Raw genomic sequence first — 72,089 nt, forward strand, 5'->3', positions numbered from 1 at the left:
GTTAGAAATATGTTTGTCCTCAAATAATTCATTTTAGCTCTACTTCCAGAGCTCTCTTTCTAACTTTTTTGTGGGTTTTTTTCCCCTTGCTTCTTCCCTTCCCCCTACAACTTATTGATGAAAGAAAGCATTAGCAAAATGAAATCCTTAGATAGAGCACCAATCCTGCACCAGTGTAGGTGCTGCAACATGTTAAATGAATGAGCACACAGTATTTATCTTCTTCTATGATGTGGGTCATGTAATCTAGCAGTACAGGAAAACACTAATTGCCAGCATTTTTTCAACAACCACTCTGTTATTTCCATATACGAAAATATATATATATTTTTTTCAGTTACTATGCCTCCTGATTCATATGCATGAAAATAATTCGATTTTAAATGGTCTGATCATTGAAGTGGGGAGAGAGGTCTGATTCAGTTTTGAGGACACAAATAAACAGGAAAAAACTGTTAAGTAAAAAGCAGTAAGTTCAAAACAATTGAGCCATACAAGTAACCTTTTTTTGTTTTGTTTGTTTTTTGTGTGCAAGGTAAATGCATTTTAAAATTTAGCAGCTCACTGCCATCCTGTATTTATTTCTTTTTTAAAATTTGCTTTTTAGCTTATACCTTTGGAAAACTTTTACATTACAGCTTGTAACAATACTTCCCAAACCAAAATGAATTTGGATTTTTTCCTTGGCAAATATAGGTCAGAAATAAACTAAAGTCTTTAAACATTATTATTTAAAAACTACTTCTCAGTAAAAGTTTAAGCTATTACTTTGAACTATACAAATTGCTATATTAATCATAATCATTTCATAATTAGCTCACATGCCACATTATTCGGTCCTTTATATAAGCCATGGTACCATTTCTGTAAGAATTAGACAATATTCTGTAATAATTTAAAAATGCATATGCACATGCATACTTGCATTGAGAATATTTTTAAATAGTGTATTTTGTTTTTTATTACAGCATCTTTTATTTTTATTAGGAATGTTTGTAAAACCACTTCAGAATACGAAAGCAATTATTACAGTGACTGTATCAGCAGTTAACTTGAACAATAGGACAGTAGTGTGTCTTCAAGCTGTTTCTTGCAGTTGTTTAGTGTGTAAAATTGTTGATAATGTAGGCAGAGCAAAAGACTGTTATGTAAAAGGGAATTTACAGGCCATATTATTTTGGTGGACTATTTGGTTTGATTTCACCATATAGAGTTTGTCAAATCTTCATTTATCCTGCTTGCTTATATAAATCCAAATGACACTAGTTCCTTCTAGTAGAAATAGGATTTTTTAAAAAGCCCATTCACAATCCTTTGGTTGATTAGTCAGACAAATTTGTCAATCTTAAATAGGCCAGCAGTGGAAATCCTGCTATGATATGAATCCCTCTTTACAGAAATTCCGTTCAGCAAACACTTCCACTGCCTCTGAGTGTACAGTCTACTGCGTGCTCTGCACGAGACACCATACAAAGAAATCCAAGTTGTGAGCACTCTCATCCCATTTCTTAGAGTTCAATGGCTAGTAAATATCCCATTGTCTGCTTTCTGAGTGGGGAAATAGAATTTAAGCTGTCCAAAATGTTATGTAGGTCCCCAGCTGAAACTGCAAGGGTATGTGCCATAAGATCCAATCATGTTATTAAAAATAACATGTGGAGGTACAGGGCTTTTGATAAAGGAGCTCAACAAAAATCTAGTTTCCAGGAAAAAGGTTTCCTTAATATTTTTTTCAGGACATGTGAATGGTTCAGCATTTAATTATGTTACTTAATTTTTAAATGAATGAATTAATGAATTAGTCAATGAATGAATGAAATTGTTTCCAGGGTGATTTTTATTATTTTGGCTATTCCTAGGCAAAAACTGATCTGTATATTATTCTAAGATGTGGTGGACTAAATCAGGCATTTTTGTAAATACTCTGGTATAAGTGGTATTGGTCTTTGCCATTAGCAGCAAGAAAAGATGAAAATGAGGATTTGGCTATTCCTCCCACCTACTGGTTAACATGTTTTCTGTCACTGCTGCTTTGCAGGTCTCCCTCAAAGAGCCATTTATTGGTATTGTCACACTTATAGAGCAGACACTTTGAGATCCTAGGTTCCATGATAATTAAATACATATATATGAATAAATGAATAAATATGTGCTTGTGTGTTCATGAGAAAGGGAGAATGATAAAATGAGAAGGAAGATGCCCTTTATTCCTGATGATAATTTACATCTGGAGGTGGGTTAGCTTTGTGTGACATATGTTATTAGATGGCATTAACACTAAGTTTTTAATTTATTATAGATAGCAGTGGTTAAAAGAGTGTGCTTTGATATCAAATAGGCTACAGTTCAAATTCCATCCTGTCTTTTATTAATGCCTGACATGGACACATTTATTCACCTCACCAGCTGTCTGTGTCCTTATATGCAAAGTGTGGTAATAAAAGTACTTCCTTATAGGTTTGTTGTGAGTATTAAGTAAAGGAGTGCATGAAGAGCAGGGAAGTAATTACTACTCAACAGCTTTAGTTGTTGGTAATAATACTAGTAGCACTAGAGAAATAAGTCAAGTGTTTATATGGAAATGAAGTTTTCTTTTTTCTTTAATAAGAACCAGTAAAATCTAATTATTGAGGGGATTTCAAGTAATATAGTAGTGAAAGGAGACTTGTGCACCATATTGACAACCCAGGCCATATGCATCCAGGCATTCATTTAAATGAATGTTAGTTGTGCATCTACTATGTGCCAGGACTGGAACATTGCTACCGCTAGGGGTAAAGAAGTGAACATGAGAAACACACTCCCTGGTTTAAGGAGTTGACAGTCCAGTTGCAAAGGCAGACACATTTTAAATCAACAAATAAATCAATTCAAAACAGTGGTCAGTGCTATAAAGAACAAACAGAATTCTGAGGTACAGAATGATGTCCTTTAGCAGGGAAATCGAGGAAGATCTCCCTGAGGAGGTGACCATCAAGCTGATATTCAGAAGTTGAGAAAGAGCCAACCATATGCAGGGTAGAGGCACCCAGTGTGCAAATGCTGTGAGGGAGAAATGCACGTGGTCTATTTCATCATTCTCACTAGCAGCAGCAGCATTGTATTGTCTTGCTGCAAATCAGAAGTTGTAATTTTGGTAAGTTCATGTTTGTTTAGATTTATTTTTATCACCAAACTAACTGGTGTTTCAAGAGGTAATAAGCCCAGTGATTTCAACATGTTTGAGAAAAGATGCCATCTGTGTACCTTATAAAAGAAATAACAAGAGCAACAAAACTTTCTTACTTATAATTTTGAAAGTTAATGGAATACACCCAAATGTGTATGACACCCCCTGGTTATTAATCCTTGTAAAGAAAGGCAAGACCTAAAAATAAAAATACTAGGAAGCTGTGAAATAGACATTTTAGGACCCACACTAATATATTCCCTCCATTTTACATTAGGCCATATCTGGGTCATCACAAAACACCCAGAATAAAATTTGTGTCTTTGGAGAGCCACATTTAGATGGGCCGCTTGCCTCTGGGATGCTAGATCGCTCCCAGGAGCAAATGCACCACAGTGGGTTGAAGACCAGAGCCCCTTTGGAAATAGAAGGAGACAAAGGGATATGATTCAGAGATAATACTCTCATCCTATCCTAAAATATGAAAAGTTCAATAACTCCCCAAAAATCTCCTAAAACCTAACAGTGTTTCTAATAGCTCTTCTGAAATACCTGCCCCTCCCTCGGACCTCACAATCTTCCCAGCCTAATGTGCGATGTGTTTTCAGAAAGCATTGCCTAGACCAGTGCCTTTCCTACCTTTTTATTTTCTGCACCACACCTGTAAAATTTTTTAAGCTCTATGACCTCATCCTCATAAATACATTAAACTCTCAATTACATTTACCGATGAAGGGGAGCGTTAATGCACATAATTGAAATTGGTGAGCCATCAGCACCATTGGGCTGGATATTTCCTTGTGGGAAGTGAAGGCAGGACCTGTGATCTGGGAAACAGTCTTAGCTGACAAAGGAGCTTGCTACCCATCACTCTGGCTACATGGTGATCAGGTCTACATGCCTGAAGACTTCTCGAGTGTGCTTAGCATGGCTGCATGTCTCTCCACTCCAAAGACCTTTCTCTAGATCAGAAACTGGGTGAACTGGGTGTTACAGAGTCAAAGATGAGCTCTTTAAGAGCTAGAAATGACTTGGCAAGTGGGCATCAACTAGACATTCCAATATCCACTTAATTCTTCATAAGCCTATGACTTTGTTCTGCTCTCTAAGAAATGGAGGCACAGTCTAGCACGCCTCCTCATTCCTACTTTATTAGTTTTCCATCATAAGGTATCACTAATAGACCAGCTATTAGTATCTAGAACACTTATCTCCTTGAGGATTTTAAATAGAGGTTAGCCAATCAAGTTTTAATATATTATTTCAAAATAATTAATGCCACTGAAGTAATTACTCACAAAAGTTCTCAAGACAGAACAGCCTTTTCTGTGGCAGATTCTGGGGGATGATGAGTCACAGAAGCAAAGACCACTGATCTGAAGTGCTCAATAGGAGACTCAGGATGCAATAAAATGGTTCTATCTGGATCTTCACCCTGGAGAACAGAGAGCAGTCCATTGTAAAGACCATCTCAACCCTAAGGCTGAGCTCATGTAGACTGTCCAATCGATCAGAACCTTTTCCATTGTTCTTTCCAGCTGGTCTCCATGCTGCTGCACTATCTTTCTTTTCCCGTCTTCCTCCAACCTCATTTGACTTTTGCATATCTTTCTACTGTCATTCTTCCTTGATTTTCTTCCTGACATTATCTTTTGGCTTCCTCCATCATTTTCATGTTCTATGCCCAGTCTTTCTTTTATAAAATTTCTCACCTCCTTAATTCAATGTAAAAATCATAGTTAATATCTTTCTTAGCTTCCCACCCCAATATTTTCACTTTCTTCACTCCCCTCTGCCCTAATATCCTGCATTCAGATTAGATGCCATACGTATAACAAGGTAGACAGATGCTTTGCTGTTAAACTAAAGGGCTTTTTAATCTAGCAGAACAGAAACCGCAGCTTTCTTTTTGTTTGGGGACATCAGCAATTCATGGCAAAGGGCTTAGGAATACAAATGAGGGTTTTTCTTCAAGCAGCATGGAGTCTCAGCATGTCTCTCTTACTCTCTCCTTATTTTACTTGATCTGCAAAGCAAAAACCTGCACATGTGATGTATTCTCAAATGCCACTAAAGACACTTAGATCTCTGCAGACACAGTGCTTTCACCAGTGGGGACAGCTGGCCTGTGCTCATCACTGTCAATGTATTTTGCCTATTTATTCATATACATATATATTTAAAAATATGTGACCATTGACGGTGTTTATTTTGATGGAGGTTTTTCTGCTCCATTTCTCAAAGCCATATCCAAGTCAAAGTTTTTTCATTTCTTTCTGGCACTCTCTGTAATTGGGCATGTCTTTTAAGTAGATAGTGAAGGCACACGGACAGCCTGTCAGACCACATAGCCAGATTGGGTCATGCCCATGCTGCCTTTTCTGACAGCTGTTAATTACTCCATCAGGTTCTCCTGGGGCTTGCCCTGATCCAGGAGGGAAAAAAAATGTGAGGAAAGAGCCCACATCCTAGAGGCAAGGCCACCCAGATAAAGACTGCCCTGCCTGGAGAGCCGTCCTTGCAGTGGAAGGCAGCTTCCATCTCTCTTGGGGGTGGGTGTTTCTTCTGCCACAGTGAGGGGGCCTCACTGCTGCTGGGCCAACAGTGTACAGTAAGGAAGAGGTGGCGATGGAGGCAGGGTGTCCATGCCACATCCAGAGCCCCTGGCATGGAGCATGCATCCCTAAGTCCTCAGAAGCTCCAGTGGGAATTCTACTAAGATGACATTTCAGGGTCCTTGTACCTTTCTGTGCCTGCAGTTCCAGCAGAGGCATCTTCTCCTGGCCTTTCTCTAATGGCAGGTGTGGGGTGTGCCCCTCTCTGTTTTCTCTCTGTCACGTGGGTTTCTCAGTCGCAGCCCTGGAACACCAACCTGCCTACTGCCCTGGGGAAGAAGCTGGCACCGGAGGCCTTGCCCTCAGGAATCCAACTGAGCCCAGTGCCTGTTCGTAGAGATTCCAGGGCTGAGTGTCAGGAAGCCGGGTGTTACATGGTGGTTTGGAGTTCTTCTAACTTGTGCAAACGTGCCATCGGTGTTGGAAAATACAGTCCTACAACGCTTACCTCTGACTGCCTGGCAAAGCAGGGAGTGCTCACCAAGCAATCCACAGCCATGAATGACCTTAAGCCTAGTGACATTTTTCTTGCCTGTACTTTCCTCTCTGAAGGTGTTTGTAACCTGACTTCAAATGTTGCTCTTGATATTTACAACACATCTGTTTGTTTGCTGTCTTTCTTTCTTTCTTTCTTTTTTTCACTACTGCACAGCTTTCCCTAAACAACTTCATGAAGAGAAATAGAGGAATTGATATTTCTCTTGTTTTTCAGATGTGGAAACTGAGGGGTAGCTAAGAAATAGCCTTTTCCCACAGAGAGGTTCAAATAAATGATTACAATGGAATAGCCATTTTTATTGCCTATTTTATTTTTTTCCTTAGAGGGAGAAAAAAAAGTATCTTTTCTGAGTGAGATTTGACACTCTCTCAAACCAGGTGCTGTGGGACTAAGACAGGAAGGGCCACCTGTTATGAAGGTGACATAGGTCAGGCGCTAATTCTCAGCTGTTCAAACAAATAAATGTCAACACCACAGGTCATTTCCACCTGCTCTTTGTGTCCACCGCACCCTGCCGTGCTACTAAGCCATTTACCCCTATTTAATTGAGTAGACTTGGCCTTTTTGAGCCTGTGCCTTTTTGGTTTATTCCTACTACAGTTAAAAATGAACACTTGAGCCCTGGCTGGTGTGGCTCAGTTGACTGGAGCATCATCCTGTACAACAGAAGGTGGCAGGTTTGATCCCCGGTAAGGGTACATCCCTAGGTTGCAGTTCCAATACGTGGTCAGGGTACCTATGGAAGGCAACTGGATGCTGTTTCCCTCTCTCTCTTTCCCTCTCTCTCTAAAATCAATAAAAACAAACATATATATATATTTTTAAATTTAATACTTGACTTGGAGTAGTGAACATACATTACAATGTACAGATGATGTATTATTGAATTGTACACCTGAAACTAATATAACTTTATTAACCAATGTCACCCCAATTAATTCAATTTAAAAAGTCAACACTATGATAGAAATGATTGCCTACTCCATGAGCCAAAGTTCATTACCAACAAGGAGGTTTGTACTAGAACTTGCAGGTGCTATGAAAAGCTAACGTGTGGGAATGAGACTGGGCAGGATTGCACAAAGATAGCAGGGACCCCTGCCCTCCTCACCCCTCCTATGACTTGGCAGAGCACACAGCACATAGCTATTGTGTCTCTCACAAAAGAAGCCTTTCTGGTCAGTCAGGAGGCCCAGGAAAACACTCCCTCAGTTTCCTAAGAGCAGCAGAATCTGTAACATAGAAACAACCAGGCCTGTGTGTCTAGTCCTACATGCCCAGTAGAAAGGCCAGTGAAGTCCAGGAACTGGGCCCTTTTGGGAGAACTCAGATGCTCTCTTCCCCTGCCAGGCGTCAGCAGACTCTGCTGGAGCAGAACCACCAGGGCACAGGAACCTGCTCACTAAGCTATTCTGGGTGCTTTGAGTTAGCTATCTCTCCACTGTTCCTCTCCCAGGAAGCTTTCCACCCGCACACACTTCAGAACTTCTGTTCACTTTCAAGTTCCTTTTTTTGTGTGTTCTTTTTTTTGAGATCCATTTCTCCTCAAGTCTTTCAAAGCTTCTTTGAGGATGCTCAGAGAAACAAAGACACTCCTTTCAGATTGCACTCCTGGTTATCTCAAGGAGATGGCTGAGAACGCGATCCGCATGTGTCCGTGAGCCCATGACCCAGCATTAGGAGCCTGCGCTGGCCTGCGAGTGTACAGGGGCTTGTCATGGCACAACTGTGTGATCCAGAGCAGATAACCTGTGGGGCCCAAGGGAGGATAGGTTCTTATTCTTATATTGCACTTGTTTGTCACTATAACCTTATGGAAGTTATACCAGCTAAAAGGAATTCTTGTCTTATTATTTGGTTATTCTATTGCTAATCTTTGAATACTCCATGTACTGATACATAGTTTTTAAATACATATTTATTTGGATCCTCAACACACATATTTAAGTATAGAGTTATGTTACATAGGAAGATAGCAGTAGTGTTCAGAGCCTGATTTCTGGAATCCAAGTTTACCATTTACTATGGATGGAATGGATGATATGGTACTATCCATTGCATAGAGCTGTTCAGGGATTTAATGAGCAGATATTAGTATAGAAAGAGCCCTTAAAATAGTGTCTGGCATCTTAAGACAGTGTCATAAATGTGAGCAATGGAGTCACTGCTCTATAGATTACTTTCATCCAGCTTCTCAAGAATCTTTTGTTCTTTCAGCACACCAAGATTTTTCCTTCCTCAACACCCATGCCTTTTTACCTGCTTCTCTCTCACTTCCCACTCCAACAGCTATCCCATGTTTAGCTTTACCTCATCCTTTAAGTCTCATCCACAGGAAGGCCTTTCATGACTATTGACTCTAAAAGACATCTCTCCGTTTAAGTTCTATCTCCATCTTTTGTCTGTTATTTATAGTGTTCATCGGTTTGAAATTATTGGTTACTTGTCTCTTTAAATGTGTATGATCTCTCCCAGTAGTTTGCAATATCCTCCGGGTAATAAGCACGCCTGCCTTATTGACTGTTTAATTCCCCGTCCCAATTTATTCATTCATTTTATATTAATTAAGGGTTTATGCCAAGTACTTTTATAGGTACTGTAGATATAGCAATGGAACAAACAAAAAGCCTTGCCTTTACGCAGGTCACAATTTAGTTGGGACCATAAAAAACACAAAATTAAATGAATAAAATATGTAGTATGGCATATTGATAAGTGTTGAGGAGAATAATAATAAAGGGGTAGAGAGAACAGGGGAGTGGGGTGCTATTTTAGATAGCGCCTCACTGTGCGTGGGTGCAGGAAGGGTCAAGGGGTAGAGAGAAGCGCAAGTGCAAAGGCCCTGAAGTGGGAGTTCACCTGGTACCTCTGAGGAACAGGGAGGAAATCTTTGGAATCGAGTCAGGAACATTAAAAGAGTTTAGTAGGAAATGGGTCAGAGAGATGACTGAGGGCAATATGAGAAGCCATGAAGGACCCATACTATTAGTGAACTGAGGACTCTTGGAGGAGAAGACTGAATGACCGGTGGTTTTAACAGGGCCATTCTGAATGCTGAGTTGAGAACAGCTGGAGAAAAGCTAGAGCAGAAGCAGAGATCAATTAAGGGACTATTCCAAGGATTCAGTGTTAAAGGAAACTCAATAAGTACTTGAGAATAAATGAATGAGTACCTTCTTGGAATAATGCATTTTTGCACCTTCTTGGAAAGCTGAGTCTTTAGGTAGGTAGTTTGGGTGCTGGCACTCACAGGTTCTGGAATCAGGGCTTCTTCTATACCCCTGTGTTTCTTGGGATTCAGGTAATGAGATCTTTCCTGTCACCATCAACCTCAGAGCTGCAAAAGACGAAATGTTGGGGATGATGGATAAAGCCAGAGAGATTTATGATACAAGACACTAAGCCAGTGCTGCTCTAAAGTAGTGTCTTGCTTTTGATCTGTGAAACAGGCATTTCTTTCTCCTTCATCACCTACCAGCAAAATGAGTATCATTTTTAATACAGAGACAAAAATACGGAGACATAAAGAAGTGGGGAAAAAAGAGCAAGAAAGTGCTTTCAGTATATAGAATGTCAGTAGGAGCTGTTGGGTCGCCAGGGCTCTGATGCAGATGAACTTATCTTTTTTCTTTCTTATCCTTAGATAAAGGAGAAATCTCTTAGGGTTTTCAGCACTTATGAATGCCTTTGTCTATTTTTTCTGTTCCAAATAATTTGCAGAATATTTAACTACCAGCATAAAGACTTTAATCAATGATGACAACAATAACTTCAAAAATAACTAGGTTTTTGAGATTTCTAGACCATAACCCATTTAAAAATCACTACTACAAAATGGAGAAAAACCTGAAACTCTTTTTAGGCAAGAATACTTCTGATCATCTGAATTCATAAAACATTCAACCAAAGGACTTGTATGCATGCATATAAGCCTAACCAATGGACACAGGCACCAGGGAGGTAAGGGCATGAGTGGGGGGTGGGGGGCAACAGGGGGGAAAGGACACATATGTAATACCTTAATAAATAAAGAAAAAAATATTTAAAAGGACAAAAAACATTCTTCAGATTTTCATAAAATCCAAACACTAGTTTAATACAAAATTACATTCAATGGAAAATAATAATAATAATAAATGATGGCTAAAAGACTAGAGTACTATTTTTGAGTCTATGGCAACAGCTCTGTGGTTTCATTCATAAATATACCCAATTCATTATGTATAGACTTCCTCACTCCAGTTTTTATCCAGGTTTATGAGAAAAGCATTTATTGGAAGTATGTTGGGGAGGTGAGGAAAGTACTGCACTGATTGCCAAAGAGTAGTTGAATCTAATCTTTATTCCTGTTTTTCATATCACAGAAACTTTACCTTTGATTTAGAGTGAATCTTTCTTGGTTGAAGATCATATTTTTTAAATAAAGAATATGATCTGAAAAAAGTTGTTCCTGCCAACATTAAAAAAAAAAATAAAGGCTATTTGAACCTTTAAGCCCTGAATATTAGAAAATATATCCTTCTTTTCAGATATACCCATATAGTTATAGAATGATCATTGCAAAGGTAATGGTTCAATGGCATATTGTGTCACAATCCTGTCATAATAATCTAGTCTTCCACAAAAGATTTGGAAACATTTTCTAAAGCTTTCCTGTTTCCATTTATTTTCCATCAGAGTCCATACGTATTTTCTGGAAGATGGGGATAGGCTGTAAGAATGTTCTCTGTGGGAATGATTGAGCACTATGCCAAAGTTGATGATGTTTCTGCCTAACGCCCATATGTCTTAAGTTTCCCAAACGGACATATAAAACATAATATATTGGTGTTTCTTTCAAAAGCCTGAACTTGCAGAATATTTCTGGTAGTAAGCAGCACAGGCCAGTACTCATTCACATCCTGACTACTGCAGGCTATTTAAAGATATGAAATAGCAGATAAGTGGTGGGAAAAATGCTTAAGAGGAGGAAGAACAGTAAAAAAAGAGGGGTGGGGGCATAAAATAGACATGAGGACATTGAGAATGAGCAGCAAGTGGGAAAGAAGAGGAGGACAGTAATAAAGATTTTTTTATTTGCTTTGCATCACTCAATATTTCCAAAAGCATTAGTATACGGCATCAAGTAGTGAGCTCCCTCTGCTAGAAATCAAAGAAGATAAACACAAATAAACTATAATGCAAGATGAAGAAAGATTTTTAAAGGAAAGAAAGGCAGAGATAGAACAAAATATCACTGTATAAGGTAATAAAATTGAAAGATACAGGTGATTTGAGGGAGAGAGATGTCTAGTGAGAGACTAGAAATCAAGAAAAGAGGAAGAGGGAGCTCTGAAAGAAGCAACAGATAGAAAAATAAAAAAGGGACAGAGGCACTTATGACAGCTGGGAACAGCTTGAAAAAGGTCACAAATGCCCTCTGGGCTGCCAGCTACACAAGAGCTACAGTGGGTTGTCAGGGCAGATAAACAAGGGAGAGTGGGATTGAATACAATTTACAACTTGCTTGTCATCTGGGAAGGGAGCTGAGATGAATCACACATCCCTCTCAGGTTGTCAGGACCCAGAGAGGGGCACATCTTGGTCTTATTAGCAAACAGCAAATGGAGGACACCCCCTATTCAGCCTTCCATGGGAATGGAGTTCTGTGCTGTGTTGGCTACATTCTGGGATTAGGGCCTTTGTTTTGCTTCCCAGTGGAGTTTGTGCTCTAGATGTTGGTTAACCTTGGTGACATGGAAGTGACATTCTTTGAAAACTGCAGAGTTTTCAAGCTGAAATATTTGGTGCTTTGGATTACGAAAAAATAAACAAACAAAAAACACAACAATAACAGCACATTATCTGATTGGATGTGGACTTCTTTCTGAGAGGGTAACTCCCTTTATGTAGAGACTAGCCTATAAAAATGTGAATGCAGTAAGCAAGAGAACTTTGATTACGGATTTTCCTCTTCTTAGTCAGAAAGCAGCACATTTAAATGGAATCTTGGATGAGGAGAAAATGCACAGATGTGTGGAAATCAACAACAGAGGGTGACATTCAACATAGCTAAATTGTTTTCATTTTACTTCAGATGCTCAGTGCCTTTCTGGTTCCCACACATTGTGGGAAAAACATAATTCTCATCTTGGAGTGAATCATGAATTTCCCAGATAGGAGGCCTGCCAGTGTAAGTGGGTATGCCTCATCTGGCCTAGACTCTACTTAAGAGGAATATAATTTAGCATCATATGTTTCAAACTTGGTCACATTTTTGGCCGACTGCCTGGTGCCATAGCTGTAGCTCAGCCACCAATAGTTGATGGGATAGCCATATCCTGTTTAAAAGCCTGTGAAATATGGCCTATAGTCTTGGGAAATGGACTGGAAATAGACGTTAATTGTTCCTCAAATCTAATGCTCTTGAATTTCTCAAAATCAAAGTAAAAGAATGGCTGTTTGTGAGGACATATGATAAAATTCTTTTCTGGGCTAGTTATGGGTTGTGTGGAAGGTAGGATGGGAGTTGGAGAGCAGATGGGATTGTGAAGCTTTGAAAAGAGGTTGGGGGGAATCTGGAATGTTGTATTTTATTCAGAATTTTACTAAAGCAATGATCTGTAGATTCTGAAATTTATGTGTGAACTAAATGACAACAAAAAGCTGTTCAACAAGGCTACTGTCTTCACCCTGGGGCCCTGGGAATACCACAGATGCCTGCTATTTCTGGTTTCGAAGTCACCAGATCCTCCCTATGGAGCAGGGAGAGTTGACCGTACAGTGAGCACTGTCATTGTGGGGCTCTGTCATTCCACTGGCTGTTTATTGTGTTAAACATTATCTGTGTTCTCTCAGCTCATTGACAGCACAGTGTATTACAATCAGAAAAATCAAATCACTTCCTTTTCTCCCTTCTGAGGGTGCCAGTATTTCGCCAGCCCTACACACACACACACACACAGTAGCCAGATAGGTACCGATGTAGTAAAGAGTGTAAAAACATTCTCTTTTAAGCAACACTTCTGTAAGATATAAGAAAGATAGAAAAAAAATGTGACTCCCTTACTTGATTATGTACAGATTGGAGAAAAAACTACAGGTTTCACATAAGATAGCACTTATCTCTACAGGGCATCAGACACTTTAAGGAAATTGGTTTAAAAAAATCTGAAAATGGTTCATATGAGTATTCTGGGATGCTGTAATGTTCAGGACTGTAAATAAACTGGCTAGAATTGAAATGATAAATCCTAAATGACTGCCCCCTTCCTTTGAATCTTGCTTATCTGCTGGTGAGAGGCAGACTTGCGGCTGTATTTCTTTTCATGAAGGGTGGAAACTGCCTAATTTCCTGTATCAGAGGTGCATCTAAGATGACTACTCAGGGGAACAGCTCATTCAACCTCCATTTCTCTAATTTAAATGATCCACAGGCCAGTGCCACTTCCCCTCACTTTTGGAACTGGCTCCATATCATTCCACTGCCGATGTGGAGACACACTTTCTGCTCGCTGTTTTCCTGTGACTTTGTGGCTTTGGAGTTTCATATTCTCTTTGCTTTTCTGAAAAGTTACAAGTTAATGGAGATACAGCAATGGGAAGGATAAATGCAGCAGAAAGCAAAAAAAAATGTAGACAGGAAGGAAAAAGAGAGTGTTTGGGGACAACAGCAAGCAGCAGTGAGAAAAGTGAAAAAAGCTGCAGCTGCCACAAAAACAAAAAGGAGGAAGTCAACAGGACTGGTATAAAAATAGAGAGAAATGGGTAGAGAGGAGTGCAAAGAAGGTGGGAAGACAATGGAAAGATAAAATGCAAATTAAGGCCTGTAAATGGGCCTGGAAGAGAAGCCCATTGGGAAGAAAGGCAAGTGGAAGAGAGAGAACATGTTAGTGGTGGCCCTAATATGGGCCCATGGATTTCCAAAAATTAGTTACGTAAAATAGTTGACTGTTGGGGAGCAAATTAAAATCAATAGTAAGAAACACTAGAAAATAAACTACATTAACCTGCAGAGCTGAAATATCCAAAAAGAGCTGCAAATAAAGAGCAGCAATATAATATAAACTGACCTTTCTCCATTCACCACCCCAGCTCCATTCCACCTCCTCATCCCTTTCCTCACATGGAACACATATTTCAATTCATTTTTGTACATGTAAATATAATTTCATGTAGAAAAGAAAGAGAAATGTTTAGAAACATCTGGCTGCCATAGGGAAACACCAATTTCTGCTCCCATGGAAAACATCGCATGTGTGAGGTTTCTTGACAGCTATTTAACTTATGATGATAGGTTACAAACTTCTAAAATAAACAAAGGCTGCAGGTTTAGTTAGTCCATATGCCACATGCTCTTCATAAAAAATAAGTATTTATGGAACCTCATTCCTTTACTATTTTTTACCTGTCATTCAAGCTTATCTTTCTGTCTTAAACTACAATGTCAAAAAGTCACAGCTTTATTAATCTGATGCTACTTGATTTGGTGAAGGAAGGCTGGAAAGGAAGAAGTTGTTGTGTATAGTATCAAATCTGAAAAACCTATCCAGGTTAATCCCAAAAGATATTTGGCTCCATCAGCTGCACCCGTGGCTGTTCTGAGTCTTAGAAACGCACTGTCTGGTTACTGGTCAGCATCAGAGGGAAACTCAGATGTGGCTAGCATCCTTGCTTTTCTGGGGACTGTAGTTTCCCTTCACTCACCAGACAGGAAGTTGACCAGAGAGGGAGAAGCCCAGCCCTGGGTTATTAAGTGTGACATGGAATTGTGTCTTACTCCCATTGTTTCCTCAAGCCAGGGTAGAGGTAGTAGAGCTCTCAGGAGCTACTCCAATCTTTCTCTTGTTTCCTTGACATGCAACTGAAGCAAAGCTAGGCTCCTTGAGTTGAGGTGGGAAGAGGTGTACTTCCCTCTGTGGATCATTTGCAGTTACAATTACAATAGAATTACAATGCACTATTATAACCACTATTGTCTTCAAGAAGCATTTTTTTCTTTTTTGGTAACTGACATATCTGAACAAGAAAATATACCATAATCTTATCTACTCATGTTTAGCCGTATCCATCCCACCAAAATTGCCCCATTCCTTCTGAGAAACTATCAGTGTGTACATGAGTATATGTACATTTGTGTATAAATGATAAGAGTTTGCTTGAATGTATAACCCTGAAGGCATTGTGGCAGGTGGAGAATGCTGGCTCTTCTAGGTAAATGTGTTAAATTTGCCAGAAGAAGTTAGATTCTTCATCTGTAAAAGGGATAGATAACACCTCTGGGGATTATACATCTGAAAAAAGCTCTGGCACTGCTCATTAGGTGGTAGCTCTTAATGTTGTTCATAGCTGTTCCTGCCTTAGGGAGGAGCTGCTTTCTGAACAGATTGAATATTCTGTCTGAGTTTCACAAACACGTCTAGCACCCTGGCCTTTTTCAGGCACCCTTTGCTGGTCCTCACCCCACCCCATTCCTACTCAAGCAGGTTCCTCTTATTCAACTTTTCTATGATGGTTAGGAAAGAGCACAGGGATCCCCCCAAAAAGATGATTCCTTCTAAGCATATGCACCCAAAATAAGGTGCATAGACTCCCCACTCACACTTAAACCTGGCACACATCAAAGAAACACAATCTAGGTCATGTGAGGCAGTTTCTCCAAAATAGGAGGAGAGAAATCATTTGAATTTTTAAAATTAGTGTGCTTTTTATTTAGGGATAGAGTAATGATGTTCAATTACCAAAATCAGCTTTTGAAGGGTATTATGAAATGGAAGAATGAGAAATGACAAACAGTCATGGGAGAGGAAAGCCTTGGGCTGGTCAAAGCAAAAGTATAGACGAAATTTCCAAAGGTAGTCAAGAAAGGAGGCTCAATTGCAGATGGCTGCAATGCAGCAGCAGACTGGAGTCAGTGCTCAGCCAACTTTCATGCACATAAGCAGGCTGTTCTTAATAGAATTGGACCCAACATTTTCTTATGACAGAAATTTTATATGTGTATGCACATTATTTTCTAACTTTACAAATTAGAAAGTTGTTTTGGGGGGAATGTGGTTACATCATGTATTAAAATAATCCAACCATGTCCCCACCCTATCCCCGCCACATACACACACCACCACCACATCATGATCATTTGAGAGCTAAATGCATAATAATGTGGGCTAAATTTAAAAATGTGGAATATTATTGCAAAAATCATATGGAACCTTCAGAGAGAAGCATCATACCAACTTTAGACAGGCCTGCAAGCCCGTCTCCCCTCATGTTCCTTAGAATTTATTCTTCATGCTTTCCTATATTGTAGAAGTGTATAAAGTGTTTGGAGGATATACAATTTGTATGAAAGAGGCTATAGAAAAGAAAGATGATTCATTCTAAGCATATATAACCCGCAACCTTTTTTCCCCAGTTTGTCACAAAGAAGGAAAGCGAGCCTTACCTGATATACAGTATTGGGCTTAAAAGTCAATGGGAATGGTTCATAGGGAACAGCAGCCAATTTATGTTCCATAGGTTGTATATTAATTTGAAAACTATTTTCAAGTGGTTTATGGTGAGCAGTCTCAAATCAATTGCAATACCATTATTATTAGAAAAAAACAGAAGACTGAATTCTGTCTCTTGTGAAGGTTAAAGGGAAGATATACCTGCCTGCTTGTTTTGTAGTACTGCCTTTTCTAAAATGTTGAGGGGCGAGCCCTAAAAGGCAGAGAGAGTAAAGGAGGCAGTGATCAGATCTTCCCTTCTCCCCAAGGTCACATTCCACCTTAATGACTCTCCCCTTCAAGTTCCAATATAGAGTGCTGGTGTGCAATGGCCTCAGTGTGGTCTGAACTTGAAACTTTTTCTAATTAAATTTTGAAGTGTTTAGTGTGTTTTCATTTTGGTTTTCTAATTTCATAGGTCTCATTTGTGTCATTACTATGGATTTCTTAAACCGTTGCTTTGGTTATTAATTTCTCAAACTGTCCCAGGCCAGGTCATTATGCTTTGATCTACACATAATTGAAGAAATTATCCAGAGAATTTAGGTCCAAGTAGCATGATTGTCTGAAAAAGCCTCCATTTGAGATAAAGTATATGATTTACATAAATTATTTGAGGGATGCCTTGACCTCTGCTTCTCAGAAGGCAGTCACACCCTTAAACTTTGGGGAATTAACTCTCATTCTAGTGATTTAGACTGGAGGGATTTGGGAGTTGGGGATTTACAGGTTCAAGATTGTGACTCATTATGTCAATCTGGAAAGTCCCTATCCTGTCAGGAAGGTCAGTCATATACATTGAGCCATTTCCTGTGTGATCCAACAGAAGCCTTCACAGCTCAGCCCTCCTTTAGTTCTTTGGGATACTATTGGGGGTAGGGGGGCAGGCGAGTTCCCCTGCTGGTATAAATCTTCAGAAGGCTCCTCTTTATGATTCATGACAAACAGGATCCTATATCTGTGGCCTGAAAATTGGACTGAATATTGCTTGTGAAACTCTGTTTGATATGACGTATTAAATGAATTTGGGTTAGAGTTTCTTGTTAGCTTGAAGAGGCCGGCTTAACAAATACTGTAGAACTATGGCAGAAACCTGGAAAACAACCATCCTTTGTCTCATGGTATCTCTGCATCAATTCTTGTTTTTTTTTTTGTGTTTGTTTGTTTTTTTAATATATTTTATTGATTTTTTACAGAGAGGAAGGGAGAGAGATAGAGAGTTAGAAACATCGATGAGAGAGAAACATCGATCAGCTGCCTCCTGCACATCTCCTACTGGGGATATGCCCACAACCCAGGTACATGCCCTTGACCGGAATCGAACCTGGGACCCTTCAGTCCGCAGGCCAATGCTCTATCCACTGAGCCAAACCGATTTTGGCAATTCTTGTTTTCAATTGAGGATACCATGAACACTGCTGCCCATAGACTCTGATGGAGAAACAATCTTCCATTTTATTTGGAGGAAGTTAGGACTTTCCTCAACTCACATATTGATCTGGGAGTGAGCTCCCTCCCTCGTGTGCCCATGACTTCTTTCATAGAATGGATTTCCTATTAGTTGTCCAGAGAAGGCCTGGTAATGAGCCTGGGATAATGAGGCTTCTGGACAAGTAGCTTTCCTGAGTGAGTTGTGCCTTTGAAGGTGTCTTGAAAAGGCAGAAAAGAGAAACCTGTGGAAATAGCATGTCAAAGTCACCAGAGTCTAGGAGCACAGGTGGAAGTGGGGACTGCCAGGTAGTGGGTCATTGCATTATTTGGTATGAGGTTGTTATCAGTGGAGGACACATGTTAAAACTCTTACTTGACAATTACTAAGCATGTGTATATTAACTCATTAATATTGCCCAATATGTAAAAGGATAAAAATGTTGTTCATAAATTATAAAGAAGGATTGTGTAGTAAGAAACATTAAACATATCATTTAGGTTCTCACAGAAATAAAATAAGTCTCTACTAAAATTGTTTGAGGTACTAATTTAACTAGCTAAGTTATACTATCTATTGTTTATTAACTTCCATTATCTTTTTTTCTGAAAGGGGTTAGATTTCCTTTATATAACATATATGTTCTATAATGTTAATTCTTTAAATTGCTGCATTTCCAATAATCCCCCTACCCTCAGTGTAACTAACATAGGTCAAAAGACAATTAAGATTAGTAGATGGTAAGTTGGCAGAACCCATAATGCTCTCTCTTGAGTACTAGAAAGTTAATTGGATAATGCCACCACATTTATCAGAGGCTTTCAGCACAAAATACACAGCACATTTGCACATGGGGAGCTTTCCTATTTCTCTTTCTCTATTCTGGCTTTAGAAACTTTTAGGTCCAAAAATTTGGATGCTAATAATAGACATTATCAAGTCCCTCTAATTGCCCCCAGGCACTATGTTGGATGTGGGGAAATGAAAATGATTAAGACACAGGTTCTCTATTTTATAAAGAGAAGCAAACATGAAAACATTACAGGATTGGTGGTAAGTTCCATAACAGAGGAGGGCTAACAGTTGGAGCCTAGTGAGGGGGGGAATACTTCCAAAGCTCAAATGAGAATTGGAAGAAGAAGATGGAGAAGTAAGGAAAGCCTTCATAACATAAAATGTTTCTCCTGAGAGATTAGTAATAGCTGCACCTATTGTCCTGGGCACAGTAGCAAATGGGAGGTGAGGAAGTGAAGGAGGGAGTGAAGGTTATTCATTCATTCAAGTAACTCTCCATGAAAGGAAGAGGAGAGAGTGGACAGGAGGAAGTAGGAGTGAGGGTGGATGATTTTTTAAGATAGAAGATTCTTGAGTATATTTATATTCTGGGAGAATGAAACCCTTGGAGAGCGTTAGAAGATATAGGGGAAAGAGAAAAAAGATGGTATAAACAGACCTAAGGAGTGTTGGAGAGGGAGGATAAGGAATACAGAAGGAAGGACTAGACTTTGACAAAACTGAGGACCCCAACTGCCAGTGCTGAATGAGGAAACATAAGTTGCAACCTGGTTCACACACATCTGCCAAATAGAGTATAGACTGAGCCCCTTTGTGGTAGTGATTTCATACCACTGTTATTAATGTAACCCAGAAACTGGAGTCTGGAGGAAGGTATCTCATTTGCTGCTTGCTCTACAACTGTGCCTATATAATACCACCAGCTCTGCCAAAATAAAGAAAGTAATCATTGTTGGCTGTGGATTTACATTTATTGATATTCTCAGATAATATTCATAGAAGCACCACACAGTGTTTCCACATTGGGTGCTTAAAAAATGGGTTCAAGGGGAGAAAACTCCCAAATGATACCCATTCCAGTAATCACAGTAATTACTGCAAGCATACATAGAACAAAAAGGAAGTTTAACATGAGCAAACAGACATATACCTATTGAAGAAGGATGTCACAGTGTTCAGCATGTTATGCCCTAGCTGTGAAATGTATTCTAAGGAAAATATATGAATTTATTCAATCTCAGAGTGCATAGCTTATTTTATGAAATGCCAGTTTGCTGGGTGAGGAGAGAAGAAATCATTTCCTCTAAAACAGCATGCAGCATATGAGAGCTAGATTACAACTGTTTATCTAAAACTGCCATTTTTAGGTTTAGAGAATTAACCCTGTGTAAGTCAAGTCCAGTTAACCCTTGGAGGCACAAGGACTGACAGTGCTGGGTCCACAGGAATCTTTCAGTCTGGGCAGAGTTGCCCAAACTGCATTATATGGGATTATGAAATTTTGCCGTCCTCTAAAATGTCAATAAGCATATGATCAGAAAATATATTTTATGGCCCAGCACAACATTCCCTAAGGAATTAATTTAAGTATTCAATTTGCTGCGGACTTTTCCAAAGCCGTCATTATGATCAGTAATAATCATGATAAATCATCAAGAGGCAGATTTCTTCCCCAATGTACCTGTACATTTTTGAAGCATGGACTTTATTTTTTTCTGCTGTAGAGCTAGTATAGCAATATCTTGTATAATATAGAGATCTTGCCAGGGTAACCCTGGCCTCATATTAACGACTTCTCCATAATAGGAAACTGGCTTTGACAATTTTTGTCCTACAAATATAATAAACTCATATGGCTGAACTGGATAACTCACAAAATGACCACTGTTCTTTCAACCAAAGGAGACTGGTATAATAAAATGGGATTGACCACCATCGAATGAGTTTTTCTAATGTAAATCCAATCCAGGTAATTCAAGCCATTATTAAGACATTTCTTTCCGCATAATTGATTTTAAAGAGTCATGTAAACCATAGTTGCAATTTTCTTTTAGCATATGCAGAGGTGGTGTTTTAGATTGGGGGCCATAGATTAATGAGGACCAACAAGGTTGAAAGTAAATATAACCAAGAAGAATAGCAAACAAGTGGAGCTTCAGTTATCAGGCTGATGTCTATCAGTGTCTGTTTATTTCTTCTTTGTGTTGAAATCCTGACAAGACTGCCACCCTTCATGGGTATGCTTCTAATTCAACTCCTCCCTGCTCACCCAGTTAACCCACTTGGCCATGTGTCAATCTGTTTTTCAAGTAGACTTGGATAAGTGGGTTTTTTAAAAGGAAAATATTCATGACATGATTTTTTTTTTAAATCCCTGACCTCCAAGTTTTCAAATTTTATTTAAAGTTAAATACACTTTTAAAATAATAAGTTAATAAGTTCCACACAACAGACTAATCAGTCAAAGGCTACTCTAAATATTAAAGTTTGTCTTTGATAAACATTTTTTTTTGTCTTTTTCGTCCAAACTGTGTCCCCTCATTAAAACTCAGAAACTGTCCTGCCAAAAGAAACCGATAGCCCACTCAGTTTAGAATCCTGATTCCAACAACAGTTAATAGCGAATGCTTCAGAGAAAGATGGAAATATTTGATGATGATCTCCATCCAGTGGAAAAATCTAGGCCTTCTTTGGAATAAATACTTAGAGATAGCAGTGGTTTTAAACAGGTAGCCTCAAGTCTTTAGTTAATACACTATATTATTTGAAATGTATTTTTGTCCAAGTCAATATAGAAACTAGTGGTGCAAACCTGATCCTAAAATGAACCAAGTTATTAACCAAAAGCTAAGAGATATAAACTTACTGATTATTTTGCAGAAAATTTATTTTCTCCTCCAGTTAATCTTTTTTTTTTTTTTTTTTTTTTTTTTTTAAATCTCTGCCTTATAGCACAGTTTCATACAGGAGCCGGGATATAGTTGTAGAATTGTATCAAATATGATTTACTCTTAAAAACTTAAATGTTGCACAACCAGTATTGCTCAGTGGTTAAGTGTTGACCCATGAACCAAGAGGTCACCAGTTCAATTCCTGGTCAGGACACATGCTGGGGTTGCAGGCTCCATCCCCAGGGGACATATGCAGGAGGCAACAGATTGATGTTCCTTGATCATTAATGTTGATCTCTCTATCCCTCTCCCTTCCTCTCAATATAAGAAAATCAATAAAAACATATTTTAGAAAAGCATAAATATTCACTGATCCAGGTCTTTATATATATATATATATATATATATATATATATATATATATATATATATAAAATCAACATATGTATGTAACATATGGGCTTTATATATGTCTAAATGTATATACACATTCATACCCATAGTGTTTTAGTAGTTTTAACATCAGTCTCAGGCTTAAACATAAAGTTTTTCATGTCTTCTATAATTTTGTTTTAAGTTGAGGGATTTGCAAATGGAGGAAAAGGAAAAGAAAAGTAGTTTTTATTCATATGGGTACAGTTCAGGGCATTCAGTTCAAGGAAGTTGTGATATATTGATTTCCACATAAAATGTGTTCACATTATTGTACATCTCTAGGACCAGACACGCCAATTAATTCACAACCTATGCATTGGGTCTGACAGACCCAATGGTCTTTTTTGGGGATAAATGTTAAATATGTCAACTCCATAATATGGTAAAACCTGATTTCTCTCTATTAAAGGTACCACAAACCATTTATTGATTTTTTAAGAAAGAGAAATAAGAAGAATCATGTACCAATTGAATAGGAAGTCAGACAACCCAATTACAGTTATGAAACTGAAGCATTGGGTCTGACAGGACCACTGATTACAAACGAATGCCAGAAAATGCAGGAGGATAGTTGTCCAGCCACAGGCACACATACCCAAGGATGTGTCTTCGGGAGCAATGAAGTTGCTAAAAGGAACAGTCATGGAAAGCCAAAGGCCAACATTTTATTACCTATTTATTGTAGTCCTATTGAAATGTACTATAGATTTCAAAGTTCACTAGTGGCCAGTGGCTGCTGAATGAATTTATTTCAATTATCCTCTCCTATTGAGTAGTCTGACCACCCAAAATCTGTACATAAAATGAAAGTATTGTTTATAGTGCTGAACAAAAACTGACCTCTTCCTGCTCAGCAGCACAGTCTTTACTGTGTGGCTTAAACTTTATGCAGCATCATCCAATGTGTATTGATTGCCCATTTGATACATAACATTTTATAGGAAAAGCTTGTTGACATGAATCACAGGAAGATTTGATACCTAGACTCGGAGAGGGGTGGGAACTTCATTAAGCAGATGACCTAATAGTGATCATATTGAGAGAAAATGGGTTATTTCTGAAAAATATATGCATTAACATTTAGCTTTCTCCTTTATCTCCACCTCATGCATGATGTGGGAGGCGCACTGAGTTCTAGCCATGGACTCTAATAGTCATGGTAGGGAGACTAGGATTCTCTGAACGATGCCCTCTCTGGAGAGTGGGAGAACATGTGTGAACTGTGGCATCATCTGAAGCCATCCTTAGAGGAGGTAGCAGCATACTTCCTCCTCTTCCAAGAAGTGAGTTACTAGTTGTTGCAGGAGCAGAAAGAGGAGGAACCTCTCATAGGTCACTTACATTTTGCATTGGTTGGGCTCCATTTGCACAGGAAGAAGTGTAGCCTGCCTCGTATCTGCTGCCCCTCCCTGTAGTGGCAAAAAGTTTGTATGGACCTTTGATACATAAATAAATGGAAGTTCACTTTCTAAAGCATGTTAGTTCAGGGCTCTGTTTTCCTATTAATACAGAGGAGCTGTTGCTGCCATGGGATACTGACAGTGACCCATTCAGAGTTCAGCAGGGTCCTGCAGATCCAGGGCCCAACGTCCACACATAAGATTAAGTGGAATCCCTGGCTGCCCTTAGGGGTCACTGAAATCATGGGCTATTGTCACACTCTCTATCTGTAGTGTCCAAGGAACTATGAAGCATTAACTCTTTGACCCCGGGTCCTAACAGTGCCTTGTAGACATCTCATATACTGTAGGAACCTAGATAGTAAAAACCATGCTTCAACAATCTAGTAACCTGGGTTCAGAGATACTTTATCTGATTATTCTACCATTACTTTTCCTTGACCCCTTCTGACCCACACGCGCTGCCTAGCAGGATTGTATCTTTGGTTGGCACACTACACGAATCACTAACTGTTAGCTCCATCTCACTGAAGTTCAAGGACAAAAGTCCAGGACAAATTTTCTTCAGAAATATAAAGGCTAAGACTCTGATCACACCAGCAATTATCTTCATTGTAAAGAATTCAATGAAAGGCTTATGTAATAAAAACTACAAATCCACAAAGTATCACACAAAATATAAGATACTTGCAGAGATTTTTTTTTTAATTGCCATAGAGGTAAGTTGTGTGTCTTCTTTAGCTCAAAATTGGGAAGAAGGGAGAAAGGTACTAAGGAGAAAGCTCATTCATTTCCTTATTCTGGGAAAATCAGTTTCCATAACAACTGGCCTTATTTCTTTATTCACAGTCCCATGTTTTCTTTTCTCGTCACTCTTAGAATGGCCTTTGCCATAACAACAAATAACATGTAAAAGGCCACCAGATCTTGTTGGTAAGTCACAGCATCTTTTGTTTTGCAAGCAAATGTGTTATTCTTTCAAAAGATACAAAATACATGAATGACATTTGGCTATGTAAAATTTTACTGAATTCTGTAGAGTTATTCATTTCTTCATTTATTTAAAATCCATACTTTAATTACATACTTAGAAATGATAAAAGTAAATAGTCCTCTATAAAGTTAGAGATTCAGCAAGGAATAGAGCTCAGTTTATGTTTTTTTAATGATGTGGTGCTGCATGGTGGCATCAATTATCATAGTGGTCATTGACCTCATATTGTTCTATCAATCTCTCTCATATTAGTGGGGGTGGAAAAAAAGGAACCAACATGATGTTGGATGGTTTAAAGATGCTTTGAAATTTCAGAATATGTAACATATCACCATTTTGCATGAAAAAGTAACATGTAAAAAAAGTTATCTACAGCAAAATCCCATTAAAAGGAGAAATCAGATTTTGAATTTAGTTGTTTAAGTTCCAAAGCCTGATTCTTTCTAGACCAGTGGTTCTCAACCTTGGCTGCACATTAGAATCACCTGGGAATCTTTTTAAAATCCTGATTTCTGGGCCTCACCCTCTGGAAATTCTGTTTCTTTGTTATGGGGTGAGGCCACAATATCAGTAACAAAGAAACAGAATTTCCAGAGGATGAGGCCCAGAAATCAGGATTTTAAAAAGATTCCCAGGTGATTCTAATGTGCAGCCAAGGTTGAGAACCACTGGTCTAGACCAACCTGCTGAAAACCATGTAATTCTCCTGCTCTTGTAACTAACACCCTCCCAGATGTAATGCTTTTTAGCAATGGCTTAATTAAGACATTAAAGTTTATGGTATTCTCAATTGTGTTTGGAAAATGTAATTTCTTTTTTTAAATCTTTATTGTTGAAAGTATTACATAGGTGCTCCTTTTCTCCCCATTAACCTCTTCCAGTCCACTCCTGCAACCCCCAGGCCCTCACCACCCCATTGTTTGTATCCACGAGGTTATACATATATGCATTAGAGTTCATTGGTTTATTATCTCTTCCCACTCACTTTCTCCTGCCTTCACTTTGAGGTTCAACAGTCTGTTCATGCTTCTATATCTCTGGGTCTATTTTTGATGACCAGTGCACTTGGTTCATTAGATTCCACATATGATAAAAACTAAAATTTCTAAGGTGAAAGTATCTCTTAGTTTTGTTTTGTTTTTTCTTGTCTCCAAGTAAAAGCTAAGCCCTAGTCAATTTTGCTCAGTGGGTAGTGTCAGCCTGGGAACTGAAAGGTCCCAGGTTCGATTATGGTCAAGGGCACATGCCCGAGGTGTGGGCTCTATCCCCCGTGGGGGACTTGCAGCAGGAAGCCTATCAATGATTCTCTCTCATCATGGATATTTCTATCTCTCTCTCCTTCTTCCTTCCTCTCTGAAATCAATAAAAAAAATAAAAAAAAAACCTGATAAATCAACAACACACAGGTCTAAGTTGTCCATGTAAAATGACCCCATTTAAGAATGTCAAAACAGAGATGAAAAAGCTTAGGTTGTAAAAGTAAACACAAAGTAAAAAAAAGAAAATTATATATAAATTAGATCTCTGTTCAGATCATATCTATTTTGGAGATCAGTTTAACATTTGATCATAAACTTCTAAAGGAAATGCAGTGTCAAAGCTGAGTCCTTAAGAACAACAAACATGCAAGCGTATCAATTCATCTTAGTTAGCATATCACACAGGAGGAAATGCAAATTAGCATAAAAAGATGGAAGACTTCACTCAAAATCATAGGCAACATATACACTTTGAAGGCATTTTTTTTAAGGCATTCATTTTTTTGCAGCCAGTCATTCCATTTGTTCCTTTAGACTGGGGAAATAAAATGGAGGGATTTGTTCTTGGTCCTCAGAAAAAATATACTATTTTGGGAAGACAGACAGACAAACAGCTATAGTGTAACTTCATGTGTACAAATAGGAATGGGTGCAACCTTGCTGGAGAACTTCCATAGTTTCATAGAATAAATGATCTCTGCACAGGGGAGATGCTCAGTAAGTGCATGTAGAATGATTGACTGCAAAAATATGTGGTTTTATCTCCATTTTGTGCCTGCATTCATTTATAGATGTATCCAGAAGTATCTGAAAGCCTGAAGATTATTTCTGAGTACAGTGGTCTGGCAATGTTAAAGCCCTGGGTAACAATGGCAAAAGTTATAGAAATGAGCCACATGTCTTATTTTTTAACCCAGACTCTAGACCTATAGGTTGTTTTGCTACAGCAAAACTCAAAATTGGAAAATTTGATAGTACAAGTTTGCTTTCTTCTACATCAGACCTATTATACTTTGTAGCCCTCAGATAATATTCTGCAATGTTTTGACAACTTTCTTTACTCAACGCTTAATTTTTTTGCATTTGTTATGAAAATTTTATTCCCTGCTGGCAAAAATTATCTTGCATTCATGGGGAACAGAAACAAATTAATTTTTTTTATTGCTTAGAGATTTATTTTATTGTTAGGATTCAGCAAATGAATCCTTTTGGCAAAATAGATCCTTCCATGTAAAACTAGACAGTAGGTGATTACCAGATGAACGGACCGGTATTGACTTTGGCTGCCTTACTGTGAGAAGCTCTAGAGAGAGGCCAGAGCCTGGCTGAACTAAAAACAACTTTATATTATGTTTTTTTTCTCCGCTCTATAGTCACAGACATATGCAATGGCATGCAAAGAGTTAACATAGAGCTTACACACACAGATTTCACCCAAATTGTGTCCAAATTTTATCTGTTTTCTTTAAAACCAAAGGATGCATAGAAAGCATGCTAAAGAGCATGAGTATGATTTTAATAAGTAATAGAAAAAAGGGATAAAGAGGAATGGCAAAAGTGAAATGTCCTCCAGAGAAGACTAGAAGATACCTATTCCACTTTAAAAAGACAACCGCTGTGAACACCTTACAGATCAATTGTCCTCTGTATCTACTAAGAACACATAGCATCATTGATATCAAAGTGATTATAATGACAACAAGTTACCAAGAGAGATATCTGAGTCATCATTTTAAAATCTTCTTAAAATAAAATGGAAGCTTTATTCAGTTCAAAACCTCCTTTTTTTTAATCACAAAAGGATGATTTCCTTTACTCCACATATTGAGATTTCTAGATATGGAACTATTTTATTCTCTGTAGCGATGATCATGACAGGAGTGGAAAAGACTGCCACCCTGTACTTGTGCCCCGACCCCAAATGCCAGGAATCTACCAAGAGGTGACAAGTTGACAAAGTGTAGCTGGAACACCATTAGTATGTTCCCACCTACTACTTTCAGCCATTATTATTAATATCTACTTGTATATCTAAATGACCCTTCCAGTTCTTGATTTCTACAATTCTCTAGTAAAGAAGAATCAATTGATTCTCTGTTTGAGATGGAAATAAACTTTTAAATAAATTATTTTTATTTGTGGTAGACAAAGCAATAAAATCATGAGTGACAATAGGGCTATATGAGGGTAAATAGGGAATAAGGAAAAGTTAAACTACAAAATAAAGATTTGAAACAAAGCTCTGAAAATAAATAGTAGTTAGTAATTGCTTACAAAAGAAAAATAATAGATTTCTAAATATATTCTGAACGAAAATACATTTCCATGAAAATGTCATGTGCATTCTATATTGGTGGCATAAAAAAAAAAAAAATGGGTGACAGTGTGCAATAAACATGTGGAGAGGTAATTATTGCATGGGTAGATAAAAATAACTAGTGTTGCCCTGGCCAGTGTTACTCAGTTTGTTGAGCATCGTTCCATGCACTGAGAGGTCGCTGGTTCGATTCCCAGTCAGGACACATGCTTTGATTGTGAGCTTGATCCCCAGTGAAGGAGGAGGCGGGAGTGTACAGGAGGCAGATGATCTATGGTTCTCCCTCATCAGTGTTTTGCTCTCTCTCTCTTCTCTCTCTCTCTCTCTCTCTCTCTCTCTCTCTCTCTCTCTCTCTCTCCCTCCCTCCCTCTCCCTTCCTCTCTTTCTTTAAAATCAATAAAAAAACATATTTTTAAAAAATAACTAATGTTTCTTCAAGATTCCTTAACTCTAACAATGAGTCAGTAACAAGTTAGTCTCTGGAAAGAGAATTAGAAGATAAACATAGATGAGGATATAATAACCTAGATTGAAGAATTATGTTCCACATTACTCCAAAGTCTGGTACAAGAAAAAAGATAAAATGGTTTGGAATTAGGCCCTGGTGCTAAGGCTATGGTATGCCCCAGTGTAGTTGATGTGTATCATGGGAATCAGCAGTGATAGTGAAATATCAAAGATTTTCTTTTTTCAAGAAAATATAGGTGTGATCTGTAACATATTAAATCTTTATATGACAGTGACAAAGTCTTATAAATGACCAATTAAAAGACTGTGTATGCCCCTGGCTGGTGTGGCTCAGTTGGTTGAGCACTGCCCCATGCACCCAGAGGTTGCCAGTTTGATTCCCAGTCAGGGCACACTCAATCCTCAGTAGAGGGCGTGCAGAAGGAAATCAATTAATATTTCTCTCTCACTCTCTCCATTACTTTATTTTTAAAATAAATAAAAACATATTTTAAAAAAGGAAATTGTGTATGTATGTGTGTTTATTTGGAGGGAGGGAAAGTTGAATGAAAGTATAGGATGGGGGTGATAGACAGAAAGAGACAGAGAGAAGAAAACAAATTGAACTGTGGTCACTTGGATTTTTTTAAAAATGTAACTTTCATATAAAATTTAGTTTTTGTCCTTTCTATAATAGTGAATTTAAGAGGAAAATGACTATTCAAATAACAATAATTAAATCATAATGCTTTGATTTGACAAGGTAAATGAGAGAATTAAATGAGTCCACTTTTCTAGGAATAAAGCCTTGAAGACATGAATTTAGATTGTGTTTTGTATATTTAATGCCCTTTTCATTTTATCTCCAGAACAACTTCATAGAATAAGATCCTTAGCACAGGACCTGACATACTGTGAAAGCTCAGTAAAACGTTGATAACTCAGATTGCAACAAAATGATGATATAGGGGAACCAGATTAGGAAGGGTCTAAGAAATTAAAGAGCTAAAAAATGGTACTTTATGATCCTTTAGGAGTCACTGAAGACAATTATAGAAATATCATCAACAAAGGAAATGTAAATGTGGATTATGGGGGGAAGCAATGGATAATATTAGTGGGATGAGAAGCTCTTACTTAGGCAAGTTGAGAATGGAAACCATTCCCTCCTAGCAGGAATGCACTTTCCATGGTTAGAAACTGCAGAGTGAAAAGAGAAGATCTGTTCAACGTGTTGCTTCCCACCCCAGCCATCCACAATTTATCATTTCCAGCTACTGTTATTATTCTGCATAACACACAAAGATTGCAATCTGGCAGGTTTGTGAGCCTTTAGACTCCAACAGATTGAGGTTGAATTAATTCTTTCTTGTTTGTCAAGGCAACAGAGAACACCCCCGTCAGTCAATATGCCTTTTCTTGCCTTGTTGAAACCATTTCTACTCAATACCAGTGTCAGTTGCATTTCTCAGATATGGCTCCAAAATATTATAACAAAAGTTGCTATTTAATTTGAAGTTGTTTTGGCAGGTGAGATTCACTGTTGTAAATTGTGATTCTAAATCAATAATTTATAGAGGAGCAAGCCCTTGCTGAAATATGAATGTTATTTAACTTCTTTAAAAAAATAAAAAAATAAAATAAAAATAAAAACAACACTATTCAGTCAGTCATCTAATCAGTCTGATGACAAATTTTTTGAGTACCCTCTACACATTGAAATCATAGCTTGTACATTGGAGAAAAACAGAAAAATGTTGGTTCATCTCTCTATGGAATTTCTGCATTTGGGAAGGCAGAATATATTCAAATAATTAAGGACATTTTTTCAGCATTAAGTGATTTTTGTAAGAGAAGAAAAACTGTGAACACAAAATATGAGAATGTGGTTCATTCTTAAATTAAAATGTAATTTGGTGAGTGAAGGCCAAATGCAGTTACAAGTATCTCACTACTGTGTTTCCATGTTACATGACACAGCTTATGATATTTCAAAGACTAAGAGCAAACAAGTATAACTACATAAATGTTCCTCTTATAATGGGATAAAGCTGCAAATATTCCAGGTAGTTACTTGCCTTAAACACCTAAAGGTTTCCTTGCATAACTGAGCATGTGATTTCCAGAATGCCTGGCTGGATACACTAGTTGGCATGGAGAGGTGTGAAAGTTTCCAGCCAAGTGAAGATCCCCTTACATTGACAGGGCAATAGTGAAGATATGTCAGCATCCCACTGTGCTTCCCATCCCTCCAGGATATTGACAATCATCATTGTAGAGGAGGAGAGCATGAAGAGGGTTGATAATAGAACACAATGCCTGGGTTGCTTCAATGATGCTATGATAAAGGCTAGAGTGATGATTCTAGAAAGTAGTCCATACCTGGCTTAAATGTCTTTGTAATGAAATTTTATTGTTGGGGAGGCACAAAGGCAAGAGAAAGAAAAGAAAGGAAGAGGAAATGGCTGCGTTTTGGCCCCTGTCATAGGTTTGACTAATAATCCTGAAATAAATCTAACCTGTGTGATAGAAGTTTCTCAACCCTGTCCATCAATCATATTTGTTTTCCAAAAGAACTATTCTACATGTTCTTTTACATATTTATTTCTCTGTCTTGTCTTATTTCCAATACAACATGTTGTTCTTCATGCTTATCCAGTCATTCCTCTTGGTGAAAATGTGAGTGAGTTTCTTAATCTTCTGAGTCTGTTTTCTAAAGTCATGATTTAAAATGGGTGGTACTGGAGGCAGGTTTTATCCAATGTCAACTTGAATCAACAGATGAGGACTATTGGCTGAGAAGGACTAAATACCTGGGACCAAGAGGTAAATCAATTTTACTTGGTCCTGTTTGAAAATGCCAGGGGTTTAGAAAAGGTTCAACACATAATTTGATTAGCAAGCATTTGATGAAAAGTGAACCTGATTTAAGAATTATTCACTGAGGTTGGGAACACGAGAGGGCAACATGTGTTTGAGGAATTTCAATGTTCTAGCACTGTCTTCAGTGTTTCTTCTTTGATGCTTGTGTGATAGGTGGTGTGTTTAATAATAATGTCTTATATTAATATATACATATCCATTTAGAAAGTACTGTGTGATGCATCATCTGTTGATATTTATTATTATCATACCCCTGTATGATAGGTAAGGTAGACATTATTATCCTTATGTTATAAATACAGAGAATTAGCCTCAGAGAAGTTAAGTGGCTAAGGGGGTTATATTCAGAATCATATTCAGTATTGTTCACTGGGCATCTAATAAGTATTGGGAAATTTGACACATGCTGACACCAATATTATAACTTTCTGTCATTGCTTATAGCAATCTGGTAGAATTGGTGGTATTACTTGCATTGAGCTGATAAGTTTGAGAGCATGTATGTCACTGTCGAGAATCATGTAGCTCCTAAGGAATAGAGCTGAAATTTAAGCCCAGATAGACCGAATCCCATTTTCTCTCAATATGATCACTATTAGGTCATCTGCTTAATGAAGTTCCCACCCCTCTCTGAGTCTAGGTATCAAATCTTCCTGTGATTCATGTCAACAAGCTTTTCCTATAAAATGTTATGTATCAAATGGGCAATCAATACACATTGGATGATGCTGCATAAAGTTTAAGCCACACAGTAAAGACTGTGCTGCTGAGCAGGAAGAGGTCAGTTTTTGTCCAGCACTATAAACAATACTTTCATTTTATGTACAGATTTTGGGTGGTCAGACTACTCAGTAGGAGAGGATAATTGAAATAAATTCATTCAGCAGCCACTGGCCACTAGTGAACTTTGAAATCTATAGTACATTTCAATAGGACTGCAATAAATAGGTAATAAAATGTTGGCCTTTGGCTTTCCATGACTGTTCCTTTTAGTTCCTTTTGTCACTAATAACTCTGATTCCATTGTCTGCCTTGCAGAAACATACATAGACAATGAGAGTTTCATGCCTAAGAAGGAGGGGAGCTGCCCATTCATCATCAATATGAAAGCATCCTCTGAGTGTCTTTGTCCTAATAAGTCAGAGGGATCTGCCATGTAGAGCATGGAAGACAGCAGTTGTAAAGGATATTTCTGAGAACTCAAGGCAGAGCTCATGAAATGCTACCTACTTTTGAAATTTTCTATTAAAAAATTATTCCATAGGTATTTTGGTAAAAGATCATGAAACGTCTGTCTAAAGTATGACATATTCTAATGTATATTATTTGCAATTAGTTATTCTTAAGACCTAACTTAATTTTGTTTACAGCAATTCCATTCCAAAGTATTAAATTACTTTGGTAGTCAATATTTCCTTATAATAGTTTTCTTATACAAACATCATTTGCAATAGTCATAGATTTGTTTTGGCCTTAACTATAGAAAACTTAGTTTCTTTAGTTTTTCCATTTGTCTGCACTTTTTTATTTCCAATGTATCTTCTCTTTTTATGTACTCTTAATATGTCTAGAGTAAGGGAGTCTCTATTGGGCTTCGGTTCTTCGTACATAGGCTAGAGATGTGTACAGTGAATGTTTGACTATAGCTGATAAGAGAAGATGAAGGACAGGCATGAAAAGCTTACTTCTTTGGTTTCTGAGAAACCTGAAAATAATAGTTTCAGCATCAGATTTAGTGAAAATCAAGATGACTATTAAAAGCCACATGATTACTTTAGGTTTTTCCAAAGTAAATCATTATGCTATTCTTGCAGTTGTCTACCTGTAGTACTTACTGTGTTAGTCAAGCTCTCCAAGCACTCACTGTGGAGAACAAGCATTGTTACCTGACTGAGCATGCAGAAAGCTACATGCAGGAGAAGTTCTGCAGCAGAGGGGAGAGAAAGAACATGGCATCTCAACAATCAAAACACATTTATTGATGACTCCTGGATACTTTATGGGATACTAATTGGTACTTTGCTAGTGAACTGAGTAAGCTCTTTAAGAAAGACCATGTTAACACTGAGTTTGGGGACAGCTCTATAACTATATATGAAATCATTTTGAGCAAATACAGGGCAGGTAACTTGCATTTGTCTACTCTCCAGGTCCCTGTGTAGGGTCTAGGTACACATTCAGGGTTGAAATCAGAATACTTGGGTTCATAGTAAAGCTCTGTAGTCTTTGCATAGTTAAGCAAGTCATTTAATTCCTCTGAACTACACTTTACTCATCTTTCAAATGGGAATATTATACTCTGTCTCACAGAAGTGATGAGAGATGTGAGTGAGATAATGCTATCAGACTGTGAACTCTAAACAATGTTGTGGGGTTTTTTGGTCCCTCAATGTAGACTAATTAGAAATAGAATCAACTTCCTGTTATTTGTGTGGTTACTTTTGAGTACATGAAAATATTTGTTTATTTTGTTTGATGATAAGAATGTTTTTGGAAATAATGGGGTTTTAAAGTGTGCTTTTTATGACATTCAACTAAGCAGCTGAGTTTTCTTTTTGTCACCTCATTTTCTAAGGTGTGTTAAGATGCACACTATAACGGATCACAGGAACAAGTGCCATGGACCAAGAAAGGGCAAATAAACCCCAGGCTGCATTGCATGCTTTAATGTAAATCAGGGTGTACTTCCTTTATAAAGTTGTACCAGGATTAATTAAAGCAAAATTTAATGAACTAAAAAATGCTTTATACCCTGTAGATATAAATACTAAATATCTAGCCCGAAGTAAGTATTTAGAATGCTCTAAAGATCTCAAAATTATTATCAAATATTGATGTGCTTCCAAATGTGCCATAGAGGTACTCCTTAACTTTAAAAAATGAGAGGGGGGGGTGGTGCGGTGGAGTGGAGAAAAGTGATACTTTCACCTGCTCTCATATCACACTGAAAACCGAAACACTTTCACAAATCAAATTTTTGACATTTAGAATCAAAATGTTATGGATTCAAATCAGCTTTGCTTTTGAGAAAACAAAACATCTTAACCAGAAATAAATTAATAAATTAATTAAACTCAGATAAGTGGGTTGATATGAATTTATGGGGTGTGTATTATAGGGAGGAACCCAAAGCATAGTTTATAAGTGTCAGATAAATGTGTCTTTTTCTAGGCAGTTTGAAATCTAAAACTCCTAGGTTTTATTCCTTTCTCTAATTTGGCCTCAAGGTCTTAAGTATTCAAGGTATTTTTATCACCCTATGGTTAAAGAAATAATGTGAAGACATGTGTGTTGGCTTGCCAGGCAGGTATAGCTACAAGTTCTAGAACTGAGTTTTGAAATCCTGGCTTTCTTACTAAGTAAAGTTGTTCCTCTCTCTGCATTGGCACATTTTTAAAGAACTAGGCATATGGCTGTTTTACTCAACTAACTTTAGTAACATCCTTCTCAGAAAAACAGGGACACAGCAGGGAGCGGGCCTGGGCCAGTAGTCAGACATCCCCCGAGGGTGCCTGGACTGCAAAAGGGTGCAGGCCAGGCTGAGGGACCCCTGATTTTTTGTGCACAAGGCCTCTAGTAAAACCATAACATTACAAATCAGCTCCAACAGGAAAGGGACATATCCATCCATCACTCCCCTAAATACAGAGTTTTAGAATAAATTGCCCAAATCAGGTGATGAATATGTTGACATAGCAGTTATTTTCTTCTTCTCTAAGAAAATAACAACACCCAGGTTTAATTATTTTCAGACCGCCATACTAAATGCCATTAATTCACATGCCAGGGTAAGACACGATTGAGAATGAATTTGCTCTTGATGCAGGTGCTTGTGGCACATAGAAGCAAGTGCAACAATGTGAGGTTTCAAAGGCAAAACCTCCAATTTTGAGCTCCCTCTTCAAATTGTGCTAGGAAACAGTCCTGAATCAAAAGCTGCGTTTCCCTTTGGAAAATGTCCTGGACAAACCCTTTCTAATAGCGGTTAGACCCCAGCACCTGAGAAGGTGCAGGCGTGTTTTCTAGCCTCCCCTTCCTTTCTCCTTCCTCCCTCTCTCCACTGTTCAGGAATCCTACTGAAACACCCTGCCACTGGGAATTCAGAGTAAAAGTGGTGGCTATGTAACGAGGACAATAAACATAAAGGATACCTGTGGGTAATAGGTTTGAAATTGCTGTGTTCCTTGGTAACTGGATATAATTACAAGAACCCTGGATTCCACCCGGCTGCAGTGCAATTATCACTCTCATTTTAAGAATAAAATAGAAGGATTGCAAGCAGGGTTGCCACAATTCAGGAACGTAAGAAAAGGGATCTTACCAGAATGATATCAGTAGTTCTACATATTTTTCTCTGTGCTGACTTCCCATTTGGAGCCTGTGTATTTATAAGTCTAAAAACACACAAATCTATGTGATTAAATCCGAGTAAGTTATAATACATCACCATTATAGTGAGGCTACGCAGGGTTCCTCAGTAAGTTAAAAATTAATTTTAAAAGTGGGAAAGTAATGAGTGATATTGCTGCATTGTAGCAGTGGGCAGGTTACCATATATTTTGGAAGTAATTAAAGACAATTGAGTGATACTTCCCAGCAGAATGAGTGATTCTGCCAAAGCCTCGCAGCAGGGAGAGCCCTGTGTGTTTGTATGCGTTCCCACAGCACTGATGGGTAATGAGTGTTATTGCTGTGGTGTAACAGCAGGGTGCACTGCTCCCTGTGTTTCCCAAGGGTTCTGCCATGATTAGAAGGCAAAACGTGATTGCTATTTTGCTAGACACCAGACCTGATCTATTCCTATACTCGTGCCATAATAATTACCAAATGACATGCTGCTATTTCCCAGGGTGTTTACTTTGGAAAAAAAAGATCTTTTAAAAATTAAATGAATTAATTATTATTACTCTTATTATTATTACTAGAGGCCTGATGCACAAAAATTTGTGCACTCAGGGGGGTCCCTCAGCCCGGCCTGTGCCCTCTCGCACTCTGGGACCCCTCGGGGGATGATGACCTGCTGGCTTAGGCCCACTCCCTGAGGGATTGGGCCTAAGCTGGCAATCAGACATCCCTCTGGCAGCCCAGGAGCCCTTGGGGATGTCCACTTGCCAGCGGGGAGCAGGCCTAAGCTGCAGTAGGACATCCTTAGTGCTGCTGAAGAGACGGGAGAGGCTCCCACCACCACTGCTGTACTGGCAGCTGTCAGCCTGGCTTGTGGCTGAGCAGAGCTCCCCCTGTGGGAGCACACTGACCACCAGGGGGCAGCTCCTGCATTGAGCATCTGCCCCCTGGTGGTCAGTGTGTGTCATAGTGACCAATCATTCCCACTCATTCTGCTGTTAGAGTCAATTTTCATATTACCCTTTTATTATATAGGAGTGCCTGGCCAGCCTGGGTAAGGGGCTGATGGCTGTTTGTAGGCTGGCCACAGCCCCTTCAGGGTGGAGGTCCCAACTGGGGTGCCTGGCCAGTCTGGGTGAGTGGTGTGGCTGATGGCAGTTTGCAGGCTGGCCAAGCCCCCCAGTAGGGACCCTCACCCCATGTTATGTTAAAGAAATGAGAGACCATCCCCTTAGCTACCTGAAAGGAATTAGATAAAGGACCTGCTCCAGGACAGGAGCTATCAGCATGGATAACATTAGTTTAATAGGCCCTGAGCACATGTGATAGGCAAGGCCCATTGGTTGAAGGTACTCTCTGTGTCCCATTGTTAAAGATGGGCCAGCAAACTTGTTTACCAAACATTTGCTTTTCCATTTCCAAGTGAATTGCCAGCCTGGGTGAGTGGCTAATGGCTGTTTGCAGGCTGGCTTAGCCACCCAGTGGGGACCCTCACCCCATGAAGGTGTGACCATCCTGGGTGAGGGGCTGATGGCTGTTTGTAGGCTGGCCATGCCTCCAGCCACCCAAGCTTCCAGTGGAGGCTGGCTGGAAGCAGGTATCTGGGATTTATTTGTCTTCTATAATTGAAACTTTGTTGCCATGAGCAGAGGCCACAGCTGGCTCAGTACAGGTGGGAAGCTTGGCTTCCGCCATCGCCTGGGCAACCAAGCCTCCTACTTGCTCCAGCTCCATGGCTGCCAGCTGCAATCTTGGTTAGGTTAATATGCATATTGTTGCTCTGATTGGCTGGTGGGCGTGGCTTGGGGCATAGCAAAGGTATGGTCAATTAGCATCTTTGTCTTTTATTAGTGTAGATTGTGATTATAGCTTACTGACATCCTTTCTAATTTGGTTATAGAATATATAATCGCAAAATTATTGTAATCACTAACTCATATCATGTCTGCCATTGCTCCTCCTGGGTCTTGGAAGTGGGGTTGCCATAGCCTTGGTGGCATTGTCCAAGCTTCATAGAGCAAGTGGGGGGGTGGGGCAGCAACAAGAAGGAAGAATAGACCTATCAGACATGGTCATCCTGTTCACTCTAATGTTAATATTTGAATATTCTGGATCCACATGCCCATCTGTAGATTCTAAGAATAGTACCAGGATAGCAATCCAGGGGACACACCATCAGAACAAAACCTCAAATCGGCCAGTATTGTTATTGACCTTACATGATATATGTACAGAGAACTGTCTTGGTTTAGAAGACTTTGATTTGTGTGTGTGCAAAATATAATTACTTCCCTCCTTTCTAAATTGTTTAGACTGGGCTAATAATCAAATTAACATGAGATAGATTAATAGCAAAAATGACCAAATTTAATACATATGTACATGCAGAATTTCCATAAGAATGTGAGAGCAGAGGACAGATTAAGGAGTTGAGGTTTATATGTCCTCTTGAGCTAAAGAGAAAACTTGGGGGTGGGAGGGGTGAGGGTGTGCGGTTTTGGACTTCAAAGGGCAGGAAGGCAATTCACTTGGAAATGGAAAAGCAAATGTTTCCTAAACAAGTTTGCTGGCCCAACTTTAACAATGGGACACAGAGAGTACCTTCAACCAATGGGCCTTGCCTATCACATGCGCTCAGGGCCTATTAAACTGATGTTATCCATGCTGATAGCTCCTGTCCTGGAGCAGGTCCTTTATCTAATTCCTTTCAGGTAGCTAAGGGGATGGTCTCTCATTTTTTTAACATAACAAGCTTAAAATACTCAATATTCCAAAAGACATGTTTTGGGGTAGCAAATTGTCCATGTCAATGACTATAATGTCCCAGGGATTCTAATGCTTTCACTTTAGAATCTGTCACATCTGTCACTGTCTTAACTCTTGACTTTCATTTGGGGGAGTGTAGGAGAAGCGCTTTGGGTAGGCAGTTTTGAGTGTGTGATTCTGATCTGGCGCTACCTTTATAGAGATTGCACCTGACCATGTAGAGCATTGGTTCTCAACCTTCCTAATGCCACGACCCTTTAGTACGGTTCCTCATGTTGTGGTGACCCCCAATTTCATTGTTACAAATTGAATATAATTAAAGCATAGTGATTAACCACAAAAACAATATGTAATTATATATGTGTTTTCCGATGGTCTTAGGCGACCCTGTGAAAGGGTCATTTGACCCCCAATGGTGTCACGACCCACAGGTTGAGAACCGCTGATTGTAGAGGGACCTTTGCCTTGGTTTCTGACTGCCTGAGTTTAAGTCCCAACTTTACCACTTACATATGAGCAGGGGCTCCATGTGCAGATCTCTTTACCTCTCTGAACCTCAGTTTCCTCACTTGTAAAAAGGGTAAACTAATAGTACCTGCTTATATGTTTATTATAAGATTCCATGAGAGAATTATGTCAAATGTTTATCAAAATACCTGTACAGAATAGGTTCTCATTAAATATTACCTACGATTATTATTCAACTTGTACAGTCTTCATAGTAAAGTGTTATTGCTTGCTTCTTAAGATCCTTTTTATCTACCCAAATCTTGGATTCAGTGATATTTTGTCTTTGTGGATATGTCAAAGCGAGAAAACTGATGCACACCCATAAAACTAGGGCTACTTCCTGAACTGAAATATTTTTTCTCAGTTCTCCACTTTATACACAGGTCAGCCCAGAGATCTGAATTCTGAAGTCTAGCTGTAGTAGAAGCAGATGAGGAAAGAGTCTCAGACTGATCAAATAGCAAGTAAGAAAAGTCTGTCCACCCTTGACACTGCTATTTGTAGCAGTCTGTATGGAATTAAAGTCAGAAACAGCAGCCCGATGAGAGAAAGCTGTAATGAGGTCAAATCAGCAAGGTATGTGGCATCCCTCTCACAGACTTCTTGTAAGAGTCTGTGTGAGGAGTGTTGAGATTTCTCTCATTTTTAGAACTTCTCTAAAGAAAGAATTTTAGGTTGAACAATACTCATCTATAAATTTTCCCCATATACTATTTAGTTTCCCTGTAAATGTCTTCAACTAGAAATTGCTTTACACCATCAAAGATTCAGAAGCTGAAAGATTTTCTGCCATTGCTACATAGCACAGAGATATAGTGACCCTCTCAAGAGAGAGGCAAGAACTCTAGTCAGTGCCTGGAAATAAACTTCCATTGTTAGTATTGTGGAAAGTAAGAATAGGAGAGTGTAGCTTACACAGTAGCTGTTCTGTGCAATACTAGACCTTAGGCATTTGATGGAAACTTTACACTTGTGTTGAACTGAGACACTTGAAGAACAACTGAATTCCCTGCAGTTAGGCTTAAAACTACCTAAATACTGAAGCTGACAGAAAACAGCATAATACTGAATGTCAATGGGTTTGCCAATGACATAAACAGGGAAAATCAGAAAGCTAGTGAGACCCAGACATTTTAACTTGAAGCTACATATGTGTGGGTTTCACCAGCCGATACTGTATAGTATCACAGTGTTGTGTACATAATAACATACATATTAATTATTCAGTAAATCAGATGCGTTTGAAATTCCAGTGAGTGGGTTCTCAGAGTGTGAGTTAACCTTTTTGTTGACTTTTTAAGACCCTGAACAAAGAGGTAAGTGGGACAGACTAGATGATAATTGCAGACAAGGATACTTACATGCAGAGAAGTCAGGCTTGGTGTGTGATACCCTTGCAGAATTGTTCCTCCATGTGCCTTATTTCTTGTCTCGGGCGGCCATGAGACACATGTGGCCCCTGCAATCTATTCCCTGCTAATACTGTATCCTCCATCACTTCGCTATGGCATGTTCGTCCATCTTTGCGAGCACAATTTTTTATTAATCAGCGAAACGTTTGGGCCTTTGAAATTGAAATGGATTTCAGTCTTCTTTATATATTAATTATTGATAAATGGAGCCTGGGAGACAAGAGAGAAGTCTGGCATGATTAAAGACAGATAGTTTTTAATTTTATGTCTCTTGCAGTGACAGAAAAATTTAGTTTAATAGGAGTAATTTTTCAAAGGAGATGTAATCATGAGGGAGGGTGTATAGAAAAATGGACAAAGCATACTAAAAAAGAAAGAACTTGTAGGAGACATTGGCTGATTGCACAAATTACCTAAAACTTTCCTAGAAGGCATTTTCAAGAGATAGGGGTAGAAATCTCATGCAGGTTGCACATATGAACTGTAATCCAAGAACCGGATTTTATTATATTATTTCCAAAAGGCCTACATTTCCAATCAATACTACTTCATATCCTTTACATCATTTTAGACTTTCCTAAAATATACAAAATCTCAAACAGCCTTAATGATGTAATGTCCCAAACATAATGTAAAAATGCCATGAGGCAGACAAACTATCAGGTGAGTAAGATTCCTGAGTTTCAGCCTAGTTCCATCATCCAGTCGCTTGTGTTGGGGCAGCCACTTAACCTTATAGCCCCAGTCTCTCCAAATGGAAAATAGAGATACCTCTCCTCCACCAAGACCATAGGTAGTTTTTGAAGATCAAATAAATAAATTACCATGAATAGTTTCTGAGGCACTTCTCACCTTAAGAAATCTAAGGTTTTTTGATAAAAGACAAATAAATATTTTTTTAGGTCCTTCAGTTACTAACTATTCCATGCCGAATTATTTCTCTTTTTTTCTTCTCCACATGTGTGAGACTAATCCATTTGAATACCACAAAAATATCTGAGCCCTATGATGATGCTCCAGGGTCTGTCCTGGAAACTGGAGATAAAGAAGAGAAAAGAAAAGAAAAGAAAAGAAAAGAAAAAAAGAAAAGAAAAGAAAAGAAAAGAAAAGAAAAGAAAAGAAAAGAAAAGAGAAAGAAAAGAAAAGGAAGGGAAAGGGAAGGAAAGGAAAGGAAAGGAAAGGAAAGGAAAGGAAAGGAAAGGAAAGGAAAGGAAAGGAAAGGAAAGGAAAGGAAAGGAAAAAAGAGAGGAGAGGAGGAGAGGGGAAGGGAGGGGAGGGGAGGGGAGGGGAGGGGAGGAGAGGAGAGGAGAAGAGAGGAGAGAAAAGGAGAGGAAGGAAAGGAAAGGAAAGGAAAGGAAAGGAAAGGAAAGGAAAGGAAAGGAAAGGAAAGGAAAGGAAAGGAAAGGAAAGGAAAGAAATCATAGCTTCCACACTTAAGACTTTCTCATTTCTCAGATCTCATTTATTGGTGAAGAGTCTGCATTTTTACAGGCTTTATAAAATAGACAGACCAGCCTCACCCCACCATTTCTAGTTTAGCAAAATGAGCCTTCTGCTGTTGAATTTAGAAGTCAACCAGGAAGGGGGGAAGGGAAATTGTTACATTAGGATGGATAAAACATAAAGAAGGAAGTAAAGAGAAAGAGGAGGAGGAGGAATTGCTTTCATTGAGAAGTGTGAGGACAGCACTGGGCACTGGGCAAGGCTCCACTTTAGGTCTGCTCACCTCAGATTTGGCTGTCTGATTGATAGGGGGGAAGTCTCTAGATACTACCCAGCCTTCCTATTTTAGTGATTATCTCTTAACTGGCCTTCCTTACTAATCTTCCTAAAACCTTTTCATTATGTTTTTCCCCTGCTCAAAAGCCTTCAATGTTTCTCACTGGAACCACACTAAATCCATCTTCCTTTTTTTCTTTCCTCCTTCCAATCTTTTCCCTCTTCAATTCACTTTATGTTTGGATGTGTCCTATATCTCCTCAATATTATCTCCAGCTTCCTTTGAGTGTGAAGCCTGTAGTGTGAGTTGCATAGAGTCAGAAATCAATCAATGTTTCAGGATTGATTGTAACTCTTTAGTTGAGCATTTGCTTGTATAGTTTTATATTTCATTCTAATTTTTATATTACTTTTTCACACTGGAATATATATTTTTAAGTGCTAATGTTGTCTTGAACCATTATACACTCTAAGGAGCTATCAGTATTTAATTTTAAAGAGGTCTTTGCTAATCGATTGATACTAAGATGTATGGATTTTTGTTGTTGTTTTTGTTTGTTTTGCAATAAAGCTATTTTTTTTTTCTTAGTAAACTCTTTACAGAAAGTATTATCATATTACACTAGAGCAGCCGTGGGCAAACTACGGCCTGCGGGCCGGATCCGGCCCGTCTGAAATGAATAAAACTAAAAAATAAAAAGACAGTACCCTTTTATGTAATGATGTTTACTTTGAATTTATATTAGTTCACACAAACACTCCATCCATGCTTTTGTTCCGGCTCTCCGGTCCAGTTTAAGAACCCACTGTGGCCCTCGAGTCAAAAAGTTTGCTCACCCCTGCACTAGAGGCTCAGTGCATAAAATTTGTGCATGGGGGGTTGTCCTTCAGCCAAGCCTACACCCTCTCCAATCTGGGACCCCTCAAGGGATGTCCAACATCCCTCTCATAATCTGGGACTGCTGGCTCCCAAGTGCTCACCTGCCTGCCAGCCTGCTCACTCCCTAACCACTCCCCTGCCAGCCTGACCAATGCCTAACTGCTCTCCTGCTAACCTGATCACCTCCAACTGTCCTCCCCTGCTTGCCCGGTTTCCCCCAACTGCCCTCCCCTGCTGGCCCGGTCGCCCCCAACTGCCCTCCCCTGCCAGCCTGGTCACCCCTAACTTCCCTCCCCTGCTGGCCTGGTCCCCCCCAACTGCCATCCCCTGCAAGCCCGGTCACCCCTAACTGCCCTCCCCTGCCAGCAATCTTGTGGCTGTGGGTGCTGCATCTTTGAGTGAGGGAAGTCAATTAGCATATTCCCTCCTTATTGGCTGTGGGTGCCGCCATCTTTGCGATGGTCTGAGGGTCAATTAGCATGTTTCCTCTTTATTAGATAGGATTGTTTTCTGGTCTACCCCCTTCCTTTCTTCTAGCAACCCAACATACATGCACACAGAAACCCTATTAGGGATAATTATTGCTCAGGCTGCAATCTGTAGAAGGCATCACATTCCCAGTTTTTCTGTGCTGGGTACCAGGGTCTCTCTGCCATTGATAGATCCACCCAGCATAGGTACCTCTCTATAACTCCTGAAAGCATACTTTAACTAAGGGCTATATGAAAACAAAAATATGAGATTTGAGAATGACTAAACCTACACATGTAATGAGAGTTGCATGTCTTTATCTCACACTTTAAATAAATTAATAACAACAGACACTGCTTAACACTCATAGACATGAGCCAGATATTAATTTTGCTTCCGGTCCATTCCGTATTGTTTTTTGTTTTGTTTTGTTTTGTTTTTTTTCTATTACTTAGGTTCTGCAGAGTTTTGTTGGTATGATTCACCTTTTTCTTGTTATTGCCATGCTGGCTGGGGTTGCTCAGGTTTCTGTATTGAGGTCTTATTACTATTTTCAGAAAATTGCAATTTGTTATCACTGTTTTGCCAAAGGAGGCTTTGCTTCCCTCCAATAAGCTTTGCATAATGCTGGCTGCCAGCCTCACGTACTAGGCCAGAAATGGCTGCATTGTGCCCAGCTCATCCACTTTCTGATCTGAGAATTCTGGGTTTTAGCCAACAGCATCTAGGCCCTGCTTCCTTTTCCCCCTTTAAAGTTATGGTGGGGTTGACTGGAATAAGAGCTGAATACACATTCTTCCACTAGATAGACACAAACATACTTTCTGTGTCAAGGTACTAAACAACCTCTCTGCCATAAATATGTGTGTGTGTGTGTGTGTGTGTGTTGAGAGGAGGATGCTGTGTAATTATTGCTTGTGGTATTGAGTGCACATGTGTTGAAAATAAGCTCTCTGTGAATTACCAAGGTCAGACCGTTTACAAGAATTCTCAGGCTTTGAATATAGACAAAGCACTTCTCATTACACTGAATACTACCCCTGAGGCTGAAAGAAGAAATACAGACCCCAAAGAAGCTCACATTTACAAGGAATATGGGGCATTTGGCTCATTGGTAGTCTTGCTTAGTTTGAAAATGCAGATGAAAGATACCCCAGGTCCAAATGACGCTCTGTAAGCTAAACCACAATACAAATTGTAAATTGTACCATTCACTGGCACATTCACCCATAGATAATGCAACATTTGTAGGAGCCCAATGACAGATTGAATCTGACTTAGTAATTTCAAACACAAATGGCTTCTTTCATTCTTTAATTAGCCTTGCCAATTTCAAGAATTAACCTTAACTTTATATAGGTTTCCTCTTTTGTATTTCTGTTTCAATTGTAGGCTCTATAAATGTTAGATGGTAGGGGGTTTGTGTTTTGCTTTGTTTTGTTTTTCTCTTTTTGCTGAATAGAGATATTTGTTCCTAGTTATTATTGTCATAATGACCCTGCCAAAAATAATAATATTAGAGGCTGAGAGGGTCCCCCACCAAGCTATCGTGGGACCCCTGATGCCAGAGTTAGATTGCCTCACCGAAAATCACATCTCAACATAATTGGCTACAGTAACAAAAAGAAAAAAATGAGAAGGAAAGAAAAAGTCAGCAAGTCTGATAGGGAGGTTGCAAGCATTTATATCTAAATGCTCTCCAAATATACCATTTTGCTCTAAATGACACAGAATTAGGAAGGGAATATAATGAGGTTTTATCAAATGTTCAAATAAATAGCTTGACCACCCCTTCTCTCAGTACCACTTTTTCTTCCTTATATAGATTTAAACATAATAAAGTTTAAGGATTAAGAAAGGCCAATTTAGCAGAAGGCTGGATGTCTTTTATCCCTCCACCCTTCTCTATTAATATAGTGGCCAACCTTTGGGTAATCTCCCTTACAGTGCTAGTTACACTGCTCTTCTTTTCCCCATTGCTTACTTTTTTGATGACAGAGTTGACCAAATATCTTGACAAAGGATGCGTGATATTTGGCAATTTTTAAAATTTATCTGGGGAACATCAAAGTATTTTGAGGTGTTACTGTAATATCTGAGCGTGACTCATGGGGACACGTAAACATTTACAAAAGGAGCTTCAAGGTCTGGGACCCATAAGTGCATGGTTTTTCCCACCCTCCTCTGCACTAGCCAAACTCTATCATCTCCTCCTCTGTAGTACCTGCCAAGTACCCCATTTTATCTTCTACAACTTACCTTCTCTTTACTGAATTTACTTTTTCCTTTCTCCCCATCACTCAGTCCCTAATATATTCCCCAGTTTTCCAACTCACAGGGCATCAAGGACCTGAACTCAGAAGCCCTTCAAGAGGTAGAACAGCAACTCCCAGGCATTTTTGTTAGCATTTTAAGTTAATAAATATCCCATGCCTAAACATAATCTTCTGATTATTTGGCAATGGTAGATAACACACACACACACACACACACACACACACACACACACACACAGCCATTTTATGTAATGTATTCTGCTAGACACCATGGAGATTAGGAAGGGACATTAGATATGTCCTTTTCTCACAGTTATAATTTAGTAGTTTCTTGCACCATCTGCATAAAAGTGATTGTTAGAGCCATGGAGTGGATAATATCCTAGTGAGAGAGTAATAGAGAAAGAGCAAAAGGCAGAGTTTGGAGCCACAGGGGTCAGTCCATGTTTAAAATGCAAAATAAGAGGGTAGAAGCCTGTGCGAGAGACAGATAAAAAGTGGCTCCAATGACTGACAGGGGATCATGATGATGTTGTGTCAGAGAGATCTGGGAATGAGAGAATTGCAGGAAGGAGGCAGGCATAACACAACTTCAGAGAGGCTGAGGAAAATCCCAACTGAATCAAGTCTGTTGTACTTGGCAATAATGGAGATAGATGCTGGTGTCTTAGAGAAAACTGTGTGGTTTTTTGTTGTTTGTTTGCTTGCTTGTTTTTTAGATAGTGGGAATGCATCTGAGTTGCAAAGGTTGAAGTCAGTGTTTGGGAGAAATAGGTGTGGTGAGTAGATCCCTTTGAAAAGTTTGAAGTTAAGGGGAGAAATAGAGAACATGGGATCATATTATAAAGTAACTAGAGGCCCGATGCACAAAAATTTGTGCACTCAGGGGGAAGAGGGGGTCCCTCAGCCCGGCCTGTGCCCTCTCCCAGTCTGTGACCCCTCGGGAGATAATGACCTGCTGGCTTAGGCCTGCTCCCGGGTGGCAAAGGGCAGGCCCAATCCCTAGGTGCAGCCCATGGTCGGGCTCAGAGCAGGGCTGATTGGGGAGTTGGGGCGCTGCCCCCTGTCATGCACAGAGCAGGGCGGATTGGAAGGTTGTGATGCCACCCTCAGTCATGCTCAGGGTAGGGCCGATTGGGGGGTTGGGGCACCGCCCCCTGTCACACTCAAGGCAGGGTCGATGGGGAGATTGTGGCACCACCCCCTATCACACTCAAGGCAGGGTCGATGGGGAAATTGTGGCGCCACCCCCTCTCACGCACAGAGCAGGGCCCATCAGGGGGTTGAGGAGCTCCCCCCTGTCACTCACAGAGTAAGGCCGATAGGGGAGTTCGCGCACCGCCCCCTGTCACACACAGAGCAGGGCGGATCAGGGGGTTGGGGCGCCCCCTCTATCACCCACAGAGCAGGGCCGATCAGGGGGTTGGGGTGCCGCCACTGTCACACTCAGGGCAGGGCCAATGGGGAGGTTTTGGCTCTACCCCATCACACACAGAGCAGGGCCCATGGTGGGGGGGGGGGGGGGGTTGGGGCACCGCCAATCTCACACTCAGGGCAGGGCCGATGGGGAGGTTATGACTCTACCCCGTCACACACAGAGCAGAGCCCATGGGGTGGGGGTGTTGGGGCGCCGCACCCTGTCACACACATAGTTGTAGGGTGATCAGGGGGTTGGGGAGCTCCCCCCTATCAGGCACAGAGCAGGGCCAATAGGGAGGTTGTGGCCCCGCCCCCTGTCACACACAGAGCTGCAGGGCCATCAGGGGGTTTGGGCGCTGCCCCCTGTCAGGCTGATCCCGGTGCCCGGAGGCCCCTCAGCTGCGCTGATCCCGGTGCTGGGAGGTATATTACCCTTTTAATATATAGAATAGAGGCCTGGTGCACGGGTGGGGGCTGGCTGGTTTGCCCTGAAGGTTGTCCTGGATCAGGTTGGGGGTCCCCACTGGGGTGCCTGGCCAGCCTGGATGAGGCTATGATGGCTGTTTGCAGCTGGTCACACAACCTTCAGGGTGGGGGTCCCCACTGGGGTGCCTGGCCAGTCTGGGTGAGGGGCTGAGGGGTGTTTTGAGGCTGGGACTGAAGCTCCCAACTGCTCCTTTTTTTTCTTTTTTATTCTGGGACAGCTTTAGCTCTGAGGCTTGGCTCCAGCTCTGAAGCCTCAGCTGCTGAAAGCAGGTATCTGGTTTGTTTAGGTTCTATAATCAATACTCTGTATCAACTCCAGCTCTGAGATACTAGCTCACTGAAAGCTGGTTTCTGGGGTTTTGTTTAGCTTCCATATTTGTTACAATGTTTCTTAAACTGCAAGCTCAGAGGCCGGCAAGGCAGGCGGGGAACATTGCAGTCCTCCATCACTGAAGCAAGCAAGCCTCATGTTCAGTTTAATCTGCCTGGCTGCCAACCGCCATCTTGGCTGGCAGTTAATTTGCATATCGCCCTGATTAACCAATGGGAAGGGTAGCGGTCATACACCAATTACCATGTTTCTCTTTTATTAGATAGGACTAGAGGCCCGGTGCACAAAAATTTGTGCACTGGGGGGGAGGATGGCCCCTCAGCCTGGCCTGCGCCCTCTCGCAGTCTGGGACCCCTCGGGAGATAACAACCTGCTGGCTTAGGCCTGCTCCCAGGTGGGAGAGGGCAGGCCCAATCCCTAGGTGCAGCCCCTGGTTGGGATCAGAGTAGGCCTGATTGGGGAGTGGGGACACCGCCCCCTGTCATACACAAAGCAGGGCGATCAGGAGGTTGTGATTCCACCCTCAGTCACACTCAGGGTAGGGCCAATTGGGGGGTTGGGGCACCATCCCCTGTCACACTTAAGGCAGGGTCGATGGGGAGGTTGCGGCGCCACCCCCTGTCACGCACAGAGCAGGGCCCATCAGGGAGGTTGGGGCTCTGTACCCTGTTGTGCACAGAGCAGGGCCAATCAGGGTTGGGGTGCAGCCTCCTGTCACGCACAGAGCAGGGCCCATCAGGGGGTTGGGGCACCACACTCTATCACCCACAGAGCAGGTCCGATCAGGGGGTGGGGTGCCGCCACTCTCACACTCAGGACAGGGCCGATGGGGAGGTTTTGGCTCTACCCCATCACACACAGAGCAGGGCCCGTGGGGGTGGGGGTTGGGGCGCCGCACCCTGTCACACACCGATCAGGGCCGATAAGGGGGTTGGGGCGCTGCACCCTGTCACACACAGAGCCACAGGGCCATCAGGGGGTTTGGGCGCTGCCCCCTGTCATGCTGATCCCGGTGCCTTGAGGCCTCTTGGCTCTGCTGATCCTGGTGCTGGGAGGCATATTACCCTTTTACTATATAGGATAGAGGCCTGGTGCATGGGTGGGTGCTGGCTGGTTTGCCCTGAAGGGTGTCCTGGATCAGGGTGGGGGTCCCCACTTTGGTGCCTGGCCAGCCTGGGTGAGGGGATGATGGCTGTTTGCAGCTTGTCACACACCCTTCAGGGTAGGGGTCCCCACTGTGATGCCTGGCCAGTCTGGGTGAGGGGCTGAGGGCTGTTTTCAGGCTGGGGGTGACTGAAGCTTCCTACCACTCCTTTTTTTCTTTTTTTTTTATTCTGGGTCAGCTTTGGCTTGGAGGCTTGGTTCCAGCTCTTAGGCCTCCACTGCTGAAAGTAGGTTTCTGGCCTTTGCTTACAATATTGCGATCCTGCTGGCTGAAGCCCGGCAGGTTTCTGGGGTTTTGTTTAGCTTCTATGTTTGTTACATAGTTGCTTGCAGCTCAGAGGCCTGCAGCGGCAGGTGGGGAACGTTGGAGTCCTCCGTCACTGAAGCAAGCAAGCCTCATGTTGGTTTCAAGCTGCCTGGCTGCTGGCCGCCATCTTGGCTGACAGTTAATTTGCATATTGCCCTGATTAGCCAATGGGAAGGGTAGCGGTCGTGTGCCAATTACCAGTTTCTCTTTTATTAGATAGGATATGTGTGCTTTTCTGTGTACTGTGTTGTTGTTATACTATAAATGTGATTTGAGGACAGCAGTATATTGTGTGTGAATAAAAAGGAGGGATGGAGGGGAAGCAAAGAAGAGAGATAAAATAAGAGAGAGAATACGGAGGATGATGGAGGTGTGGTGGAGCCAGATCCTGGATGAAGCAGAGAATATGAACTAAAGTGGGAGATATTTACATATTTTTAATATTACCTTTGGAATAAAATAGATAATTCTTTTCTTTTGAAACAGAAAAGATTGTGAAAGGACAATGATGTTTAGTGAGATGGCCAGATGGCCAGCCAGTGCACGGCTATGCTGGAACACTCTCCCACCCCCCGCCTCGTTGACAGGTTTGAGTCATTCCCTGAGTGTCCTCGGCTGGAGTATACAGTCTTTGAAACCCCTGTGGTATGAAATGCAATAGGCAATCAATGGATAAATTCATGATTAATGTGTTGTTCTAGGGATCCAGCTAAAGTTCTAGAGTAAGAATTTGGGGTCCAGCAGTTGAGCACAGCATTATGCCTATTTCTCTCATACTGATGCATTACTGATAGTTACATGTACACAGCCAGGAGAATGAGCAAACTCAGAGTTCTTACGTTACCCAATAAACAGTATCCTGAGTACCTACAGTATATTCCAGATGCTGCATTAGGCTTTGAGAAGTACTGATTTTCTTATGGTAGCCACACCAGATAACAATAATCCTGTCTGAACAACAGGAAAGTTGCCCTAGAGAGGTAAACTCCTTTGTCACAGATTTCACAACTCATAGATTACAGAGGCAGAATAGCATAAAAATCTGAGATGTTGGAGCCTACTTACCTGGGTTTGAATTCCAGTTCTCCTATGTAAATGTGGACAAATTTTATAATTTCTCAGAATCTTAGTTTCTGTATCTGGAGAATGGAGCTAATAATATTACTTACTTCATTTGCTTTAATACAAGATTAAATGTGTTAATATAAATAAATCTCAACTCTACTTGTCTTATTTAAATATTAGATACTAATACTATCATCATCCTCATCATTATCATTCTGATTTACCAAGTTAATTTCAGGGTTTGTTTTATAATTTCCAAAGCTGTGTCCTACAAACAATAAATTACCTAATATGTTATCAGACAAATGAGATATCACAGCTACAGAAACTCGGGGAATAGATTAAATTCACTTAGCATCTTTACTGTAAAACACTTAGTAGCTCTGATAGGTTAATGCATACCGGGAGCTTCTAATATGGGAATATAACAACAACAAAAAATACTACTTAGCTGAAATCTTCACAGAACTTATTTTTTCCTTCAAAGCATTTATTAACATTTTGAGAATTATTATTTTTCTGTGGAACATACCTTTTCTACTGAACAGGGTGGTTTTAAAAGAAAACCATGTCTGACGCAGTTGGGATTTAGGAGAGCAAAGTCAGAGAAGGGCTGGTGAGCTCCTGAGGATTGTCAGGGTATGGTGGAGTCGGGCTCACAATACAGGCAGGAAGTAAATCCAAGAGATGGGAAGGAGTAGGACAAGGAGGTGAGAAAGTGGGAAATGAGATAAAACTACAATATCAAGACCTTGAAGACAGATTCATTCTTCATAATGACAAGACCCACTACATGAAGTATTGCATGTCTCAATTTTAAAAGAGGAAAATTTCACTAGTGTTAAAGAGGCCAAGGAGGTATGAGATCAAATTTTCTGATGGTTCATCATATAGATACTGACACATTATATGCACCTTCTGTTATACACTTTTGTAAAAATAGAATTAGAAGAGAGAGAGAGGAAGGAAGGGGCAGGCTTGTACAAACAACTAAAATAACACTTGAATGTTATTAATTACTAGGGGCCCGGTGCACAAAATTCGTGCACTGGGTGGTGGGGGGGAGTGTCCCTCAGCCCAGCCTGCCCCCTCTCACATACTGGGAGCCCTCAGGCGTTGACCCCCATCACCCTCCAATTGCAGGATCGGCCCCTTGCCCAGGCCTGACGCCTCTGACAGAGGCGTCAGGCCTGGGCAGGGGACCCTCATTTCCCCCCATCACTGGTTCTGCCCCCAACCCAGGCCTGAGGCCTCTGGCCCAGGAATCATGCCTGGGCAGGGGACCCCCATCTCCCTCTGATCGCTTGCTCCACCCCCCGCCCAAGCCTGACGCCTCTGACCCAGGCTTCAGGCCTGGGCAAGGGGACCATTATATCCCCCCAATCCCCGGCTCCGCCCCCCCCCAGGCCTGATGCCTCAGCCAGAGGAGCTGACCCTCATCACCCTCCGATCACCAATCACCGGATCGGCCCCTTGACCAGGCCTGAGGCCTCCGGCAGAGGTGTCAGGCCTGGGCAGGGGACCCCCAGCTCCCCGCGGTTGCAGGCTCCGCCCCTGCCCAGGCCTAATGCCTCTGGCCTAGGCGTCCGGCCCGGGCAGCGGGGACCCGCAGCTGCAGCAGCCCCACGATCATGGGCTCTGCTTTAGGCCCAGGCAAGGGACCCCTAGCTCCCGGGACTGCCAGCTTCGACCGTGCCCAGCTCCTATCGCTGGCTCCACTCCTACTTCCTGCTATCACTGGCCAGGGCAGCAAAGGCGCCTGATTCTCCGGTCATGGCTGGGGGGCAGGGCAAAGGCGGCCCCAGGGCCGCCTTTGCCCTGCCCCCCAGCTCTTAGCTCCCCCCTGGGTTTCTGATCACTGTCAGTGGCAGGGGGCTTCTTCCTGCTTTCCCTTTCGCCTCCCTGCATTGTTCCTACATATGCAAATTAGCCGCCATCTTGTTGACAGTTAACTGCCAATCTTAGTTGGCAGTTAACTGCCAATCATAGTTGGCAGTTAATTTGCATATAGCCCTGATTAGCCAATGAAAAGGGTATCGTCGTACGCCAATTACCATTTTTCTCTTTTATTAATAAGTGTAGATTATAATCAGGATATAGTAAAACATCTTCCCTCTTTTTTGCAGCATTTTATTTTCTATAAGCAGTTATTTTCTTTGTTTTTGATTCTAAGGTCAATTTTTAAATTGAAGAACTGTATTTAAATGTACTTGGTGTCAAGAATGAAAATGAGTTTCTGTTATTTGCATGATAAGTTTTGATGCAAAGTGAAGATGTTGGTAGTTATGTGGAGATTAAAGCATCTCAATTATCTGAGATCATTTTAATAAATAAGGGTTCAAACTGAAAGGAATTACCTTATTTTTTATGGTTAGTCCTATATAATAAAAGCCTAATATGCAAATAGACCGAAAAGCAGAACAATCAAATAACCGGTCACTATGACGTGCGCTGACCATCAGGGGGTGCATGTGGAACATGGCAGGCATCAGCAGCAGGCAGCAGAGCACGGAACATGGTAGGCATCGGCCGTGGCAAGAAGGTGGAGCAGGTGAGCAGGGGCGCCAGAATAAAGTGGGGTGCCGGTCACTGTCATCAGGGTGAACCTCTGGTGGTTACTGAAAAGTCTTTGCTCCCATATGCTTAGGTTCCACCAGGTGCTTGCACCTGCTGCTGGTGCCAGCCCCACTTGCACCTACTTCTGGTGCCCAGCACTGATCCCAATCACTCGGTGCTGTCAGTGGGTGCGAGTAGCGGCTCCTGGCCCCCGTCGCCCCTGAGGGCTTCTCCATCTCCCCCTGCTCCTGAGGGGCAATCAGGGTAGCAGCCACGGCTTGCACCCACTGATGGTGCTGGCCCCGCTCTTACCTGCTGCTGGCACAGAGCAATTCGAGCAGGCACAGTCAGCGAGTGGGAGTGGCAGAGGCAGGAGTAGAGGCAGGAACAGGGCTGCTGGCAGACAGGGGACTGGGGACCACAGTGAGAGGAGCTGGGTGGGGGCATGGAGGATGGTCCAAGACCTGCCCCTGTGCCCACCACAGACTTGTGGCCCACAGTTCTTTTCAAGGTGCACAAATTTGTGCACTGGGCTCTTAGTCTACTATAAATGTAGAAAAGGTGCAAGAGCAAAGGTTTCTACAATCTAGAAACATTCGGGAGTGTCTGATACAGTCCAGCTTTGTGTTGTTTTGATTGACCAAATTTGATATGAACACATTTAGGAGAAGAGTATATAATTGAGCATGAGCATGATATCCAAAAGCTATATAATTTAGAAATGACAGGTACTGATTGAAGTACACCAAAAGTGAAAGTTTGTTAACCATAATTACCATTCCTTTCCTTCCTTCCAATAATCCATTTATCTTATAGCAACTCTGGGCCAAACACTGGGCTGGGCATTGAAGATGAAAAGATAAATAAAATGTAGCTTCTGCCTTTAAGAAACTCAAAATCCAATGGGGATTAAGTCTGATTTAATTCTCTCTAAAGTTAATGAATGCCCTCTATGCACCAGGCAATGTTCTAGGAATTGAACGTGCTAGTTACTAGCATTTATTACCAATTATTATCAAGGTTAAAATTGAGGTGTCAAAGATTAACGGAGAGTAAAAAACAAATTCCTACAATTATCCTTGGGAAATAGAAAACTTTTAGGGTTGCAAAAAGAATGTAAGTAAAAATACAGAGATGTCAAAGAGCAAGACATATTTTGGAAACTTCCGGTGGTTCTGTGGACCTGGAACAAAAGAAAAAAACATGATTAGAAGTGAAAGGAGATGAAGCTAAGCCAGCCAGAGTGGAGGGGTGGGTGCGGAGATGTACTGGGAAATGGCCAAAGCACAGCATCTTTAGAAAAGAAGGGAAAGTAAGAATTGAATTCCAGATGAGTCAAAGGGATGCAGAAAGGCCGAGGGGAAAGGAGAGTCATAGAGAACTACTTGAGAAAAAAAGGGACTGCATGAAAAGGATGGTTGTATAAGTGTGTAAATTAATCTGTGTGCCTGGAGGACGGAGATCTGACACACAGGAGAGATGGATGCATTTAAGGGTCATAGACAGAGGTAGGTGTCGAAATCCACAGAGTAGAGGTTTTACTTCACGAAGTGGGTGACAAGGAACACTTAGTGTCACAAGAAGATGTATGATGGCCCTGAAGTGCTGTACTCTATGAACTACTTAGAGTCCTACTTCAAGAGAGCAGGTGTGTCAGGCAGGAACCTAACTGGTGCCTAAAGAAGTTACAAGATTAGATGCATTTCAAGCTATCTGCCTAACTCACTCCCTAGGGCAAGCCCAAAGAAAGCCCAGGGACCAAAGCTATTCTTTAAATAACCTGAACATCAGCTTGTATCAGTTAATTAGGGAAATTTAGGAGCAATTGAGGTGATTGGTATGCTGTGCACTGGGATGTACCAACACAGTGAATTTTAACACTGAAATATCCAGGACATTAGTAGCCAATGTGAGAAATCTTCCAAAATAAAATTATTATCTGAAAAAATTATTTATTTTTATAATCATTATTAGCAAATATTTTAACCCAGGCTTGAAAATAAGCCTTCCCCTTACAAGCCTATGATGAATAAATACTTATTTACTCTTACTGTATAGATATTACCTTTTTTATTATGTGCTTTTTTAAATAATAGAAAAGGGCAGAATTACTCTCTTTTATCCTCCTTTCCCTCTTAAATAAATATGTGTGCCAATGTTTAATTAATGATATATATATATATATATATATATATATATATATATATATATATATATTAGAGGCCCAGTGCACAAAAATTTGTGCACTCGCAGGGGGGTCAATCAGCCCAGCCTGTGCCCTCTCGCAGTCTGGGACCCCTCGGGGGATGACCACCTGCAGGCTTAGGCCCGCTTCCTGAGGGATTGGGCCTAAGCTGGCAATCAGACATCCCTATGGCAGCCCAGGAGCCCTCGGGGGATGCCAGCAGGGAGCAGGCCCAAGCTGCAGTCGGACATCCTTAGCACTGCTGAGGAGGTGGGAGAGTCTCCCACCACCACTGCTGCACTGGCAGCCTTCAGCCTGGCTTGTGGCTGAGCAGAGCTCCCCCTGTGGGAGCACACTGACCACCAGGGTCCAGCTCCTGCATTGAACGTCTGCCCCCTGGTGGTCAGTGTGTGTCATAGTGACCAGTCATTCCCAGTCTTTCTGCTGTTAGAGTCAATTTGCATATTACCCTTTTATTATATAGGATAGAGGCCTGGTGCATGGGTGGGGATCCCGCTGGGGTGCCTGGCCAGCCTGGTTGAGGGGCTGATGGCTGTGTGCAGCTGGTCCCACCCCCTTCAGGGTGGAGGTCCCAAATGGGGTGCCTGGCCAGCCTGAGTGAGGGGCTGATGGCTGTTTGTAGCTGGTCACACCCTCTTCAGGGTGGGGGTCCCCACTGGGGTGCCTTGCCAGCCTGAGTGAGGGGCTGATGGCTGTTTGCAAGCTGGCCAAGTCCCCCCCCCCGCCCCCCGGTGACGGAAGCTCCCAACCTCTCCTTTTTTCTTTTTCTTTTTTTTTTTTTATTCTGGGATTTATTTACCTTCTATAATTGAATCTTTGTTGCTTTGAGTGGAGTTCAGAACAAGCCAGGGTGGGCAGGAGGGAAGCCTCCTGCTCTCTCCAGCTCCGTGGCCACGGCCAGCTGACAGCAGGTATCTGGGGTTTATTTACCTTCTATAATTGAAACTTTGTTGCTTTGAGTGGAGCTCAGAGCCGGCCGTGGCAGCTGGGAAGCCTGGCTTCCTCCATCATTGGGGCAACCAAGCCTTCTCCTTTCTCCAGCTCCATGTCTGCCGGCCGCCATCTTGGTTGGGTTAATTTGCATATAGTCGCTCAGATTGGCTGGTGAGTGTGGCTTAAGGTGTAGCGAAGGTATGGTCAATTTGCATGTTTGTCTTTTATTAGTGGAGAGAGAGAGAGAGAGAGAGAGAGAGAGAGAGAGAGAGAGAGAGAGAGAGAGACTGACTAAGATAACATTCAAATAACTTGATTTTCAGCATCAGGTTACACAAGTAAATGAAGATTTTATTTTGATGAACTGAAAAGGAAATAGCTAACCATGGTTCGGAGTTAGGCTTCTGCTTATGATGTAGCCATTTTTCAGCAAGTGAAGCCCTTGCCAACCTACAGGAAAACTGCATGATACTATCAGTAATGTGATGGGCTTTCAGTATTTCAGACTGGGAAAGGTAGTTAACAGTCTCCTAGAGAGATAATTATGGGAATAGATCTTGCAGAATGCACCTCCCAGTCACTAACGTGGATTAACAGTGCCCATTGTTGGATAAGGACTATTTAATGAAACTATAGAAATTTCTGTTATCAGTCCTCAGAAAGAGGCAAGGGTATGTGAAGGCTTGTTCTACAGATTTACTATGTAAAACATCCAACGGCTTACTTTGACCTAAAATAAAGAACATTTGTTAAAATGTATATAGCAGGCACTCCAAAAATCATGCTGATATACATCAAGAATTTTTTTAAAAAAAAATTAACTTCATTAAAAATGCACAGGACATAAAATAAAAATGCACAGGACTGAGAGGCAGGAGCTGTGTGCATGCGTGTTCAGTTATTGCAAGACTAGACATCTGGTCCTAGAGGCTCTCTTAGCCCTGTCCTGCATTTCTTTAAACAATGCATTCTGCTGTGTTCTGAGCTTCCATTATAAATTAGTCATCATATAATTCCTGGGATTCCAAAGTTAATGTTTGGAAATTTAGCCCCTATTATAAGACTTACTCACCTTTAGTTCAGGTAAGATGGCCCTTCCTGGAAGAAGAAAAATAAAAAAGAGGCCTGTTAAGTATTTGTTTCAGTTATGACATTAAATCTGAAGTGGTGTGAGAGGTCAGCATCTGTGTGTGTCCTTGGTGCCTAGAAATTTAGGCCAGTTTGCAGATGGTTGTCAGAGGAGAGGGGGTTAGGGGACGGGGAAAAGGTGAAGGCATTGAGAAGTACAGATTGGTAGTTACAAAATAGTTATGGGGATGTAAAACAGTAGTCAGCATAGTGGTTCGACAATCATAATCATTGCAAAGTGCTCCCCCAGTCCCTTCAGTCCTCAGGCCACTGCTCTACCCACTGAGCAATACCAGCTAGGGCGAGTTGTAATACATTTATGAACAGACCTTGCATCATATGTTTAGAGACAATCAGTTCTTTGTTCTTTTTGCTCTCTCCCTCCACTCTGGGGAAATGGGGTATCCTGTCAGCGGAGTGGTACCTGCATACCTGTCTAACCTATTTCAATGGCAGGAGACCTCAGGGACTTGATTTCAGGTGAGAAAGGAACTCCTGGAATGACCACTCCAAGCTTGCAGTGAGCTTATTTCTTTCACTGTCATCTGAGGATTGGCTGAGTTTTAAAAGTATTTGATAACATCAATGGCTAATGCTGAGTACACCAGTATTTTTTAAGATTTAGGAACATATGAAGTTGTTTGCTTTTTAAGATTTATTGGAGACTAACAGAAAACATTAAAATAAAACTATTAACATTACAAACTCCATGTCTTGCTAAACCTGTTTTCTATGAAAATCAGTAAGGGGGAAAAAACTATTTTAAATATTAACCAGATGGAAGAGTGTGACAGTTTGAATCCTGATAAGGCTTTGTGAGAGCCAAAAATAGCCCTTTCCCTTGAATCCAGAAAATGTTGGGAGGAACCAAAGTCTGTTTAGGATGTCATTCCTGAGTCAACCAAAGGACTTATATGCAAGCATATAGGCCTAACCAATGGACACAGACAACAGGGGGATGAGGGAGTGATGGGGGGGGGGGAGGGAGATAGGAGGTGACGTGGAGATAAGGACACATATGTAATAACTTAGTCAATAAAAATAATTTTAAAAAAGATACTTAGTTTCTACGTTTATCGTTGTGAATGACATCTTAGAAACAGTGGAAAGGCTCCGTTTTCAGTTTCAGCGAGGATCCTGCTAATGTGGAGGTCTGGGTTACGCAAATAAACACCTCAGCCCTGCGCATTGCCTCTTGCATTGGAGAAAGGCAGTAATAGTTACAGGAGATTTATTGGCCCTCTCTCTAACCTTTACTGACTTACTCCTATGTAGATGGTGTGGACTGGCTTTTTTGTATTAAAAATATGTCTTCACTATTACCCCTTCTTATTTATTGTTTTAATTTCTTCTTTTTCTCTTTCTTTCCTCCAGGTAAGTCCTGCCGCTTTCTAAATCTTACCAGAATGTCCTTTAGAAAAATGGTAAGTCTCTCCTGTAATATGACTTCATTTTTCAGGGTGCAAAGATATTATCTTTTTTTTTTTAAAAAAAAAGCTGTATTTGGTATCAGCCCATTTCTTGGCTTTTATCCGTTAACGCTAAAAAATACTTGATCATGAGTGGGGTGGCAATTTTCTATTTGAGACTTTGATGGATCCTTGCCACTTTGGGTTTTCGGCATGTTGTTCTTAGATTTCCTGGAAAATTGAGGGTTGGGCAGTGTATTCTGTATTAGAGAGATGCTGTGCACTTTCTCATGTTGAACTTTGGGTGGTCAGAGATTACAGATAGTTCGTGATTAGCTTTCATTTTTTTTTTTTTTTTTTTTTTTTAGCATCAGACTTTAGATCCCAGCAGTTAAATATTATTTCAGTGATGTTAGAGAATAAAACTTTTTCTTAAAAATTGCCCACGGAAGCTACCAAAGGAAATGTGAAGAGTGACAGTGAAAATGAGAAACAAAACTTCACAAAAGCTGGCTGCTTTGTTTAGGGCTTCAGAAGGAAGCAGTCTTCATCTGCTGGAATTAGCTTCATGGTCCATTAAAAGAAGCACAAATTTAGCTTTGTATATTACAGTCCTTCGTATTCAGAGATGACGCAAGCTGCAAGGAATTTTGATTCATCTTCCTTAAGAGGAGTGTGTTTAACAAGCTGAAATTATGATTTCTTAGTGTTGTCAGCTATTCTATTTTGTGTCCTTGGCTTCATTGCTATGTTGTACATAATTATACTAGAACTAGAGGCTCAGTGAAGGAATTCATGCACGGGTGGGGTCCAGCTGATCTGCCCTATGGGGGCCCATCGGCCAGGCTGGCTGGGGGGAGGGGCCCTGGGGGGTTGGCGACTGGCTCCGCCTCAATCTGGGTGTTGGAGGGGCGATCAGGGGCTGTGCTGGCGGGGTAGGGGTGGGGGGGTGGGGAGGTGGGGAGCGCCCATTGGGCCAGAGTAGGCTGGTTGGCTGCCCCAGTGCTCTTTGTAGCCACCGGTCATTCTGCCGTTCTGGTGGCTGGGCTTTTATACTAGTATATATACTAATACAGATCATATTTGCGCTGTTCTAGAAGACCATTTCTGAAACTGTTCTCATGAGGTTGAACATTCATGTGATGGCATCTTAACAAGATAACAAGCACATGAAAGGATATTTTGTTGAGTCCCTTAGAAATAGTATTAGATATTTTCAATTGTCAAGCTTTAGGTAGAATTATCTTTAAAAAAATTAAGAATTAGAAACAAACAAAAAACACCTTAACATTTAGATACCGAGGCAGAGCATTTATATTACATGCTATTATGTTATCAAGTTGCATATATTTTGTAATAACTGCTTCCAATAATACAATGAAAGGAAAATCACTAATGTGCAGACTCCTCTGCATGCAACTCTTTAAAAATAACTTCAAACAAGAATTAACTGGAATGCTTTTTCTATAACTTAGGTCTCTTGAATTCTTTACAATTTTCTTGCTTCACCCGCCACAAGGTCATCTCTTCCGCATATATTTTTCTTCCAGGCCTGGTTCAAGCGGAAAAAAAAAAAAAAAAAAGGAATTTCCAGGATCATGTAACTAAAAAAATATAGGGATAGAACTGGCTTCAGGGATAACTTTTTGCAAATACACAAAGCCTGTCAAATATTTAGCCTCTCAAATTTGTTAGTTTTGGGCTGGCCTTTTTGGTTTCTATAAACTCAGTTTCAAATCTCATGGAGAAAATAAAAAGAGAGTCACTCTGATACTAATCCTTGTCTGAGACACATTGTATCTTACTGGCTCTGATTTTTCTCCATGAATTGCCTGTAAGAGGACTGCAGTGAACTAATTGACTTAGGTCTAAATTATATACTTTATCCCTGGTAGTACTCAGTGGAAGAGTCCACCCAAACTTAGGGACAAAATGGAGAAGAAGTGAATTCCCAAACTGCTGGTATTGTGTATTGTTAAGAAGAATCTATATATGGAGAGATTGATTTTATATATATATATATATGCCTGTCATCTACCTATCATCCATCTATTTATCTACGTATCTAATGTATTTTATTTCCTCCTTTGGAATGACACAATGAATTTTTCTGGTTCTGGCCCATCAGCACTGGCCACCAACATGGCCAGGAAGCAGGCTCCATGAGGTGGAGTTGTGGCAGCATTTAGTATTTCTTTTGTTTAATCCAAAATACTTGAGTCAACAAACCTGTGAAAGAAATTGTAGATAAAAGCATCATATTTTAATCATGTTCACTTCTCTCTTCTCCCCTTCTTTGTATGTTCACTAAGTATAATGAGAAAGCCATGTTGGGACTTTGTTGTCCTCCTGGTGTCATTCTTGTTTTAAAAATAAAGTCATTAAATACAGGAACATTGTCCAAGGGAATAGAGCATCTAGAGGTTGTTAGTTCCACATCTGAAGATTAACTTAAAAGAATAGGTTTATCCTGGACACATAGCAATGATTAATTAACCCATGAATTCTCTAACATCCTTCAATAATTATCACTTGCCTTTCCCCATGTATTAACAGTTTATATGCAGGTTGATGAAATTCATTTTTTCAGAGTAAAGGATAAATTTAATATTTTGCATTTCTTGGAATCTTGTGTGGGTTGCAGGAGGGAGGCAGTGCCCTGGAGTGGTGCAGCACCACAACTTGAGCCAGTGATTAGGGTCTGACTTTAACCCCAAGGTGCTCAGGTGGTTGCCAGGAGAAAAAAGGTGTTATTGTTTCTTTTAAAATATAAACTAGCACTGCTTAGAGAATTACCTGGGACCAAATTTCTGAAAAACGTTATGGACCTTATTAGAGAGCAGTCTCTCAATTTTGTAGTCTAGTTGGATAATATTAGACATTTTTATATCGTCTTTGAACATCTCCAAGCTACATGGTTCAGTGGAAGCCCTAAATAGTCAAGCGTTGAAAGTGAAAGACCATTTACTACTTAACATCTAGATTTTTATTTTTTAATCTTTGTTTTTCTTTTTTAAAAATTTAATGTATCTTTTGAATGTAGGATACATTTACAAGAGTGACAATGTAAATGTTAGATTAAAAAGGTTAAAACTGATTTATTGAATTAATATTTTCTTCATTTAAGGTGCTACACAATGTATTTTTGAAAAAGATAACTTTGTAAGACAAAAAATATGTTTTACAGTTTTTCATTAGGTATATTAAAATATATCAGCAATAAAGGTTCTGCTTGAAAACTATTCATCTATTCATTCCCCAAAGCACCCTAAACCAAGTTTTGCACATAGCAGATACTCTGCATTCTTAATTGGTAAATGTAGTAATAAAAAATGAATGGATAAATGATTTTTTGAAAGACATTTCAAATATTAATTTAATATAAAATATGAGAAAATTTGAAAATATACATAATAAAAATATGTATGTGTGTTTTGCTAATCATAAAATTTTAATTTATATACATATTATATGATAAAGCAACAATTCTTTTTGAAAAGATAACTAAATGTAGTGGAGAATAAAGTGACATAAAACAATAATATAAAATCTGATAAAATTTGAAGTTGCTAAGAAAAATCAGAGGTCTAAACCCTATTAGAAGAATGTTTTCAGCCTTTCAAAACCTGCATTGGTCACAAGCATAGAGTCATCTGGGCTTTCAAGGGACCATTTGCCATTGCTTATCTCACTTTTAGTGTCTAGGGCAGCCGTGGGCAAACTACGGCCCGCGGGCCGGATCCAGCCCGTTTGAAATGAATAAAACTATTGAAAAAAAAGACCGTACCCTTTTATGTAATGATGTTTACTTTGAATTTATATTAGTTCACACAAATACTCCATCCATGCTTTTGTTCCGGCCCTCCGGTCCAGTTTAAGAACCCATTGTGGCCCTCGAGTCAAAAAGTTTGCCCACCCCTGGTCTAGGGGGATGAGGGCATGAGTGGGGGAGTAGAGGGGGTAATTGGGGGATAAGGACACATGTTAATACCTTCATCAATAAAGAAATTAAAAAAATAAAAAGAATTGGTAGGAGTGCCACAGTGTTTATGATCATATATATATATATATATATATATATATATATATATATATTTTTTTTTTTTTTTTTTTTTGAAATTTAAATTTTAGCCCTAGACGTTTGGCTCGGTGGATAGAGCGTCAGCCTGTGGAACAAAGGCAAAGGGTCCCAGGTTCAATTCCAGTCAAGGGCACATACCTTGATTGCAGGCTCCTCCCCAGCCCGGGACCGCGTCAGGGCTCATGCAGGAGGCAACCAATTGATGATGTTTCTCTCTGTCTGTCCTTCTCTCTTCCACTCTCCCTAAAAATCAATGGAAAATTATCCTCAAGTGATGATTACCAACAACAAAAAATTAAATTTTATTATATTTTTATTTAGGTATACATGTAGTGGGTATACAACATTGCAGGGTGGGGCAGAGGAAGGTTTACAGTTGTTCATATGGAAAACAATACAATAATAAATACATAATAATATTAGAATAAACTGTGTTTTGCTACTCACCACTGTAAACTTACTTTTGCCCCACCCTATATATTAGTTATATTAATATTTGTCAGTTAGACATAAGGCTGTTTATCAAATTCCAGAGGTACGCTATTCTGCATGTTTGAGAATAGATGACATTATTTGTTGGGAATTATAGTAGTGGTTAAACATTCACACATGACAGATTCCTAATAGATTAAAGTTAAAGGATGAAGTCACTTTCAGTGTTCTGCTGCAGAGGAAAATGATGCTTTTCTAGGTAACACCATTAGCTCCACTGGCAATGACAGACCTGACCTGGTCTGCAGTTTCTCATTTTTCAACAGTTTACTACAATTGAGGACTGCAGCAGGTCAAAGTAAGATGCTCATTAGCAGGGCTTTCTATACTTATCTGCAACATGCTAGGCCCCAGAAGACCCTTTCATGGTATCTAGGCTTGACTCTCAATGTGTCTAAGGAAGGGTAGAGATAGAAAAGGACTGGGTGGATATGAGAGATCGCTGAAGACAGCTAATTATTCAGAGGGGTGAGCCTTTAAAAATACATCAATATTTGATATGCAACAGCTTCTTATAATTTCTAAAAATGAAAATATGACAAACCTTTGTATGTGGAGGAAATATTAGTGATGCCCTAACAATGGCATATACTTTTCTTTAGTTTCCCATCAATATGGATGAATGGTTACTAACTCATGAGGAACACTGTACATAACCTTTATTGATCCATCGGCTACATTTACAAGGTAGCTGACCATATAAACTCCAAGTAAGAACTTATGGTATGTGATCTTGGCCTCAGAAGAGTGACATTTTAATCCATTGTAAAATGTCTAAAACTTTGCACCTCTTTATCATGCTACTACTAATGATACTCATTTTTACTTTATTTTACTTTATTTTTAATTTATTTTGAAGAGAGGAAGGGAGGAGAGAGAGAAACATCGATGTGGGAGAGAAACATCGATGTGGGAGAGAAACATCAGTAGGTTGCCTCCCATATGCACCCCAACTGGGGATAGAACCCACTACTTTTGGTGTACGGGACTGTGCTCCAACCAACTGAGCCACACTGGTCAGGGCATAATCTGCACTTTTAATACATTTTTTAAAGAACTATGTCAGTATATTTATTTATTTATTTATTTATTTTTAAATATATTTTATTGATTTTTTACAGAGAGGAAAGGAGAGAGATAGAGAGTTAGAAACATTGATGGGAGAGAAACATCGATCAGCCGCCTCCTGCACATCTCCCACTGGGGATGTGCCCACAACCCAGGTACATGCTCTTGACCGGAATCGAACCTGGGACCTTTCAGTCTGCAGGCCGATGCTCTATCCACTGAGCCAAACCGGTTTCGGCTATGTCAGTATATTTAAAGATATATCTTTGAAATTCCAAGTAGAACTAGAAAATATTTCCATTTCATTAAATTCTCAAGGCAATCATGAGGATTAAATATGTTTTTTATAGTACATTTTCCTCCAAAATTAGGGGGAAAAACTATACTTTAAAATACAACTTGAGCCCTGACTGGTTTGGCTTGGTGGATAGAGCGTCGGCCTGCAGACTGAAGGGTCCCGGGTTCGAGTCCAGTCAAGGTCATGTACCTTGGTTGCAGGCAAATCCCCAGTAGGGGGTGTGCAGGAGGCAGCTGATTGATGTTTCTGACTTTCTATCCCTCTCCCTTCCTCTCTGCAAAAAAACAATAAAATATATATTAAAAAAAATATAACTTGAAATTTTAAATTTACCTAGAAGAGTTGAATATAAAATTCACCTAGGCCAGTGGTTGGCAAACTCATTAGTCAACAGAACCAAATATCAACAGTACAATGATTGAAATTTCTTTTGAGAGCCAAATTTTTTAAACTTAAACTATATAGGTAGGTACATTGTTATTAGCTTAATTAGGGTACTCCTAAGCTGGCCTTTGCTAAAAACGTCCTCAATCTGATTGAGGTATGCTTGCTGAGGTTGACCCCTTCCAGCTCTCCCATCCACACTCGTCTTGTATACTTATTTCAGATGGACGAGTGTGGATGGGAGAGTTGGAAGGGGTCGACCTCAGGGAATGTACCTCAAAACAATGTTCCTCCCCTGCGCTGTCTCCTGTTGCCTGACCTACTGACACCCCCCACTTCTTCTAATGCCACTTCTTCAAAATAGACTCGCCCAGGCCGAAAACCGACTTCTGCGCATGGGCCATGAAGTTTCAGTCGCACTGTATGTGTGTGCCCGCACGTGATATTTTGTGGAAGAACCACACTCAAGGGGCCAAAGAGCAGCATGTGGCTCGCGAACCATGGTTTGCAGACCACTGACCTAGGCTAACTTAGTAACTGTAATTAAATGATGTATATTCCATACAATTCCTGCAAGGAGAGGCAATAAAAGCAAATGCAACAGAGTACAAATTTATATTATTAATACAAGATGACATGTCTGTTCTTCAGGAGCAGCAATATCTCTGTACTGTATTTGGAAAGAAAATTTTCATGATGCTTATTGGAAAACATGGAAACTATTGCCATTATCAGAATTTTTTTTTTTTTTTGATGTAGGGAAGTGGCCATTTTATGCATTGACTCTTGATTTGGCCAAGTCCATACAAGTAACTCACAGCTGGTTATCTGCATTGGTGTAAGCTAACGAGGTCTGCGAATATTGCTTCTGATGCTCTTACTTGATAGAAACTTGGCTAGCATCTACTATGGTGGATAGCATCCCTCACTTCTACACTATCTTTGTGGCGTGAATTTACCATACCTTAAGATAGTCAGGTCAAGTTTCCAGACTGGTTAGCAGGTGGGAAGTTACTTTTCTGTGATGCTGATTATTTTTAATTGGTTAAGGAGTTGTTTAGAACAGCTGGGGAATCATTTCAACATATTTATTTCAAACAGACAGTGCATATTGTAAGATGCCTGGTTTTACTTTTGAAAAGGAGGGATTTGATGACAAAAGAATTGGTGAGTTTTTGCAAGGGTCAGGATCAGGGAGGTGGGGATGTGGGAAGGGTCATTTGACTGCAGCTCATTAACTCTTGGATTCTTCCATGGTCCTGATGAATTGTATTAGCAGCGAATAGCAAGTGGCACCACTGACCTCAATTATCTTCAACTGTGAGTCTCTCCATTCCTATATTATTTAATTTTTTAGGAACCAATTTCTGTCTAAGTTTGGAGAAGAGGATTTCCCAAATCAAATGTAGATACATATGTGTTTTGATACAAGGAGGTTTTGATGGGACTGTAATGGTGAAAAATAAGAAGTCAGTTTAGTTGTGGTTCTTCTTGTATCACAATCTACTCCCTTCCAGCCTCTCTCATTTCTCTTTTATAGTCCTAGTGATTCTTTGCTAAAATAATTATTTTTTCTCTGTGTGAGATTCTGTCATTAGATGGAAGGTCATAGTTATCATATATATAAATACAGTGCAAACTGGATTGAAATGCACAGAATAAAATGACTTTCCAATTAAAAAAACACTTTGCCAAGCTCACACCAAACAAACAGCCATACAGACTGTGATTTCTCTTCACTTATAATTAGCTGCCACTGAAAGTTAATTACTTTCGGGATCAAAGGAAACAAAACTAGAAATAAAATGGAAGAATTCTTTTTTGATTTAAAGTTTAAATAAATGTTTGCCTTAAGAGCAGACCATATGCTAAATTCATCCCCGAGGGAAAATGAACTTAAGATTCTTGAATACATACAGACCGACTTTAAAGTTCACTGAAGGTGGGCGAAGCAATAAGGCACATTTTATTTCCTTTGGGAGTATCTACTGGGAGATTTTATAAGGGAGTAGCAAAGCCTCTTTATATATCCTCATTTTTTTTTTTTGTTTTATCAGCGGAACTGAAAAATATTGTACTTTTTAAAAGATTTATTCTTGAAATGCTTTCTTCTAAGAAGACCACTAAAAACTCTGATTTGATTTCTGGTTTCTCTGAACAACAGATCTGTCTTATTAAAAAGACTAATCAACTGTTATGGTGTGAGTAGCTCTAATTATGTACTTGCCTATTTAAAACCAATACTTCTTGAGTCATGGCAAACATTTTTATTGTTTTACTCTTCAATTTAGTGCAGATAGACTAAAAATGATAGAAAAAATGATACAAAAATTTAAAAAGTCAAATAGAGAAATACAAATGGGAATTCTGTAATTATATTTTTCAGTTTGTTTCTAAAAACAGGTTATGATCTTTTGCAAAATGCATTCTGGAATAGAATGATTGGGTTCTGTAATGTTTATGGAAAAGTGTATGCCTAAGGTAGGTCAGGACCTTGGATAGGGGAGTGTAGATGAGTTAGGAACAGACTGCTTGGCTCTTCCTGATGTCAGGTTAAGCTGTTCATCCGAGGTCTGGGTGCAACAATAATGTAAATGTAACTAGTCTTCAAATACTTCTCACCCACAATCATTACCACCCTCAAAGATTTAGGAAGCCACCAGTCTCATCTCTAATCCTTCCATAAGCTTCCTCTTTCTGACCTGCTGATTATACAATTAAACTACTATTGATTAAGTGCTTATGAACTGCCTAGCACTAAGCTCAATGTATCATACTTATTGAAAAAATATCCTAATAATATTTGCACAAGGTAGGGACAGTTATTATCCCAGTTTTACCAAATAGGAAGCCAGCCTGAGAGGTTAAGTAATGTGCTGGACCCACATGGCTATGTGATACTAAATCCAAACTTAAGCCCAGGTTAGTTGGAATCCAAAGCCTGTGCTCATAACCAGTATGCATTAATGTTACCTTCCTATAATATTATCTTATAGTAAAAAATAACATGCAATTATACAATTTAAGGTCTTAAATATTTTAAGTATGTAGCACAGTAGTGCTAGCTATATGCATGTTTTGATATGCAACATATTTCTAGAACAATTTTTATCTTATAAAACTAAAACTCTATACCCACTGAATAGCGATATGCCTTTTCTCCCTGCTTTACAGACCTTGGTAACCATATTCCACTTTCCTTTTCTATGAATTTGACTACTTTAGGTACTTTATGTAAGTAGAATCATGCAGTATATAGATTTACACACATAAATCTATGTGTGTGTGTGGTGTGACTAGCTTATTTCACCTGGTAGCACACAGTACACAAGATCCATACATGATGGAGCATATAACAAGATCTCCTTTAATAAGTTTGAATTATATTCCTTTTGATGTATACACCACATTTTCTTTATTCATTTGTCTACCAATGCACATTAAGTTTGCTCCCATCTCATGGTTATTGTGAATAATGCTGCAGTGAACATGGAGGTGAAAATAATCCTTTGAGATCCTTTTTAAAATTCTTTGGGGTATATAGCAAGAAGTGAGATTGTTGATTCTATTTTTTTTTTAATTTCTATACTACCCTTAGTCTATTTTTCAATTGAGTTATCAATGCTATTTTCATCGTTATTGAGTTGTAGGAATTCTTTATATATTATATACTTACCAAACACATGATTTGTACATATTTTCTCCCATTTTATAGGTTGCCTTTCCATACTTTATTCCTTTGCTGCAAGGATGTTTTTAAGTTTCATGTAACCCCATTTGCATTAATAACAGACCATACATATGCTATTGTTACTTGTGCTTTTGGTATCATATCCAAGAAATCTTTGCCAAATCCATTATCATAGAGCTTTCTTCTTGTGTTTTCTTCTAGGGGTTTTATAGTTTCAGGTGTTACATTTATGTCTTTAATCCCCTTTAAATTAATTATTATATATGGTGCAAGGTAAGGATCCAATTTTATTCTTCTGTATGTGGATATCCAGTTTTCTCAATACCATATGTTGAAGAGACTATCTTTTCCCTGCGGTGTTGCCTTAATGCTCTTGTCAAAGATCATTTGACCAAATACAGAGAGGTTTATCGTGGGGCTCTATAACCTATTCCATTCATCTAGATCTCTGTCCTCATGTCTGATTACTGTAGTTTGTAATGTGTTTTGAATTCACAAAGTGTAAGACCTCCAGCTTGGGTATTCTTCTCACAGGATTGTTATTCCCTCCTGGTTCCATAAGAATGATAGATATATGTTTTACTCTTCTCTTTCCCTTCCAAAGAAGAAAACTCAAGTTGGGTGTTTTCTCTCAGACAACTTGAGCTGTGTCAGCTTGAGGGAAGGTGATTATAGGTAGAATAAAAATACTTTTCTTACCTGTTGCAATATGGCTGCTCTTAGCTTTGTGCTCCCCTACAGTACTGTGACTGGAGTTCTTATAAGCCAAGTTTTCCCTGTTGTATTATTAAGTTGGTATTTCCATGGAGGGAATCAGGGCAATAGATTCTGTCATCTTGCTGACACCAAAATACCCTTCCATAACATTTTTTATACACAGCAGGATTGCCTTGTTTTAAAACACAAATTTAGTCTAATCTAAAAATAACCCTCTGGATTCATGCATCCAGTAAAAATATTATTGAGGGTTTGCCTTAAACATAACACACAGGTTAAAGTCAAAGTTGGAGGGAGGAGCTTAGATTTATTGTTTTTCCTGTGACCAAGCAAGCTTTAGCCATTCATTAATGAATCTCAATATAATAAGCAACTAATGTTTTTAAATCATTTGATTCTAGCAAGATAAACCAAGGATAATATAATAAGGAGCTCATTATTGACAGATATTTAGCTCTGTGAGATGGCATGCTTTGGAAATCTTCCAGGTGATTTCTAAATGGCTTGTAAGAGAGGTATGACTTTTACAAATCTTCTTTATTAAGTATAGTCTATGTAAGTTCTGTTCTGCTTCAGTTACTTATGAATAGAATGTTATGGATGTATTTGAAAGATATAAAATGCTTAGTAGGTATAGATTTGTATGTGGTTTCAGTAGTAATAGTCATGAGGGTCTGATCACCAGCACAGCTAAAACTGAGGAGACGAAAAGGCTATATCTATCCTATCTAATAAAAGAGAAACATGGTAATTGGCGTACGACCGCTACCCTTCTCATTGGCTAATCAGCGAGATATGCAAATTAACTGCCGGCCAAGATGGTGGCCGGCAGCCAGGCAGCCTGAAACTAACATGAGGCTTGCTTGCTTCAGTGACGGAGGACTCCAACGTTCCCTGCCTGCCTTGCCGGCCTCTGAGCCTGCAGTTTAAGAAACATTGTAACAAATATAGAAGCTAAACAAAACCACAGAAACCTGCTTTCAGCGAGCCAGGATCTCAGAGCTGGAGTTATACATTGTTTCAATTATAGAACCCAAACAAACCAGAAACCTGCTTTCAGAGCTGGAGCCAGAGCTAAAGCTGGAAGCCTCAGAGCTGGAGCCAGAGCTAAACCTGGCCCAGAATGAAAAAAAAGAAAAAGAAAAAAAGGAGCAGTTGGGAGCTTCAGTCACCCTGAAAAAAGCCCTCAGCCCCTCACCCACACTGGCCAGGCACCCAAGTGGGGACCCCCACCCTGAAGGGTGTGTGACCAGCTGCAAACAGCCATCATCTCCTCACCCAGGCTAGCCAGGCACCCCAGTGGGGATCCCCACCCTGATCCAGGACACCCTTCAGGGCAAACCAGCCAGCCCCACCCATGCACCAGGCCTCTATCCTATATAGTAAAAGGGTAATATACCTCCCAGCACTGGGATCAGTGGAGCCAAGAGGCCTCCCACCACCTGGATCAGTGTGACAGGAGGCAGCGCCCAAACCCCCTGATCGCCCTGCGGCTCTGTGTGTGACAGGGTGCGGCACCTCAACCCCCTGATCGGCCCTGCTCTATGTGTGACAGGGTGGGGCGCCCCAACCGCCCCCCATCCTCACCATGGGCCCTGCTCTGTGTGTGACAGGGTAGAGCCATAACCTCCCCATCGGCCCTGCCCTGAGTGTGACAGTGGCGGTGCCCCAACCACCTGATCAGCCCTGCTCTGTGGGTGATAGAGGGCGGCGCCCCAACACCCTGATCCACCCTGCCCTGAGTGTGACAGGGTGCAGTGCCCCAACTCCCCTATCGGCCCTACTCTGTGAGTAACAGGGAGGAGCTCCTCAACCCCCTGATCAGTCCTGTTCTATGCCTGACAGGGTACGGAGCCCCAACCCCCCTGATGGGCCCTGCTCTGTGAGTGATGGGGGCAGCTCCCCAACCCCCTGTTTGGCCCTGCTCTGTGCATGACAGGGTATGGAGCCCCAACCCCCCAATCAGCCCTACCCTGAGCATGACTGAGGGTGGCATCACAACCTCCCGATCCACCCTGCTCTGTGCATGACAAGGGGCGGCACCCCAACTTCCCAATTGGCCCTGCTCTGAGCCCAACCAGGGGCTGCACCTAGGGATTGGGCCTGCCCTCTGCCACCTGGGAGCAGGCCTAAGCCAGCAGGTCGTTATCTCCCGAGGGGTCCCAGACTGCGAGAAGGCGCAGGCCGGGCTGAGGGCCCCTCCCCACCTCCCCGAGTGCACAAATTTTTGTGCACTGGGCCTCTAGTGGTAATAATAATAGGAAAGTGAGGACAATGGGAAGATCTCATCCTAGTAGTTGTACTTAAATTCTATACTCAACATCACTTTCTAGTTCATCTTCCCTTTGTGTCTCTTCCACACCCTGGGTATGCT

Source organism: Myotis nattereri (genome assembly GCF_964212035.1).
Source record: "Myotis nattereri genome assembly, chromosome: 3".
Classification (NCBI taxonomy): domain Eukaryota; kingdom Metazoa; phylum Chordata; class Mammalia; order Chiroptera; family Vespertilionidae; genus Myotis; species Myotis nattereri.